Consider the following 69,110-nt stretch of genomic DNA (forward strand, 5'->3'; position numbering starts at 1 on the left):
AACCATGGTAGCTAATTCTGGGTGATCAATGATTTGGACATCCTTAGCACCGATCTCATGGAGTGGGATCCATGGCATATTGCACGAGTGACCGAAATTGGGACTGGATGACTCATCGCATCATATTGTTGGCGTGACTCAGACTTATGGATGACAAGATGCTTCTTATTGTACACGAACAATGTGGAATTGTATTCTCTTGAGCGTGTGCAAAGGCAGTTTGGGTACCGAAAGGTGGTGCCAGTACCACCCCCACGAGATGTCGGTCGGGCGCACGAGTAAGTGTGTTATTGTAGGTAGCATTAGTACCTTAGATGATCAATATTAATAAATTATAATTGTTTATGTCATGTACAGGAGGAGCGCATAGGGGGGCTGGAGGCATGCTGTCGGAGGATTAACTCCAGTCGCAGAGATCCCAAGAGACCCCTTTTTAGAGATTCGGCCAGGGGATGATCCTGAGTATGTTTGTCGGAGAAATAAATGAGAATGAATGCAACGGCCGGTGGTGGTGGTGATGACCTAGTGCAGAAAGGAGTAAATACACCGGAATTTAGACAGGTTCGGGCCGCACGGGGGCGTAACACCCTACTCCTGTATGGATACTATGAATGCCCTGAGGAAGTCCCTTAATGATGTTGCTGATTACAAGAATATTGGTCTATCTAAGAGCCTGGGGCTCCTTGTTCCCCAGCCTATCTCGTGCTGCTCTCTTCTCAGCCGTTGTTTCTCTTGTGTGGTGTTCTTGTCTATGCTTAAGGATCTATTCTAGATGCATTCAGCTTCACTTCGTTGCACTTGGTTTTTCCTCTGCTCTTTCTCTTCTGTGCCGCCGGCTGCTCTAAATACCCGCCGGCAGCAACGTGCCCCGAACGGGAGGGGGGCACGAGTTCCGAGACACCATAAATGGAAAGAGCGTCATCATTTCCTCTGGGCGAAGTGACTGGGGGTGGAAAATGCGTCGCACGCCCGGTCATCCGTCACAATAAATACCCTGGCAATGGGCGCCGTGGGATGGGCCCACCGAGCAGCCGCAGAGCGACCCAGCGTGCCCGCCCTGTCTTGTTCCCCTGCCACAGCAGCGTGGTAGACGGAATGCCTCGGTCCTTCCGACGTTATCCTGAGACGGGCCGGATGGCACGGGACGGGACCTGTGCAATTAATAACCCCACGCCTCTCTGCCAGAACGGGGCAGGAACTGACGCTGAGCGCGGCGGGAGCAGTTGGAGATGACAGGCCACGCACGCTCTTTAAATGCGGCCTCGGGCCCTTGACCGGCTGACACCTCATCGGTGGGCCCCCCGGGGGCCTCTGCCAGGGGGCTTTCTGGGTCGTCTGGGTACCAAGTGCTCGGGGGTACTGTTCACCTCCCCGAGCACTCTCTCCCGAGCACTCTTGTACGTATCCTCGGGGAACCGAGTGCTCGGGGGCTGCCGCACGCAGCCCCGAGCACTCTCTCCCGGAACTTAGCTCTCCTGGTCGTCGGGGGATTAGGGTGCTTGGGGGTGACCGTACACCTTTCCGAGCACTTTCTTCCCGGTACTTAGATTTCGTGGATCATCGGGGGACTGGGGTACTCGGGGGCCACCGACTATGGCCCCGAGCGCCTTCTCTCGGGACTCGCTCTTTCTCACCTCGCGGGAGAGACTCTGCGGGATGGCGCCATGTGGCGGATGGCTGGCCTGGTCTCGGGATTCGGGGACCCTCGGTTCCTGATACACCAACACATGCGGAACTAGGCATCCGTGAATGCTGAGCACCTACAGAGGTGGACAGAGTCAGCCACGGTGGATGTCATCATTCCTACTGGACAATACGGCGACGCGACGTAACACGTGCCACCTTACTCAGCGTACTTGTAGTGCCGACTCCCATACCCTTCCCCAAGGATCGTGCCTGCCTTCTTCATGTTGTGGTAAGTGATGCGGTACTTATAACGATTTTTATTGGTTAAACCTCTGTATTACTGACATGACCCTCATCTTATACATACCGAAGAGGTGTACAAGAAGGCAGAGTAAGCTTGTGGAGAAGCAAGCGGGTCATCAACGCAGAGGGATCGAAACCCTCTCCGGGACTACATGAGTACGAGAGGGTCCCGCTTCCTATCCGCTATACGTGGTCTATATGGTTGTGCCCTACGTTGGAGGGGATATGACCTACCAGCCATGGACTCGTCCCGTACCTCCCACAGCAAGCGCGCTCGTCCAGTGCCTATGATGAACTCATTCAGACACAATCGTGAGAGGCACCTTCGGTTTCGGAGCATCGCGAGAAGTGCACGCAGGCTCCTGCGCCCAAGCAGTGTACACTGTGTTCACAGGCCTCGCAATAGACACAACCTCCTCAGACTATGCTGACTACTTCTCCTGCAGCATCGACTCATCACAAGGACGTCGTTAACTGCACACGACAGACACCTTACTGGAGAGGCATGCATGATTTTGACTGGGCTGCTGCAATACAGGCCATTAGCTTCACTAAGATCCTCAACGCATAATACCCCTAATATCCCGATGCACCTGGGGGTTCACAGTGGTACTAGCAGGGCGAGCCTTTGGCACACCAAACTCCATCGGAGCATGTTCTAGGGGTGTCCACACTGCCGCATGAGGATCCTTCTTCATGGTACATGCAGGGTAGAGTTAGCAGGCCGGGATACACGTTTGGTGGGGGTCCCACAGGACAGGACGATGATGATGACGAGCAACGGAACACAAGACAGGGGCCAATGCAGGCCGTTGAGATGAGAGTCACACACCCACCAGACGCGTACACTCCTGGGGATTGGGTGCGGCATTGTCGTCGAGTCGTCAGTGCAGTTGTTCGATGTATTTGTACTTGTTAATGACACATTTATCATTGATTTTATTGTCGTAGTCATTCCTATTATGTAATATTCATTGTATTGTTAATTTAATTATTTTTAAATTATATAATGTTTGTCAAATAATTCTGGCACATAACTTTATTTGTTAGTTATTTATTAAGATTTGTTATATTTTAATTATGATATTTAATACTTTTTAATTTTTCTTAAATAATTAACGATTCATTCTTTGGTGCAGCCTCATAACGTTGCAGTTAAGGATCAATAAATCTAAGGTGGGATCTTCGAGTATATGCTTTTTATGGACACCTACAACGATCCATATAGCACTTGATTCTTCCTTGTAGGTTGTGCGTGAAGGGAAGGATGATCGCTTCAAGGAGAACAACCTAATCCAAGCCGTGGCCATAATGCATGTAAGACCCTTCTGTTCTGCGTTAACCGTTTGCACATGCAGTGTCAAACATATCTCAGGCTGTGTGAACTGTCCGACCATCCTTCTGTTCTAGGTTTCTCTAGGAGGCAAATAACGATAGTGATGTTGCCCGACTAGTATGCATCCCATATTCAGGTTCGTAATCTCCTATGTGCTCACCCTACTTATCTTCTTTCTATTGATTCGAATGCTCCTCTTTTGCGTTAGGCATTCTCGGAAGACGCACAATTGATCAACAAAGATATCACAAACTTCTTGGTGATGTATATGCTCTTTGGCGGGGGTGTCATGCCTGGTCCGCGTAGAAGATGACGACAGTCTGTGAACCTAAGAGGTACAGGGGCACTCTCTACTACTCATCTAGAAAATGATGAGGATGACGAGGATGATGATTTCATACCCCTAATGCCTCGATGTTCCAGCATCAATACAGGAGAAGGTTCAATGATCATTGCAAGAGAACGTTCACGCACCACATCGAGATGGCGTACAACCGATAAGGAAATATGATGTGCTACTACCATGATAGCTCAAGATAACGATGATGACGACGATTTCATTCTACAATGACCCCTCCCTCTGAGACCTCCATCTCCGGAGGACACTGATAACCCCAAAAATGATGGCGGATTTGCTGGTACTCATCCTTACAACTTCTCATTACCACCTCGGAGATGACAACCATCTTACCCTGATAGTATTAACTCGCACAGTTGGTATTCTTCTGCTAATTTGCATTGCCACTTTCCTCCTCCATCTTGAGATGACCTAGGTATTCAACATCTTTGCACTATGAACTATGCAAATACCATGCATGACTATTTATTTTGTTTACCTTTCTATTTCATTAGTTCAGTTCGATAGGTATATGGTTAGTGTCTTACATGAATGTACTATGTTACGAACTATTTGTGAACTTTATGTCTAATCAATGTGATGATATTATTATATTAACATACTATCCAGACACAATTCTTTCTAACATATGAAAAATATTTGTGAACTCGAGCTTTAGAGACGCCAATGCTTATGCTAGTGTCCTCTTATGATTAATGTTGTAGCACGAGCACCTTCGGGATTGGTATAAACTTGGGATTGTATCACCAGCACCTCAGGACTAACATTAATTGCAGCTCTAGTATCAACCATGTGATTGTATGAACCATTTAACCTCGGGTTGTGCTTGCTTTAGGATGAATGCTTAAAGTAGACTTTGACTTTTGATTAAGATCAAAGGAATAGATGTTACTTCTATATCTACTCAAAATAAACAGATTTCATAGAGAATGCTTTCATAAGATTCTATGCCTCCATGCAGAGGCAACAATAACTCATTACTGAACTTTTGCAGAATGAAATGACCACTCCAAGCAACAGCTTTCATAGGGAATCTCTGTCAAGCATCAATGCCACAGCTTTTCCAGCTTTCACAGGGAATCCTATGCTCCAGCCTCTAGCCAAGCCTATGCACTCAATCTATGCACCACCCCTAGCCATGATAAATAATCACACCCTCATTCATGGATAGACCACTCATTCCTCACCTCTCTTAACTGCAATATCTTCATCAGCTCCACCAAGTCCACCCAAAAAATATTAGGGGATTTTCATCCCCCAGGGGGTCGAACCGCCGATGTACTTCTGTGGTGACCCTTGTAGGTTTCGTAAGTCCCAAGACATTTCCTACACTTATGGCCTACGCTTCTTCATATGTGCCAACTACCAGTACGATAAGCCTCGACATGGAACGTACGAGTATCCACCGGTATACCGACGTATATCACTAATGTGGTATTTTTTGTACGATTTCATGCACTATATTACTAATCTCCCATCTTGTTTCATTTGTTCAGTCTCCTCCACCTATCTGTGACCTAATGAAATGGATAGACATCAAGTAAAATGTGCACCTGAAGCAGTGAGTTGACATGAGCATGCGGTGAAGGAGGGAAGCGTACGAACGTCGAAAATGCGAGCAATAGCAAGAGAAACTATGACTCAAGCGTCGGGAGGAAGAGCGTATGAGGAAGGCAGTGAAGGAGCACACCACGGCTGAGGCACGTGAAGTGGAGAGGGAAAAGAAGCGGGAGAGGGCCTATCACGCTAAAGTGGATGGCCTCGATGCCCTGTGAAAGGGTAACTATTCTAGATGCACTCAATAGAAAGCATCTATTATAACCCGATCTATTTTTGTTCCCTAAGACATGTTTGGTTTAGTAGTGGCACACTATTAAGTTAGTCTTTAGGCGTGCCGTATATGCTAATGTTTGTTGTCGTTATCTCTTTATGGTTAGGGTCCATTCACGCAGTGATAAAAAATAATATATCTCATGTAATATTTATCAGCGTATGTAACATCTATACCTGGTTATATGATAATTGTACTTCACAAATATTATTGTTCGGAAAATTAGAATTTGTATCCTCCTAACATTATTTCACAAAAAAGTTACCTACACAAATACATTAAATGAATAATAAAATATTGATAAAATTATGTTGAAAAAAATTTATACATGATAAGACACGACGTGAGCGATGAAACGGCATGAGTGGCCTGTATTCAACACCTCAGGTGTCGAATATAGGCCAGGCCCATCGTTTTGCGGTGTCTCAGGTACCAGAATCGATTTTTTAGTGTTTGAGGTGCCAAATATAGGTGATATATTTGTAAATACGCCGATATGTTGTCTATTTTGGTAAATACGGTGATGTTTGTCGTCTATTTTTGCATTTATGCCTTGGATCTTAGGAGCCTCTCTGAAGCGGTGTTGTTATGGTTCTCCTCTCTGTTAGTTCTTGTAGTCATTTTTTTCCTATTGTTTGTTGTTGAAGTACTCTAGGTCTAGCTCTTTAGCTAAGTTCTTAGCCCGCTTTATTGTGTGTGTTTTGCTCGTTTTTTTCTTAATTAACCAAGCATGAAATGAGCATTTCATGCTCGTTAGGCTTTCTTTTTATTAATATAATAGACATCTCTCATGCCGATTCAGTTTTGAAAAAAATAGTCATCCAAAACACGTACGTATTAATCCATATACCTACGTATGTGTCCTTAAATCTGACAATGTGAGGAAATTATCACTTAGATTAGGGGCCTGTTTGACATAACTGTGTATTTCTAGCTTAGAATTTTGTGAAGCTGGAGCTATGGGTAGGGTTGTCCCTGGAGGGGGGCAAGCGGGGCGCTCGCCTCGGGCCCCCAAAACTCAAGGCCCCCTTCCATATATAGACTACTTGGGACCGAACAAAGCACAATAGTCTAAATTTCAATCGACTGGATGCCACCATTACTTTGGCTGACCTAAAAAAAGCAGATTTGCTGCTTTGGTTCCTTCATAATATGTTAGTAGCAACCCGAATTAGCAACCATCTCATACGCAGAGAAGTCGATGAGATTGCTTCCACGTGTGCAATCCTGATCCACCTCCTACGCCACCTCCCAGGACAGGCTTACAACCCTCACGCTTCATCTTGCCAAGCACTTCATGCCTTCACCAACGGATGCAGCCGCCACCACCTCCTCCACCTGCGCTGACAATGTCGTGTTATCATTGGCGTCCGTGTATGTGGCGCTGGTGGGCGCGAGCGTGCGCAACACCATGCTGGAGCTGTTGCTCGACTTTCTTGGTGTACCCTTGGCCGCGACCCTCACCTCCTTCGAGCGCCACATGGCAGATCACATCCTCAACGGCCGATGCGGGTCGTCCGACCCCCGAGAGACATGCATGCTCTTTTGAGGCAGCGTCTGGGTGGACACCTCCCATGGCAGGCTCACCAACACATTTTGCGACATCACCACCGAGTCCTATAAGTCCAAGACGAGAACCGTCAGCTTTGCCAAGGAGGTCAGCAGAATGATTCCTCTTGCTCATTTCATCACCAATTTTTTTTTTCTATTTTACTCCATTTTGCAAAAAAAAAACTTTTTTTCTAGAAGTCTTATCTCACTACTTGCTACTCTATTTTGTATTAGAAAACAATGATATAGTATGTTATTTGATTTTTGAACTCTATTTTTTTTTTAGAACAGTCACGCTTGCTTCATTCGACGGCGATCATATTCATCAATGACTTTGGATCTAGAAACATTAAAAAAAATTATTTAAGATTATCTTTAAAAAGTGTTTGAAGTGAGTGTTATTTTTTTATACTTTAAGTATTTATCGGAAACAATATTTTTAATACACCAAATGTTATCTTTATAATTTATATATTAATTAATTTCTTAATGTTTCAATTCAATGACCTCATTTTTAGTTTCGTACCGAACCACTAAAATCTCATGATCGATCCTGGCTGTGGGGTACACTGAGCGTATTTTGAGTGAACCATCTTATTTATATTTTAGATTAAAAATAGCAATTTAAAATACTTTATTATATGCTATAACATTAAATCTAATATGGAGCTCGAAGTTAGAGCCCTACCATACAAGTTCTATATAGCTAGCAGGAGCTAGATCCATGCATGCATGGAGCTTGGCTCCAGTATGATCGACCTTGCGTGCATTAATTATGTTAGACTTGGTTTAGGTTCTACCTAGAAGAAAAAAATTTATATGTGCACGGGCACACGGGGTTTATTATGACCGTTTATTTATATTGGGATTTATATTAGTGAAGAAGTGGGTAAAATAAATATAAGTAGAAAAATCGATAGAAGGGATATACAATTGAGATAAGTCATGTATGAACAAGCTCATGCGATGTTGCATGTCACATATAGCTACCGATAGTATACCAGACTATGAGAAGGGTAGCCGCACAAGAATACGGTAGTGAACTGTTTGCACATCACAGCCTGCAGCTGCCTATGGTTTGTTGCATCTTGCAAGTGTGTAGATACGCCCCTTGGATTCTCGACACCGTGCACACCGCCTTGCTTATTTTAAAGCTTAATTAGTAGTACTAGTGACGCGATTAACTTATTAGTAACTCTGTAATCAGTATCACCTTCCTATATATATAACGATCCCTTCTACTCCTCTTCTCATGCTTTCTTAGCGACGATTTAGCGTCAGCTCGATCTTGCAAACCCAAAACTCTAAGTGGCCACAAATCTGCTGTCAGCGCCTGCGTCGTCGTTGTCGCCGCCGCCGCGATGATCACCGGGCGCGATATCTACGACGTGCTGGCGGCGGTCGTGCCGCTGTACGTGGCGATGTTCCTGGCGTACGGGTCCGTGCGGTGGTGGGGCATCTTCACGCCCGACCAGTGCTCCGGGATCAACCGCTTCGTCGCCGTCTTCGCCGTGCCGCTGCTCTCCTTCCACTTCATCTCCACCAACAACCCCTACGCCATGAACTACCGCTTCCTCGCCGCCGACTCGCTCCAGAAGCTAGTCATCCTCGCCGCGCTCGCCGTCTGGCACAACGTCCTATCCCGCTACCGGGGGGCCGCGGGGGCCGCCTCCCTCGACTGGACCATCACGCTTTTCTCCCTCTCCACGCTGCCCAACACGCTCGTCATGGGCATCCCGCTGCTCCGGGCCATGTACGGCGATTTTTCCGGGTCGCTCATGGTGCAGATCGTCGTGCTGCAGAGCGTCATCTGGTACACGCTCATGCTCTTCCTCTTCGAGTACCGCGGCGCCAAGGCGCTCATCTCCGAGCAGTTCCCGCCGGACGTCGGCGCCAGCATCGCCTCCTTCAGGGTCGACTCCGACGTCGTCTCGCTCAACGGACGCGAGGCGCTGCAGGCGGACGCGGAGGTCGGCCACGACGGGCGCGTCCACGTCGTCATCCGTCGCTCCGCGTCCGCGTCCACCACGGGGCACGGGGCCGCGCGCTCGGGCGTGTCGTTGCACCGGCCGTACGGCGCGTCATCGGCGATGACCCCGCGCGCGTCCAACCTGACGGGGGTGGAGATCTACTCCCTACAGACGTCGCGGGAGCCCACGCCGCGCGGGTCCAGCTTCAACCAGTCAGACTTCTACGCCATGTTCTCCGGGAGCAAGATGGCCAGCCCGTTGGCGCAGCCCGGCGCCGGCGCCCGTGCGCAGGGGCTTGACGAGCAGGTGGCCAACAAGTTCGCCTCCGGGAAGGGCGGCGACGCGACGGCGTACCCCGCGCCGAACCCCGGGATGATGCCACCGCCACGGTATGTCCAGTCCGTTCGCTATATCTAGAAGCCATGAAAGCTTGGACTCGTCAGCTTGTTAAGCAAATGCATTCAGTCTAATCATGTAATGTAATGAGCAATGTTGTGCATTTGATTTACTCCAGCAGAGTATCTGGTTTAAATGGAAAAATATCCTTGAAATCTTAGTACTATTAGTTGTCTTGTGTTGAATCTTTAATTGATTTTTCCATTGGCAATGCTAGGAAGAAGGAGCTCGGGGGTTCGAACTCCAACTCCACCAAGGAGCTGCACATGTTCGTGTGGAGCTCCAGCGCGTCGCCCGTGTCGGAGGCCAACCTCCGCAACGCCGTCAACCATGCTGCCTCCACCGACTTCGCAGCCGCGCCGCCGCCGGCCGCGCAAGTCGACGGCGCCACTCCAAAGGGTAACGAACTAACACCTAACATTTCCTCCACCGAAAGCTGCAACCGGTCGCGACACACTAATGGCCGGCCGGCTAATGTTTGTATGCGTGTGTGTACTTCAGGTGTAAGCGGCACCGTCACTCCGGTCAAGAAGCAAGACGCGGCGGCCAACGCCGATCTGGAGATCGAGGACGGCCTGAAGAGCCCGGCGACGGGCCTGCCCGCCAAGTTCCCCGTGTCGGGCTCGCCTTACGTGGCGCCGCGCAAGAAGGGCGCCGACTTGCCGGGGCTGGCCGAGGCCGCGCACCCGATGCCGCCGGCGAGCGTGATGACGCGCCTCATCCTCATCATGGTGTGGAGGAAGCTCATCAGGAACCCCAACACCTACTCCAGCCTCATCGGCCTCGTCTGGTCCCTCGTCTCGTTCAGGTGCAAATCTTAAACACTTGTGCATGTATCCATCCATCCATCGATGCATGCATCCATCCATCCATCGATGCATCCATCGATGCATGCATCCATCCATCGATGCATGCATCAGTAGTTCTTGTGGCAATTTGGAGTTTGGACACTACGCCTTATCAGAATTCAGAACACAGGAATTTCAAGAAAACAGTTTAATTCCGCGGGATTTAGTAAATATTTTCCCGCGTTTCAAACAAGGCCAATTGACCTTGTCCAAATCTAGATTGCCATGTCGTTCATTACTCGGTTGCTTGTAACATTAGCATTAGCGTTTGCATGTGAGAGCACATGAGAAGTACGTCGGTCTCGGATCTGGCACATGCACGGATGCACGCAGATGCAGGTCTTATGTGCATCCTGGAGCCTTGCAGCAGCGGACGAAATCTACCGAATCAGCTGCGACTACCGTGTTTGTCTCCATCCATCCAGACGGCACAGACATGATCGACAAGGTCATCTATGACGAAATGAACGATGCATCGTGTCTAGAAAGAGTACAATTATATGCACGCGTCGTTGTACTTTTTTATTTTACTACACGAGATGGCACATCTAGAGGAGAGCTGAAAAATCAGGCATTTCTAGGGGAGAGGGGCAGATGCTGCAGGCATCTGTAACATTGATTCTCTTATCATGCATATTCTGATTAACATGGATTGATTTTAACACATTTTGTTTCTGAATTTTCAGGTGGAACATCCAAATGCCCTCAATTATAAAGGGATCCATATCTATACTCTCCGATGCGGGGCTGGGAATGGCTATGTTCAGCTTAGGTACAGCATCGACAGCTTGATATCTGTTCATAAAGAGTGATCTTTTGTTCTTTACTTGAACCGAAAAATTCTGACGGTGCTACATGAAATCTAGGTCTGTTCATGGCTCTGCAACCAAAGATCATCTCTTGTGGCAAGAGGGTGGCGACATTCGCGATGGCGGTTAGGTTCTTGACGGGTCCAGCGGTGATCGCCGCTACCTCCATTGCCATTGGGCTCCGGGGAGTGCTCCTGCACGTTGCCATTGTTCAGGTTGTCATGAACACGACATAGTACTCTAAATTTGCCTTCAAACCTTTGCAAAGTAAGGAAAAAAACTAACTTATCCGTGATTGATGAACAGGCAGCACTTCCACAAGGCATCGTTCCCTTTGTGTTTGCCAAGGAGTACAACTGCCACCCTCAAATACTTAGCACAGCGTAAGCAATGGCATGCTCAATTTTTTTTCACGATATACATCTCATACTGAACTGCTATTTTATTTACTCACCGAAGTAGGCTAACATATTGCACGATTATGATTTTTTTTCAGGGTTATTTTTGGGATGCTCATCGCTCTTCCGATCACAATACTCTACTATGTTCTTCTTGGGATATAAATTTTCTGAAGGCAGGAAAAGGGTAGGGAGAAGTAGGATTCTAGCGATGAACGCAAAGAGAAACAAATTGGCTATCTTGAAGACCTCAAGAGATCATGAGAGCAGCGAGCGGAGGAATAGGGGAAACTAAGTAGGACCCTAGAGAGAAATGCAGAGGAAAAACATCCTTGATTCCAATTTTTTTATTTTTTTGTTGGCTACTGTTTTAGATCCAAAGTAAAGGTTAGGGCTTTAAGTATGAAGTATTCAACCGTTAATTTGCCAAGTTGGTAGCACTAAAGATTCCACTAGTTGTTTCCTTTGTTCAGACTTCAGCGACACATGATCTGCACAATTTTGTTTGATCTTACACACACACTGGGATAAAAGTAACACAAGCGGTTCCCATATTGCTTGGCAAGATCAGACCAATCCACCCTGACGGCTTTGGGGAGCTTGCTTCGAGTCAGTCCCTGTCTGCACAGATCTTTTCAGATACTTGTAACTCTGAAGCTGCATCTGCCATGGATGCTTAGCTATCTAGTTACAGCATTGTTAATTTATTGGTGTGTAAAGGCGTTGTGCAGCTTGCATTGATGAGTCCAAAGCTATACATGGATGCATGCATGCACGCGCTAGCTTCTAGGGATTCAGCAGGGGACCACATGAGGAAGCATCTTGTGATTGTTTATCGCCTTGCAATTTGTTTTGCCTGCCTGCCTAACAGAGTACTTAATTAGTGGTGTTTAACTGTGAGAGGATCAAATGTTAGCTATAGATGGTGGTCTGCTCACACGCATGTGGAAGCTAGCTCTGTGTTGTTGTTTTTTTTTTTTGCTGCTAGTGATTGTCCTTTGTTGCATTGAGCATGCAGCATGGATCTGATGGTCTAGATGAATCTAAGTCTGAATCTTTTTTGAAGAAGAAAAGAGAGAGGGAGAAGAAGAGAAAGAGGAATAAGAAGAGAGAGAGAGCAGTGGATGAGTCTCCCTACTTGACTCCTCTGCATCCACCACTGAATCTGATGTGAAAAGAGCACATCGTGCATTGCGAAGAAAGCAATCGAAACCGATGATGCCAAGTTCAGTACTGCACACTAGTGCAGAGTAGTGAAACTTTGAAAGTTTTGCGGTTCATCGATTGGACCAGAACTCCAAATGTCAGCAAAACTAAGTTAATGAATTGGTAGTGGTCAGTCAATGGAATCTAATCGAAGGAAGCAATGGCAATAATTAACCACTTAGACCAGCTCAGGCTGTCTGACGATAGTATAGCGCTCCACCTGTTAGTCAAGCACTCCACATCAGTCTGGGAATCTCAAGAAAGATATGCACCGCAGAGATCTCATGCTCATCGCGTGAACATGGAAAATTCCTCCATCCTAGGCGTATGCGAATGCAACGGACATTTTCCTAGTTTCTTAAGTTCAACTCGTTCATATTACTTGAATCTGGAGTTATGGTTCTCCTATTGCCCCCGCGTCGACCGCTCTGACTACTCGGGAGGCTCCTCCTCCTCCAGTCCAACTCTCCTCCATAGCGAACTAGATCTGGCCACTGCCGCCAGCGCGGTGGCCAGCGGCGCCTTCGAAGCCGGAGCATCGCGGTTCCTTTCCCCTTCCTCCCTTCTTTTCTCTCCCCTCCCCCCTCACCTCCGTTGTTCCTTGCGCTCACTCCGGGTGGATCCATCTGCTTCGTCGCTGCTTCGGTCGGATTTATGTTGTGTTTCCACGGATCTGCCCTTTCCGATCGGATCCCAAGGGGGGGGGGCTGCACGTCTGCTCACCTCTGCCACCGGTGCGCTTCCTACGGCTCCGGTGGCGGGTGGTGGGCATGCGGCCTCTATGTGGCCTTTGGGCGTTAGCGATGGGCCGGTTGCTGGCTCTGCTCCGACGTGGCAGCTTCTGGCTATCCCGACCGAGTCTCGGCTGGCCATGGCGCCGGTTCTACATTTAGTGCCCGCCCGTTGGCGTTGCAACTTGTCGGCTCTGCTTTGCTTTGTTGTGGCCTAGGGATTCGCTCCATGGTCGTCTATGAATGGTGTTTGCGCTGTTCGACCCGTCGTGCCTTTGTGCTATGTGCTGCTATCTTGTAGGTGTTTGGTCTAGCCGACCCGTCGAGCCTTTGGGTTCTCGAGTTGCTCTGTTTCTATGGGGGTTTATGGGCGAAAGCCTTGGCTGGCGTCTTGCCATTGCCGTCGGTGGTGACGCTAGCGGGCGTCATTACCTCCTTGGAGGCACCATATCGCTGCTTCCCCCTTGAGATCTCTTTGGGTGAAAACCTTGTTCGGTTCTTAAACGAGCGATGGCGGTTCCTTGACCGCTTCCTTCCTGAAGGCGTCATCTCGGAGGATCTCTTTGCTCCTACTATCACCTCTAGTGGATTTCCTTGTATGGCACACCATTCTCCGTCGTTGTTTGCCCCTATGTCCGATCCTCCTATTCGGCAGGGCTCTCCTACACCTCCGGTGCTTCGCGGCAGTGGCCTTTCTCTGATGTCCCAGGACCCCGTCTTCTGAGCTTTGGGTTGGCATGGGAGCCGTCAAACGATCTGGGTAGTCATGCGTGGGAGCTAGGCTCCGCCTGTTGAGTTGTTGGGTTTTCTGGTCGAGGTGCTAGCTAGACTTGGTTGACGTGGGTTTGCATTGTTTGGTGTAGGTGCCGCTTCTATGGTTGCCAAGTTGTACGCTACTTGCCAGACCTTGTCGTCCGGTTGTTAGGGGGTCTAGGGTTTCTTTCTTTCTTCCTCGCCTTACGAGTGAATTGAACTCTGTGAGTTGTAATGTTGCGTTTGTTAAGGTTTTTGGACCCGATTTTCCTTATAAACTAGGTTATTTTCTTCTTAATGCAAAGACGCGCAACTCTCCTGCGTGTTATAGGAAAAAAAAGTTCAACTAGCTCAAAAATCAGACGGTAATCAAGCGTAGTCCCGTTTACGTGGGAAGGGAAGCTTTGGATTTGGGTTCAGTTCTTGCAGAGGCTGGAGGAGGCTGTATGAGGCGTACTCGTAGTGCAGGGCGGGGCGGCGCGCCGATCGCCGCGCTGAGTAGCAACAAGCTGGTAGGGGCGGCGATGTGCGTCGGAACGGCATGGACGGAGGCAGCAACGAAATGGATCACGCGACGGTCAATATCTGCGATCCATTTCAAGTTGGGCGGGACGCGTGACCCAGATAAGGCTGGTTGGGCCAGACGATGTGCAACCCAAGATTGAGCTTTCCCAGCTCCCCGCGCAAGATTTTTTATTTTTCTTGAAAATATAAATATTAGATGTAGTAACATCAAACACAAATATAAGATATGGAGATATTGATACAATATGAGAGCGCCGCCGAACGAATTTATCGGGAATGATATTGTATTTAGATTTCAGAAAGAGAAGATTATTCACTAATCTTCCTCATAATTTATTTATTTTTATCATTTGTAAAATATGTCATATATTCATAACCAGTAACAAGACGAGGAGGAGGCTAGATGATGAGAATGGATAGCAAAAGTATGTAAATTATTTGAATTTTAAGGATTTTATTAGATGAGAACAGAGTAAGGAAAGATGTGACGTGTGAACCACCCTGTATTTTATATAGTAAATATTTTTTAAATATTTTTTTAAATATATATGAAATTATTTTAGATCTATATTTTTCAAAACAAATAATATATTTGTAATTTTTTAAGGAGCACTGTGCAGCTCTGGTTTTCCTTTTCCTACTTACACTGGAGATCTCGAGCGCTTTCCTTGCCCTTCGCAGCAACGTATGCGGTATGCTCAGTTCGTCGATGTGTGTCGATCGTGTTGCTGAGAACAATAGTTGAAGCAATCCACGACGATCACACACGTCGGAGGGTACGTCCTTTTCGCTTGAGCTACCACCGGATCTCGACGCTGGGCCGTGATAACCTTTCAGTAGGTCGTATGTAACAGCGATGAAGTCACTATGCAGTTATGCAAGGGCAAAACTACGATAAGGTAGCTGAGCGCACATGCACTAAAGAAAAATAAAATCTCAATTATTAGCAATTCAATTTCACCTCTGGTTCCGCTCTGCAGTTACGTCAGGAACCGCTTCGTCCCTGCTGCAGGCGTCAAAGTTGTCGGAAGATGTTGCGTGCAAGTGAACTCTCCCCAGCTCGTACCCTACACTAGCGGCGTTCTAGTTACCGAAGGATGTGCGTATCGTCGACAACCAGATCGTGGTCGAATCTCGCCGTGATTTTCCTTTGGCCGGCCGGCCGGCGACGCCCGTCGTGATTTCAATTTGTCCTTGATCCCAATGCCGGACGAGATGACCCGGACTCCAACGGCTACCACGGCCGCGCACGCACCAAACCAAACGCGTCGCGTCGGTGGACGGCGCCGCCGCGCCCACGTGGGCCCGTCCCATCCGCCCGTTCCCGGCGGGGCCCACCCGCCGTCAACGGTCGGATTTCTCGTCACATCGGCTGCCCCACCGCTCCATTTCAGACAGCGGCGCCTTGCTCCACCGCTCCATTTCAGACAGCGGCGCCTCCCCCCTTCCGGCTCTGTCACGAGTCGAAAGCACCTCGCGCCTCCACGCCGAGGGTTTCCTCCTCCCCACCCGCGTCGAAGCATCCACTACCCGAACGGCGGCTGCGGCGGGCCGCCACCCCACCTCGCCGCCTGCGACTCCCCTACCGCCCACTGGCCGTCTCAACACCCCTTTCAGCAACTCCCCTGCCGCCGCCGACCCGTGGTAAGCGCCCGCACTTCAGTTGCCGATCGATCGCTGCCTGCCTAGTGCGTACCTGCTGCCTGCGGTGTAGGGGTCTCTTCCACGAACCACCGGCGGTGGGACTAGGGGCGAGGAGAGCTGCGGGGGGCGAGTGGACTCGTCTGGCGGCTGCCTTGGGTCGGCAGCGGGTGGGTAGATGTTCGTTTCTTCTGTTAGAGGGAGACGGGGTCTCATTAGTCTCAGATCCATTGGCACTGATGTTGCGCGAGTGTAGGAGAGCATCGATTGTTTGATCTCGCATTTCCCCAACTCCAGTTTCCGGGCAGAGAAATATTTCTGAATTCTGAGAGGGTAGCCCCTGGATGTTGTGAGTCCTGATGCCGGGGGGCGCTCGTGTTCTTGCGTACTCGCATACCTAGATGTCCAGGCGGGAGTTTGTGCTGATTGTTACACTTTTAGTACCAACTACTATGTTTATCTTTTTATGGTCATGTTATCATCAACAAATTTACTTGTAGGAATTGTTTTTTTTTTCTAGATTAACATAATTGTGGTAGCATGGGGCTTACCGACAAATTGCCAATTATGTGTTCTGCCCTAAATGCTTTATTGTGGTTGTATTTATTTGTTTCCTCATCTTGAAGATGTTCATAAGTGCCACTAGTTGCTGCTTGCGTGCGTTACTGAATGTATGTGCACACATGACCTTGATGTATAAGGGGGACAGAGCGAGGGGGTAAAGGTTGATAGTTTTGCAGGAATTTTACTTTTTGATGTTTAGATGTTAAGGTGGTAAACACTATGTGGATGTTAAATTGGTCTTGTTATTGATTAAGTAAATTTTAATTACACAGGACATGTAATGTATCATACTTACCTCAATTAATTAGAGTTGCGACTTGCAGGTATTACTCGATTTGCAGAGTGCGGAGGTTTTGTGGCCATAAAAGGTTACATTCGGGACAACAAGGTTTCTAAGTGAAGTTGGTAATAAAGCACCTCCAAAGCTATCTGCTGTTATTGCCTATGGTGAGCATTGAAAACTCTTATTTTTTAGGACTTCTTTTCGGTATTAAACAGAACATCTCAGTGAATCAGTTGAACTGTATTGCATGATTCTAATGGCATGTTTATGACACTGAAGGCAACCAACGAGAATCTGCCACCAAATGTTATCAGGCAATTGGCTAAAGAACTGAAAAATCTTGATGAGTCACCTCCAGAAGGGATTAGTGTTATTGTCAATGATGATGATTTCACCACTATTTTTGCTGATATTGAGGGCCCTGGTAACATTCTTTCTATATATTTTGGTTTACACCAGCCAATATTTTGTGCCTTACTCTATTAGATTTGCATGCTTATGCTGCTATGCTGATCATGGTTACCTGCTTTGGGTATAATGGCGTCTTTTGTCATTCCATAACTTTCTTGTTTCTAACACGTCGTTTCTATAGAGCTGAGTGTTGATGAAGCTTGTTCCTTCTGGCAGTGCATATTATTTACATGCAGTGTTAATAATCCCCTTTTCCTATATCACTACTTTCTGTCTCTGAAAATTTGAATCTGGACATGGTGCAGCTGGAACTCCATACGAAAACGGAGTATTCCGGATGAAGCTATTATTGTCTCACGCCTTCCCTCAATCTCCTCCAAAAGGTAGCTATCTCCTGGGACTTCCAAAATTCTTCGTAGTTCGTCTTTGACTCTTTAAGCTTTTCCTTTGATTTGCAGGATTCTTCTTGACAAAAATTTTCCATCCAAACATAGCAACTAGTGGTGAGATATGTGTAAACACACTGAAGAAGGATTGGAATCCTGGTCTTGGATTAAGACATGTTCTTCTGGTAAGCTTGAAGATAACGCCAGCTCTTATTTTGTAGTATTGCACAATTTCTTTCTAAGCAATTGCTAAGCTTTGATCTAGTACAACATGGCGGAGACTTAGTACGAGTTGTTTGTTGACATGTCTGACAGGTAGTGAGATGCCTTCTGATCGAACCATTTCCTGAATCTGCGCTTAATGAACAAGCTGGGAAGATGTTACTTGAAAACTATGAGGAATATGCACGGCATGCAAGGTCAGCCCTTCAAACAACTTATATTATCAACTTGGGAGTAAGGCTCATAGATGTTTACTTAATGGTCAAAATTACCGTATTAGAAACTTAGGATTCTTTATGCAGCTCACCATTTCGGACAAATCAGATCACATCGCTTACTAAAGCGTTTTATAGAGCTGTAACTAGTTACTGATTATTTCATCGTGCTCCATATGCAGGTTATACACTGGCATCCATGCCCTTAAACCTAAGAATAAGTCCAAGACTGGAGCAATTTCGGAGTCAACCACAGCTCTGAATGTGGACAAGTCTAGTATTGCTTCCAGTGAGAACACACTATCAGCGCCAACAGCAGTATCTACCTCCACTGCAACCAGAGCTTTTGGCACGAACTTGCAGGATCAGAATGCTACTGTTTCTGATCCTGCCCTAGGAGCGCCAGCACCTCGAAAGGATGATGCGCCGCTTGCTTCCAAAGTTCCAGTGGATAAGAAGAAGATGGATGCTAGGAAGAAGAGTTTGAAGAGATTATAGGCAACAAACATCCTTGGGAGGACGGGGACTTGGGGAGGTGGTCAGTGGGCAGTTGTAATTTAGAATTCAAATTTCTTCGCATGTGCCGGATTCAGCAGATGCATAGTGAAACTTGGGGGGGGGGGGGGGGATATGTCGAGAGGCATCTGATGAACTGCCTTTCGGGAGAAGGGGTGCCTGTGTGCGGGGTCCTTCGGGGCAAAAGTTGTATGGCAATGTCCATCGTTGGAAAGAACACTTGCCTCTTTTTCTTTTCTTTCTCCCATTTCTCTGATGCAATGTGAACCGTGCATTTCCGCAAATCCTTTGTTTCTCTCATTTCTGTGACACAACCAACCATCTTGCTTACATATTGTTTTGGGAGGGGTTTGGTTAAAATTTAAAACTTTGACTAACAATAATTTTAAAAATATTTAGTTTGGAAATCATAAAATTATATATGTAGATTTAACTTGAAAAATATTTTTATAATATTAGAAATTTAATGAACTTATAAATATGTTTTAATAGAAAATAAGGATAAAAACTGAGCAGCATGATAGCAGCTCAGGGCGGGCTCAAAATCCATCACCTGGATGTACTGTCTGAACCTGGCAGCATGGCCGGGACTCCAACCAAAGAGGCCCGGCGTCCGTGTCCTACCTGCCCGGCCTGCAACGTGTCCTACCTGCCCTGCCTGCAACGTGGCACTAGTTGTGACGCATGCTCATGGTTGGTTCATTACTGGCGCTTGCAACGTGTCACTGGCTGCAAAACTCCCGTGACGAGCCTAACGAAAATTTATGAACTGGTGTCCTGCTGTGGATTTCGGTAGCAGCATAAGATCTGACCTATAGAAAGTAACTTATAGTAGGTAGCTGTTTGGTGCAGGCGGTCGTTGGTGGCAGAACGTTGCCTGCAAACTAAAAAAACTCGCTACCCGTTAAGCTTCACCATTTGCGCGGCAACCCAACGATATGTTCGTGTAGGTCGTAAAAAACCAGGGATGTAGTCCCTTATTATTCATCGTATAAACAGTAAATTACTATTTACGCTAGCTATTATAAATAACGTATTTGGATTGGAGGGGATGCCTGTGCACATACACACTCCATAATATGGCTCCGCCAATTAAAGCCACGACACCATCTTTTCTTTCCGACTACCCTCATAGGGATTTCTATTATGTGGGAAGGCCAACGACTACCACACAGCATTAGCGTGTGATAGTAAGTAGGTCTTGTTTAGCCATGCTTTAGCTAAAATTTCATCTGCATCTCAAATATGAAGTTTGTATATTAAAATAAAATAATTTAAATATATATATTTATACTTTAAAATAAAAATAAAGTAATTCACTAAATATATCCATAGCTCTAGTTTTATGATTTTTTTATCTAGACATACCCGATTCTAAAAATTATTGAAGGAGTTAGAGAGCTCCCAAACAAACCCTAACAAACGCGTCCGCAGGTGGACCCACAAAGCGCTCCTGGGCCCACTCACCAGGCCGTCCTACGGATGGATCGGGTCCACTCAACGTCAACGGTCGGACCGTCGGATAGATTCCCAATTGGGCCCTGCCGCCCCGACGCAGGGGTAGCCAGCCCTCGCCGATCGTTCGTTGCGTGCGTACCGACGAGCTGCCGGCCGCGTCGATCTCTCGCCCGGAATCCCTGTTGCGGAGGCGGGCCGGCGCGGAGGGAGAGCGAGTGGTCCCCTGCCGTCCTACGAAGGCTGCCTTGCGTCGGGGGTAAGTGAGTAACCGATTTCTTCTGACAGAGGGAGATGTGATCTTAATCGATCTCAGATTCATCCGCGTTAATGCTGCGCTAGCGTAGGCAAGGGGAGTTGTGGTTTGTCGATTGATTGATCTTGATTTACCCCGACTTGATTTCTAAATGGAGACACGCATTTCTGAATTCTGAGATGGGAATTGGGTTTGCATCTAGTTCTTTGACGTGGAATAGAGGCGATTATGTGTTATTGCAAAGTTCATTGGGGCTCTGCGACTCCATAGAGCGCGGTACAAGGCACCCCCGCACCTGGATATAGTCACCTGGAGTTGTGTGTCCATTCATCTGGCTGGGCGGGCAGGTGTATTTGTGTGCGCGCGCATGAGCGAAGGAGGGAGGAAATTGAGTTGAGAATTTTAGGTCAATAGATAAAGCATGCAGAAATGTCTCATTGCTAAATTGCCATAACTTAGTATATTGAACATATCATATCTACCTGGACTAAGTGCCATTGCTAAATGTCCATAACTTAGTACGTTGAATATATCATATCACCTGGATAAGCATGCAGAAATGTCTCATTGCTAAATGTCTCATTCAATGTACCAGGAAATTGAGTTGAGAATTTTAGGTCAATAGATATTCATGCGGTAGATGTGACAGCGATGACAATGAATGAACCTACTTACTGCCAAATTGCCATTTCAGCATTCTGGTTTAAATGCTTTATCTAAGTATTTACTAGTTCTTTCATGTTTCAGAGGTTGCTATATAGCCGTACTTGGCACTTGCAAGCCTTACTGAAAACAGCGCTATTTCTTAGAAGCATTAAATTACTATTGTAGCACTTAGTGCACCTTGCGTGGTTCAGCATGTGAACACCCTTGTTTGAGGGGACAGTGGGAGGTTATAGAAACTGGTATATTTAGTAGGAATTATTTGCTTTGATGTTTATGTAGCCAGCAAAGGATTAAGCTGCGGAAATGACTCGTTTATAGATTAAAAAGTTGCAATAACTTAGTACATTGAATATATCATATCTACCTGGACTAAGTGCTCTGTAAGAATACTTACTTTTTCTTTTACTGTTTCCTTATGTTACTCGTGCTCATACCCAGTTTACGCATATAGGCATCACTCATATATCAGTATTCATTAGCGATTAGCATTGTTAATTTACCACTTTGACTTGACACATATAGTGGTTGTTGACATGTATGTTAGAGATATTTTTCGTTAGGTGTGGCTATATCCCTGCAACAGTAATTTAATATTGGAAGTGTTGTACTAATTCAACTTAGCTAGATGTGTCGTAGGAAGGGAGAAGATAAATTTAGTGCCTGTAACCGTTTTCTAAAGCCTGATGCATCCTCGATTGTTTCTACATATGTATTACTTAGAATTTTATGAATGTTTTACTGTATTTCTTGATGTATATGTATTTAATATGGATCTGATTAAATCTAATACTAATACTGTTTGCAGTTGCACAGTACTGAGTCTCCATGGCCATCGGAGCGGAGGTGCTATTCTGGAACATCAAATTTTCTAAGTGAAGTCGCTAGCAAAGCACCAAACTGTCTGCTGCTATTGTTTCCATGGTGAGTATTTGAAGTTTTAACATTTTATGATTTTTTTGGGTTAGCGTCAGTGCAAAGTAATTGTGCTGTATTTCATGATTCTAATGGCATGTTCATCAATGAAGGCAACCAACGAGAACCTCTCACCAAATGTCATCAGGCAATTGGCTAAAGAACTGAAGAATCTTGATGAGTCACCTCTAGAAGGGATTAAAGTTATTGTTAATGATGATGACTTCACCACTATTTTCGCTGATATCGATGGGCCTGGTAAGATGTTACCTAGATACCTCGGTTTGCACCTACCACTATTTTGGTCCTTTCATGATTAAATTTTCAAGCAGGTATGCTGATCATGCTCTTGTACCTGCGTTGTATATATTGTAGTCTGTCATTCCATGACTTTCTAGCATAGTTTTAGACTTTTAGTTTAGAGCTAAGCATTATGAAGCTTGTTCCTTCTGGCAGTGCATATTACTGAACTTGAGGTGCCATGAAGCTTCTAATTCCTTTTTTGCATTGCACTTATTTCTGATATCAGTGTTCTGAAAATCTGAATCTCAACATGGTGCAGCTGGGACTCCATATGAGAATGGAGTATTCCGGATGAAACTATTATTATCTCACGACTTCCCTCAATCTCCTCCAAAAGGTAGTAAAGCCTTAAATTTAGAATCTTCCATATTTGTCTGTGCAATACTCCCAATCTTTTGAAACTTTTAGAATCCTCCAGAAGTCTCAATCTTTCGAAACTTTGAGTATCTTCCATATTTAATTTATTTCTTGCTGTAAAGCCTTAAATTAAAAGTCTTTGGCTTTCTCTTTACTCGCAGGTTTCTTCTTGACAAAAATTTTCCATCCAAATATTGCAACTAGTGGTGAGATTTGTGTGAATACATTGAAGAAGGATTGGAATCCTAGTCTTGGATTAAGACATGTTCTCCTGGTAAGCTTAAAGTTCAGTGCAAAATGAGTTCCGACTGCCGTCACAACATGCTGGAGACTTACTATAAGTTGCTTGTTCACATGTATGGCAGGTAGTGAGATGCCTTCTGATTGAACCATTTCCTGAATCTGCCCTTAACGAACAAGCTGGAAAGATGCTACTTGAGAACTATGAGCAGTACGCACGGCATGCAAGGTCAGACTTCAATTTCATTTCATCAGCCTGGAGTAGAGCTTGTACTGTTTTTTCCTTACTGGTGGAAACTGCATTGTTAGGATTGTGTGCGCAATCAGTGTTAACAAATACATGTGAATCTTGTGGCTATCATTTCCGAGAAATCAGATCATATTATTTACTGAAGCATCTCATAGAGCTGGAACCAGTTACTGGTTATTAAAAAATCCTTAATTCATATCCAGGCTATACACTGGCATCCATGCGCTTAAACCCAAGAATAAGTCCAAGAGTGGAGCTATTTCTGAGTCAACCACAGATCTAAATGTTGATCAGTCTAATACTGTTCTCATTGAGAACATACCTTTGGCATCAGCAGCATTATCTACCACCACTGCGACCAAAGCATTAGGCACAAACTCGCAGGATCAGAATGCTGCTCCGTCTGATTCTGTTTTAGGAGCATCCGCTGTACTAAAAAAGGATGGGCCACATGTTGCCAAAGTTCCAGTTGATAAGAAGAAGATGGATGCTAGGAAGAAGAGCTTGAAGAGATTATAATCAAATAATCTTCTGGGAAGACGGGGGTGGTTAGTGGTACATAATATTACGATTTCTTCATAAGTGCTAGATTCAGCAGATGCGTCGTGGAACTGAAAAAGGATAACGCGAGAGGCAGCATCTCATGGGCTGGTGTTCAATAGAAGGATGCTTGTGTTCGGCCCAAAAGGGAAGAATGTGGAGTGGGTCTGTCCTCTGTACTCTGTTAGAACAAACTATCTGTGCAATGACGATTATTTGGAAGAATACTTGCCTTTACTGTTGATTCCCACTAGCTCTTTGTTGGTTTTGTTCCTGTGTTAATCAGATGCCTCATGGAGTAGCGAGTTCTGTGAGTCTGAAGCTATTTGTGACGAAGAGTTCAGTGCTAAAGTGAAAAGGTTGATAGATACTCATCCTGAACCAATGAAGAGTGGACACAATGAAACTACAAAATCCAAAGTAGGGGCACAGGAACGATTGTCCCAAAAATTTTCGCTGTCATAATGATCATTAAGCTACTAGAAAATCTTTTCCTTTGGGTAGTCGGGCTAGGACCTAAATTGGGAATCCATCATGGGACTTTCTTTCTGATGGATTCTCAGGCCACTTCCTTTTGTCCCCCTTTGAAGATGTAATCTTTTGTGCCACTTCGATTCTTCAGGTATCGAAAAGGCTGTTTACCAACACTAACCTCCCATCATGTCCAATTGTCCATCCCACTAGGACACCTATCACTCTCTCCTGTTCGCCAAATCATGTCAAATTCCTTTTCAAGATACCCTCTCTGTTTCTTCTTGCTTCCTCAGCTATGTCAATCTTTGTTTCTTTTTCTTTTTCTTTTTTTGTGATTAGCCAAAAGTCGGTGCCGTGGTAGACCAAGCGGCGAAAAAAGAAAGGCAAAGCCAAGAGTGCATCGGGATTGCCAACTGTGACCCGGTGCGTGCAAGCAGGAGAAGGGCCAACACAGTACATGAGAACTCCGTAGCAAAAGCCGACAGGATGGTGGCCCGCCGTAATTTGGAGATACATAGGGAAGTCACAATCCAAGACAATTCCATTCTCTATTTTTCTGATAATCATATATCATCTAATATTCAGAGCCTAGGAATTCCTATGGGTCACAGTGTTAGTGATATTCAGGTTGCTGTTAATCAGTTAAAAGAACGTAGAATTGGACGTGTTTCTTCTCACCTAATGTTAATAAAACTAGTGCTAAGAAAGCAAGGATGGCAGTAAAATTGAGGAGTATGAAACTGAGGAGGAAGGACTGGAACACCTCGCTCTTAGCCACATTTATGATGATTTAGTGGAGGAGGTTATGAATGAGGATGGTGATCACCTTAGTTGTGACTTACAAGCCATTCCCAGAAGAAAGAAGTCCAGTTCTTTCAAAAAGGAACTATCTCAAAGGGATGGTGGTAAAAAAAAAAGTATATTGTTCTCGAGAAAAGACATATTTTGAAATAACAGATGTCTTACTTTATTGTACTCCCCGAGATTAGGAGACGTCAGATGATGACTTTATTCATATACGTGCGGGCAGGAATTTTTTGTGAGTTGGACACAACTACGGATGGTAATGGGCCCATACATCCCTGATGTAGAGGATAGGATAATTTTCATCATCTTAATGAAATAAAAACTCCCTTTATCTAAAAGTGGCAACCTTCTTCACAATTTCTCTATCACAATGCAACAACTAATCTTCAAAAGACCATGATTAAGAGCAGTCAAGATTCGAGAAAGGCTTCCAGATGAAGAGCCCAAGTGGGTAACTTTGAGCTGTCTTGATGTGCCGTGCCCATGATGATGATGATCCACTCAAAGTTCCTCGTGACCCAAAGAGGATTCAGGAACTTTCACAGGCATCTGCACTAGGCAATCTCTATGCTTTGAGCCTTTTCTCCCTGCGCTTTTTTGCTTTTGTTCTCTTCTGCTCGCTTTGGCAGGAGAGTGAAGAGTCCAAACCAATGGGCCCCGACATCATCAGAGAAGAGAGCAGAGGAGAGGAGAAAGCGTGGACGACAGTGCAGGTTCGGCGGCGAGAACTCCGATGGCCGGCGACGTCCTGCCTCGCCCGAGACGATCTCGTTCTCGCCACCACCGCGGACGCAACCGGATATGCATGGGTGCTTGGTCGTCGTCGTCAAGCAAGTGCGGAGAACTCAACTGCACAAAATGGTGGCGATTTCTGTGCCATCGACTTCATGCTTAGTTCATCCAGAAGGTCACTAGTAGAATTCCACTGCATAAAGTTGGTCTTGTAGCAAAGAAGAAAGAATCTCTAATGTCACGGACAGAGAGCGAGTGTAGCGTTGAGGTTTGGTAGAACTTATTTTTTATGCTAATTTCATCAATAACTCCTTTTCGAACATATAAATTTTACAAGTTTTTTTTTAAAAAATAATGTAATGTTTGTAGGATTTTTTTCTTGAGATGGTATTGGTGTTGAGCATAAATAAGCCCAGGTACTCCACGTTGCAAATAGGGCTTGATTATCAACTTCCAAATGGACCTCTCCACCTATGACCTGCTCATTCCCTTCACCATGTACTACTGCTTCCACTAGCACTAATCAAATAACCAAATCGAAAAAAATAGGGGTAAAAAGCCAAATCTGTAATCTCATAGGACGAATGTCCGCATCAACCGTGCATGTGATAACTACTGTTGTTTCAGCGGTCCTCCAGACGCCTAAATGCACTATAATTATGTACATTAGGCTGGTCCATCTGATTAGTCAACTCTAGCTTAGGAGGTTATTGCATGAGAAGGATAACGCTTGCTTGTGGAATTCTATTGCCCCAAAGTGTCGCTTAATCATTCACATATATGTGATCATATCCTTGTAGACCAAGATGGCGACATGCTGGTTTCTCAGCGTCCATCATGCATGCATGCGCTTCGTCATTTTTAATACTTGGAATTACAGAATATTGACTCTCTACGTATCTTCCGTGATACATACCTGCCTCCATGATGAAACTAGATTGGAGTGTTTCCACGGTTGACTTCCTATCAATAATAACTCACCGTCGTTTTTTTTACTTATCACTATTAATTTACTATATCAATTTTAACCTTATGTTTTTTTAAAAGTATATAGATACTTAAAACTTTTATATCATTAGATTCGTCATGAAATATATTTTATTAATATTGACGTAAACTTTTCGTATCTGTAAAGGCAAGTATTCTTTATTGGTTTAAGTATATAGATACAAAAGATTTAAGTATATGTAAACTTTTTGTAGAAAAAAACACAAGGTCAAAATTACTACAGTAAATTAATAGTGACAAGTAAACAAAAACAGAGATAGTAGTATATATCAATTTATTGGTTTGTAGAGTCATCAGACGCTACTCAGCAATTTCTTTTGCAAGACCCTGACGTGGTGCCATGCATCGACAGAGAAAATTTGCACCCCCTAGAAAAACACACAAGTATAAGTGAATTGTTCACGTTTCAACATCAGCTTAGATTTTTAGGTAAATTTGTTTAGTACATGCAACTTAATGGTATCAAAGCCAGATTTCTCGAGTTTGAATCCTGACATACGTAATTAAATAAAAAATTATATTTAACTCCTATTTCTACATCTGAGGTATGAGGGGGCCTTTTCGTGAGGAGAGTATTAAAGTAGAAGTAAATTATCCACCTTTTAACACTAGCTTAGACTTTTGGTGAGTTATGCGTTAGTTGATGTATGCAGCTCAATAAAAAGAATGGATGTTAAGTCCCCAAAGCTATGTTAATTATCCCCTAATTAACAAGTCAATGGCAGTAGGTAAGAGTAGAGGCAACTATTTGAGTACATATTTGGAATGGAAGAATGGCCTGATATATCATAAGTCAACGATGGGGCCAATTAAAAAGCAGGTCAAGTAGACGCAGTCAAGAGCAACATCTCCCATTCCGAGGTGATTTCGCTCTTAGAAAGGCAAAGGCTTATCGTTGTCATGTAGACGCAGTCAAGAATATCACTCGGTTTTGGAAGAAAGGATCGTCACCGTTTCTCCAAAGAGGTTATTTATTTATTTATTAGATATAATTGAGGATGCATATGACCCATACATCACACTCATACCCCTATGTGCACGCGCCTAAACACATGCTAAACTAACAGTATGCGAGTACACACATTCTACTTAACACAAACAACCGTTTCTCCATAGAGGTTATTTATTTATTAGGTATAATCGAGGACGCATACGACCCACACCCACACTCATACCCTATGTGCACGCGCCTAAACACACGCTAAACTCGCAGTATGCGAGTATTCACATCCTACTCAATGCACACACATGTGTGTATCCTAGCCCGGGACCTATCTCGAGAGCAGCTAGGGGTTAAAACCCTCTAGTGAGAAATTGCACCAAAGCTAAGCTTCAAACGCGGATGGACTCGGTCGCTCATCTGGTGACTTTGCCAAATGAGCCACGGCTTATTCTCTAGAGAGGTTATTGGTCTGAGAAGTATGGTTTAGTTACCTACGTTGCCAGTAAATATGACTCACGTGTCCAGGGGAGGATTCATCGTGAGGGAGAGTGGAGGGGCCTCGGTGCACTTAGGAACTTCCTTTAATTTTTAAGTATGGAAGGGAAATAAGAGGAGGAGAAGATGAAAAGAGAAAAAAGAGAGAGTGCCTCTGCCGGTTGGAAGGAAGGATCTCATAATTTCTTCAAAGAGATTATGGGCATGAGACATGAGCGAATCCGTTAAGGGGGCTTGAGCCCTTCCTACCAGGTGGAACATTATTGAAAGGAAAAAAAGAAGAAGAAAGGATATCACCATTTCTTCAGAGATTATTAGCATGAAATATGAGTGATCTGCTGAGAGGACTCAAAACGCTTCTTACTGGATATAACCTATTGAAAGAAAGAGGAGAAGAAGTTGAAAAGAGGGAGAGAATGTAGGTTTGAAGAAAGAAGATGAGAGCCCAGCCCAGCACTTCGCCCCTGCATCCGCCGCTGGCCTGAGATCAGCAGGCGCAGTTACCTGCCGCTGCCGGTAAATACGACTCACGTGTCAGCATACGAGCGAGACGTGGGACTGTGCATCGTGATCCGAAACCAAATCACACGTAGAAAACAGCCGGCAAGGACAGCTAGACCCACGAGGCGCTGCCGCCACTCCACAGCATCCTCTGCACCCCCGCCCGCACAGGCGCACATGCTCCCCGGCGGACTGCGGCGCCGTGGACCAGCCAACCAGCCAGCCGCGAGCCGTCCACGGCATCTCAAGCCCCCTCCCCCCCTCGCCCAGCCGCGCCGCGCGTAATAAAACCCCAATCATCCATCCATCCATCCGTCCCACGCCAGCTCCTTGGCCCTTATCGTTGATTCGTCGTCGTTCTCGTGCCGTCTCGGCCAGCGCGGCGACGTTTTTCGTCCCCACGCCCACCTTTTTTACGCCCCCGTTGCTAGCTGCGTTTGCCACTCGTCCCAGTCCCACACTCCACCGTCCCGTCTCCTCTGCCTCTGCCCGCGCCTCGTCGCTTCCGTCCACTCCTCCTCCACCTCTCCCTGACTCTCTCACGCACCATTGCTCCTCGAGCGGTGGATCTGGGCGAGCGGCGGCCGGCGTCGTCTCGCGTCCCCGGCGGCTCCGATCTGCCTGGCCGATCGGATGGGACTCGGGAGCGAGGCGATGGGGCGAGCTCCGGAGCGCGGCCGGGGCGGGGTGCTCCTGCAGGTGCTGGCGCTGGTCGCATTGGCGGCGCCGCGGCTCGTGTGCGCGGTCACCGACGCAGCTGACGGTACGTTCGTGCTCCTCCCCTGCTTTGTTCGGTTGGTTTCAGCACGGGCAGCGAGTTGCTTCCGTGGAGTGCGTCGCCGCTCCTCGTGCTGACTGCTCGATCGTGCTCTGCTCTGAGGTTTGCATGCTTGGGTGGGTGCTTCCGCTTCTGTTGGTAGAGGTGGGAAGCAGGGGATCGGATAGACTCTGTGCGGTGCGGTGAGGTGAGGCGAGGTGAGGCGCTGCTGCGCTGTTGGGGAGCCACGGCTTGTGTTGCTTTCACTTTCTTTTTTTTTTCTTCCCTTCGCCAGCCTGTAGCTATGGATACATGCGGTGAAATTATGTCGGTGGCGGCGCTGAGGTACGAGGGCCTCTGGTCTGTGGTTTACAAGTTTGTTTCGACTTCAATCAGTGAGCGATTTCTAAGTAAAGCTCATGCGAATTGTCAAGTTTTCGTCTTCACATCACCGACACCGTATGCGATTGCTGCCAGGCGGCTGTGACATGAAGCAATTTGGATTCTGGACAACTTGGTGTTTTCAGTTGATTTGTAGCACTCGGGCCGTCGCTTTCGGCAGGGATAATGAAAGGAACTTCTGAGGCGTTATCGTGTGTCTTATCGCCCTTGCTAGGCTGGTAGCAATGGCAGAAAAAGATGGATTGTTCACATGCTGGATCCGTGGAAGTTGATAACATTAATAGGAGAAAAGGATGGTTTGTTAGCTCTGTTAGTTGTATTAACAGCAGGGGAGCTTTAATCTTACTTGTGTTTATTGTCGCACTAATTGTACTAGGGGGCCCTACTCATGGGATTCTAGGACGAGGATGGTTTAAATGACACTTGCGCTGATTATTACTGAATTCGCATGGGTTTATTAGTCAATTCAGTATTAACGGGATCATATTCCTAAACTTATTGAATTCGAGAGGCTTGTTTAAACTCGCAACCATCTTCTTATATGGTATATTGTTTTCAATTCATGTGTCATGAGTCATGACAGTTTGGGAATTTGCTAATGGTCCACTTAATGCTAATTGCATCTTCATATTTCTTTTATCATGTGTAGTCTCTGCCATAAATGGATTATACGTTGCACTGGGATCACCAACTCTTCCTGGATGGACTGGAAATGGTGGAGATCCCTGTGGTGAGCTTTGGCAGGGTGTTGTGTGTACCGGCTCTAGTATAACTGGAATGTACGGCAGGTTCTTCATTGCTTTTCCTTTCATCTAGTAGATTCGTTTATTTTTCACCCTTACCAACTCACCGTTTCTAGAACCATGAATTCTGCAAACTTGGGAGGACAGCTGGGCAGTTTAGGGAACTTCACTTCGATCACCACTATGTAAGGGCGTTAACACTGAATTTATTCTTCCTTGTTTGAAGTATAACCTTCTGCCATGATTACACCACGTTTCACTCAGACCCAGTATATTTTTCTACCGGTTGAATTTATGCTCTCTTAGTATCCATGTTGAGTGTCTGACCGATTACTTCATTTTTGTCTGTAGAATGCTTAGTAACAATAATATTGGTGGAACCATACCAGAATACCTACCTGTTACATTGCAGAATTTGTACGTGTTATCGATCTTTTTTTGCAATCCCTCAGTCTTTGAGATTATTCATTTGACAGAATGATCTCTGTTCCCTGTTGCTACAGTTTCCTCTCTGCTAATCAACTCACTGGAAGCATCCCGAGTTCATTGTCAGAACTCAAAAATTTAGCAGCCATGTAAAATTCTTCCCTTTTGCTCAGCAAGACCATATTCATGCTAGTTTGGTCTGTAAACCACATATTGTAAGATCCTTATTTTCCCAGGTCACTCAATGGCAACCATCTAAATGGAGAACTACCAGACGCTTTTGATTCACTCAGTGGACTTGTAAATTTGTAAGAAGATTGCATAATTTCCTTCATTTGCTTGGTGTGCATGTGTTGATCAAGATGGTGTCTTGATTGACTGATGATATCATCTGAGCTTGCTTATCAGGGATATTTCTTCGAACAACTTGACTGGCGTGTTACCACCTTCATTCAAAAGCTTGGCATCTTTGACTACATTGTAAGTTTGCATCTTTTGTGTCCTTTGTTCTCTTATTTTCATGTTCCTATTCCAAACAAACTTATTTCCTTTTTTGTCACCTGCTATGTGACAGGCACATGCAAGACAATCAACTGTCTGGGACCCTTAACGTCTTGCAGGATCTCCCCCTGAAAGACTTGTAATCCCTCAATCTCTTCACACTTGTCCCATTGTTGTTCTGTTACATTAGCACACATAATTGAAGATGCCAAATTCATAATTATCTGCCCATTTAATAAACTTGGCTTCTCTGTGGAACTTTCCCTAAGGTATATGTTATTTGCAATACGATATGACATTAATTTCCGATACTAATTTCATAAAGAGCGTGCCTTTTTTTTTTTTGAACTAACAGAGTGTAACATTTCACATGTTTGACTTGAGAGAATAGTCTAGTATTTATTGTGATTGGCTGATTGCCAACACTCAAACTTGTGCTTTTCAAAAGTTTTGCCATATTGTATAAGAAGTTAATGAACTACTATCTGGAGCCAACGATCAGTGCGGTTTTCTTCTTTTGAGGAATAATGTATGCTTCACTTACTATGATTCTGCAAATGAGCACTCCATCAGCACTATGGACCCTTCAGCCTTCCAACGTTACTTTCACACAATGCAGCTGCCATGCTCTTGTCCTTGACTTGAATTACTAGAACCGCATATAGCTTTTGTTTTGGAAATATTAGTTCAGATTATTAACTGTTTGCACTTCTTTGTTTTAATTTCTTGACTTTGAACAGGAATATAGAGAATAATCTATTTTCTGGACCCATGCCTGCAAATTTACTCAACATACCGAACTTCAAGTGAGAAACCTTCTCCCTTTCACCTTTCCCTTAACCAGTCTCGTTAAAACCTTCATTGCATTGTCTACACTGGCGTATTTCATCTATTAAATAACTAGATAATTAACCAGATCACTTCTGTAGTTCTGTATGACTTGTTAAGTAACTAACAGTATACCATTGCAGAAAGGATGGGAATCCATTCAATACCAGCATAGCCCCATCTGCATCACCGCCTTCACCATCAACTGGACCAGCACCAACTCCAACACCAGCAGGACCAAAACCAGCTCCAACTCCAGCATCAACACCTACTGGATCAAATTCAACACCAACACCAACACCTCCATCATCCCCTTCAAGAGCTCCTCCACCCTCTAAAACAAATTCAAGCTCTTCTGATGGATCAACTGCCCGAGACAGCACTTTGTCATCTACGAAACACAATTCATCGACCCTTAAGATTGTTGGATTTGTTCTTCTTGGAGTAGTGCTGTTCATAATTATAGTCCTTCTGATAATATTTTGTCTATCCAAGTACGAAGAGAGACAGTCAAGATATGATCATAATAGAAGTCAGCTGGGAAGGGTGCATCATAGGGTTGAACCCCAAATCAAGCCATCACCAGTGCAACAAAGGGATGCTGTTAAAAAGGATGCTGTTAAAAAGGGTGAATTTCTGTTTACATCCCAGCATTATATAGCTTTCTGGTTATTTTTGGGTCTTCATGGACGGTTTATTTGACAGGTCCAGGTGAGGCTCTTGATAGGAGGGGTCGCGAGCTAAGTTCAGCAGCAGCAGCAGCAGGTATAAAGTCCTTGGAATAAAGTACAATATATGTTTGACATACTAGTCACCAAGTTCAAGTGTTTGAAAGTTTTTGTGTAATCGTTTGCAGCTCTCCCTAAGAAGTCTCCTGAAAACCAAAAGGAACACATAATTAATTTCGATCGAACAGATTCAGATCTTTTTTCAGTTGCTCCACCACCCCCTCCACCTCCACCGCCGCTACTCCCAACTGAAAAAGTTGTTGTGAATCCCATTGTTCCTCCGGAAAAGAGATATAGTCCTCCACAAAGGACAAGTTCCCCAACTTCTGCCACACCATTCTCTGTTGCATCTCTTCAGCAATATACAAGCAGTTTCAGGGAGGAGAATTTGATAAGAGAGAGTAGATTAGGAAAGGTATACCTGGCAGAGCTTCCTGACGGCAAGGTACGAACTACTAGTCTTAATGAGAGTGCGACTCATTATGCTCAGCGTGCAGTTCAAATATTGATATAGTATTCTCCTATTTTGTGTAGTTATTGGAAGTTATGAAAATTGACAATGCTAATGGAAGAATATCAGTAGATGACTTCCTAGGACAGGTCGAAAGTATCTCAGACATCAAGCATCCTAACATCCTTGAGTTAGTTGGATATTGTGCTGAATATGGACAGAGGTTACTCGTATACAACCACTTTAGCAGAAAAACACTAGATGACGCACTTCATGATGGAGAGGACACTGACAGTGCACTATCATGGAGTGCTCGCCTTCAGGTTGCTCTTAGTTCAGGAAAAGCAATAGAGTAAGTGGAATTATAGTTCTATAGTTTATAAATATATATCTAGCTCTTTTCTTTGAAACGTGTGAACCTTTCCCCTCAATATACTTTCAAATTACTTTTCTCCTCCAGGTATCTCCATGAAAGCTTCCAACCTCCAATTGTGCATCAGAATTTTGAACCAGCTAATGTGCTTCTTGATAGTAAATTCTCTGTGTGTGTTGCTGAATGTGGACTGGCGGAACTGATGCTGTCAAGTTCTGTCACTCAGGTAAGCTATATATGATGTAGATGTTTGATGTTCTTAGAACATCAAAGAAGGGGATAATGTGGCTGAGGTTTTCTTTTCTCATCATGTCCAATATATTCCCATGTTGTAATCAACTTAGTTAATGCAGTTGCATGTTGCATTATGTGGCATTTCTGTCTTCCCGTAGTTCATCAAGAGGCAGATCTTAATCCTTTAGTTATACTAGTAATTATAGTGAACTAATATGCTTTATTGAAAGGTTTGGAAATGAGTAACTGAATTTTGATACAAGGTCTGAAAAACGAGGATGCTGGTACTGGTAATAATATATCCACTTTTCTAGTAACTCATGGTAGTTTAATGAAGTAACCATCATGTTCCTGGCTAACATGCATGGGTCTATGGCAGCCTTTGACTTAACTCGTTAGAAACTGCTAGATGACCCATTGATTGGAACTTGGAAGCAAATTAATTACTCTGATACTCGTAGCTGATGCCTAATGCTTTCCTGGTTTTATCACAAATGAATGGACTTTCTTTAATGTTCCTAAGGTGCGACAAATGCATCTTCTTATGCTGATGGACAGATACTGCAAGTGTACTCACAACTGTTGTTTATTCGTTCCAGCTGTCAGGTCGGATGCGTGCATTACTGAATTATGAAGCACCTGAATTCCAGGAATCCGGGATCATTACGGAACGGGGTGATATTTACAGCTTTGGTGTAGTGATGTTAGAACTTCTTACCGGGCGTAAACCATATGATAGGTAAGAGGTTATTAAAAGAAGGCAAAATTAGGTGGATACCATCGTAGAAGTGCTCATATTGGAAAATAATATCGGCTGTGAGAATGGCATGTGGACCCTGGGCCTATATGTTATCCTCATAGCCGATGGTAGTTTTCAATATGAGCACTTTTGCTATGGTATTCACCTAATTTTGGCTGTGAGGATGACATATGAGCCCAGAGTCCACATGTCATCCTCACATCGATGTTATTTTTCAACTTTTGTGATTTTTGCGATCGTACCCAACAAATTGCCCCTTCAAAGAAGGCCTCATGCTTGACCAGTATCTTTCCCCAATTGTTTCAGATCATTTTTTTGTAGTACAACAGAAGGAAAAAATGGCTTTCTGGTTCACATGCCTGCTTTATGTGAAAATATGCAGGTCACGCCCACGTGCTGAGCAATATCTTGTTAGATGGGCCAGTTCTCAGCTTCATGACATTGAATCATTGTCCAAGATGGTGGACCCATCTATACTAGGACAGTGTTCTGAGAAAGCATTGTCACGATTTGCTGACATAATTAGCCGCTGTATCCAGGTAATCGATTTTAATTTCTTCGTTTATACCAATATGCAATTTCTATGCAGCACATATCTGACCATTTCATAATTTGCACAAAGTGTTTTGGATGAAGGGATCATGTGCCTGATCTGAATCTTTTGTAATGCAGCGGGAGCCAGAATTCAGGCCGCCAATGTCTGAAATTGTCCAAGATCTAGCTAGAATTGTAAATGCTACTGGTGAGGAGTTAGAGTAACAAACAAATCATGGAGGACACAAACCTCGTGCACCAAGTTGCGTGCTGTAAATTTTGGGGATGATAATTCTTTTGCCATATTCTGAGGAGAATCTTGTTTAGATCTATTTTCCTCGGAGAGCATCGCGTGTCAAATTGGAGCCTCATTTACACATGAAAGGAGGGTGGAGGTGCAACCATTGTGCACCTGGTTGTTAATGATCAAATCAATGTATTTTTGCAGACATGATATTATAGCCTCTGAATTCTTGTAACTAATATTCAGGAATTCATTAAAATTGTTACTTTAAAGCTAGTTATTTTCATTCTTCGCATGTTATCATGTTGGATCTGTTCTCAGGAGACTGGAAAAAAGAACTAGTCAATCTTTTAGTTCTTGTAGATCTTATTTATTTACTGCTGTAAATCCAGTGCTGTTCTCCTTCCAGTGTGACTGTTAGAGAGAGTGTCTATGGCTTGTGGAAACGCCGAAAGAAAAATTTGGCGGTGAGTTTTGTTCACCATGTATGATATATGATCATGTTGTAAAGCCAATGGATCGATACCTTCAATATGGCTTGTGGAAACCCTCTTGAGTTCCCTTTTTTTTTTTTATCATGGATTTGGAAAAAGAAGAAGAAAAAAACGAGAAGAAGAAGAGGAGAAAGAGGAAGGAGAAGATGAGAAAGGTGGATGAGCCATCCTACCTGGTTTCTCTATATCTGTCACTGAAAGGGTAAGAAGAGGAGAGGGGGAGAGAGATGGATGAGCTGCGTTTCTCTGCATCCGTCATCTGAAACGAACCATAAAGGTATAGAAGAAGGTAGAAGTAAATTCTATAAGATTTTATTCTAAAAAAATCATTTTTATTCTGATGATACGTATCTACGTCCTCCCTCTACTTTTCAGCTCAGCTATTGAATAATATGATAGATGATATAAATAAAATCTTACGAGAATCTTTCTAAACAGTATTATATAAATTTTGCTTTGGAAGAAGGCTGCGTTCAGTCTTCATTGTTTGTACGGACCAGCCAATTTTGCTTCACACCCTTGCTGTAAAGGTCAGTTTCTTGGTGTTGCACGGCATGATGTGGTTGTAGCTAGAGGCTAGACTTACCTGGTCTCTGATTGAGAACTGTGGTCTATGTTTGTCCGTTTACTGTTAGATCGGGACCCCTTTGCGTCGGTGGTCTATTTTAGCCTTGTTTTGCACCTTGTTTACCAACTTAACTGGTATAAAAAAAAGTGCAACCGTTAGTTTCAAGACTTGATTCTAATTGGTTTTTGATTTCTGTACATCAGTAAAATCGTTTGCAAGTCGAAACATTGTTTTATAATTCTGTGACAGGGTCATACGCCTACACTTGATTGTATTTTTCTGCAAAACTGTTTGGCCCTATGGATCTGATCTGCTCAATCAAAAAGCGGACCAGCATGGCAGGAGTAGTAAAACTTAACAATCATGAGAGAGCTGCAAATTGCGTCAGGACAGTGACAAGTCCGCATTTGCGCAGCCACAAGAAGCAGCAGTGACTAGTTTTTTTTATTGGAAAGTAAAATTTATTAAAGATCACAGCTAAACATAATTTACCAGATATAACAAATAAAATTCAATGAAATACCGATAAACATGATAAATTTTCTACCAGAATCCACTAGTAAACCAGATTAATCACCGTTTTTCAGCCGATTTTTTTCCCGTGGTCTGAGAATTGCGACGTTGGTCTTGGAGCCTGAGTTGTTAATCGTGCCATGTGGTTGGCACAAGTTGCGTCTTGTTTTGTGAGGTCGAACAGATGCTCAAGCATGGGGTCGCCGCCCACAATGGGCTCCTTGTCCGGTCATCTGTAAAACACATGGATTAAGAATTCACCCTGTTTTTTTTTTGTTTCATGCATAACTTAAGGTTGTTTATGCCCCCATTTTTCTATGGTTCTCCTTGTTTGATAAAAAGGCATTACATGACATCAGTAGATTAAGAGACGCGCCATGTCATGGACCATACGTCTAATGGTATCACCATATGGATTCAGGTCATGTGGCTGCTGTTAATCTGAATCCGCGAACGTGGTTTGAGTAGCGTTTACGCTTCACCAACCCACAATAATAACTGCAAGATGGCCAACTAAATTTCGGCTTATGTACCTTGAAGCTGCGGATAGAACTGAGGCATCTGGTGAACTCTCGTGAAATGATACCGTCAGTTGTTGCTCGCATTCATTGCCTTGCGGATCCTGATCATGGGCTTGTAGGCAACATATATTTGGGTGTGTTTGGTTTTCCATACGTCTTTCATTTTGATTTAACGGATACCTAAAATCTAGTTTAGGTGTCTATATTTACGGTTGTAATATGATCTAATGAATATAAATATATGATATCATTGAGATCCGGGAGGGAAACTCGAGCTTCAATCTATAACCTGGTTTGGTGGATACAATATTTGCATCCGTTTATGCAGATGAATTAACTTGTTAGTGTTATAAAATTATTTTTATGTGAGTACTCAATTACAATCTCAACTCTTAACTCTTACCTCCGCTAATACAGTCTCACATTCAGTCAACAAATAAAGACTCAGTTCAGTGAGGTCTAAACAGATATATCAAATTAAACATTCTTCTTTTCAACAAATATGACTCCGTTCAGTTATTTTCACTTAGACTGCTTATTCAATACAACTGTACAAAATATGTTCGAGAAATCAAACACATCCTTGCTACTGAAATTCACGTTCAGTTCAGGGAAATCCAGATCGAACCACACGAAACTCCGTATGAACTTGTGTTGGTTCTGATTCTTTCGCTGATCTACGCGCACGTCCGCGTCGCGTGTGCACATTCTCTGGATGCTTCCGATGACTCCTTGCCGCAGCCAGATGCGTAGGGCCAGGCCGGAGTCCTCAGGAATAGGAACCGGCGCGCACGGGACAGCGTGGTCCATGTGGACGGGACGAGCCCAGGACTCACAAGCCAGCCAGCGAACTAGGGAAGGGAACCGGCTGGAAACCTACGCGTCCGTTCGTCGGCAGTGTCACGTCGCGCGGGCGCCCGGACTCGTGGCCGGCGACGCGCCGCTCTACCTGTGCCCTCGTTTTGCCGTCGCGGTCACTCCTCTTCTGGCCGCCCCCACCTCGCTCACCTGTGCCCTCGTTTTGCCCACGCGCGCTGCCTGCAGCCCCGGCCGCACGTTCCAGGGGTGTTTCCGTCGCCCAAATCTGGTCCGCCGGCGAGGTGCCGCCACGTTGATTAGCTCCTGCTGCCTGCGGGGCTAGATCTCCTCTCTGGTTCCTGTAATTGGCACGTCGGCTCAGCCGCTGAAATATCTCCCGGCATGGATATGCAAGACTCTGGTCTGCCAAATGATGCTAGCAACTTTACGCACACGTATGGACTCTGGTAATAATAATTTTAACAACTACATGATTCCTTAATTTAAATGGAGGAGTTTCACATTAGTTGTTTTCATATGTCTGAAATTTAGGAGCCACGATAAGGTAATATGGTTTGCGGCAATGGTATTAGGGCTTCAACGGGCGGCAGACCTAGAGAAAGGTCGACGACGGCAGGCCGATCTAGCAAAGGAGGTAGGCAAGGGGTGGAGCGGTGAGATGGGCAACGAAGGACAGCCGATGAGTAATGCTGGGGCGAGCGAGGACGGCCCAACAAAGCTAGTTAGTACGGCAGTAGATCCGACAACAAGAATACCACTGGAGATAGGTGTAGATGAGCGGGAGGAGGGAGCCAGAGTCAATAGACAGGTAGCGTTGGGAGGGGAATCTAATAGCTCACAGACGACGGTTAAAATACCGCAAAAGCCATAAACTTCTAGTTAATATATGTTGTACGAGATACACCAGATCTAACATCTCGTCAGCAAATACGGAGTAACATTTTGTTAACAGCAAGAGGGTTAAAGCAACCAACGAAAGGCCAGGCCAGGTTCCCATGGCCAGAATTCCAATCCAACACGGAAGAGAGGCGCCGAAAGGCATCGCAACTCGAAGCTACCTACCTTCCAAGGCAGGCGTGACGTGAGAATAATAAGCTGACGTAAAACCATTAGAATTCGAGCGCGACGAGGTTTTTGTGGACGAGGATCACTCTACGTACGGACCCTCCAAGGCCCCTTTCGAGCTCCCAACGAACGGTCGGTCCATGGAGTGGAGCTGAGCTGAGCTGACCCCTCCGGGCTCCAACCATAACCACTTGTTAATAAACGAGAGAAATTCCAACTCCGTTGCGTGATCTGCGATGCGATGCGAGCCCGCGGACGGCGTGGGACGCGCGACCATCACACATGAACATGATGCTGCTGATGGAGACGAGACGCTAGCTAGCTGCGCCGTGCGCGCGCGACTCCATCCATGTCCATGCACCGAGCGACCCCGCTTGCGTCCACGTCCTTGCGGGGGGACCCGGCGTCGCGCTCTGCTCGCGAAACTGCACGTGTAAGGGCGAGCGACGTCAGAGCTGCTGCGCGCCGCCCGTCCGGCCGGCCTCTTTAAATACGCGCCACGCCGAGCTCCCGTTCATCGCTTCGCCACCGTACCTCACCTGAAAGGTTAGCTGAAGCGTTGCAGCTGCCCGCGCAGGACGAGAGGCGAGGGCGAGGCAGTGTTGAGCGCACAGTGGCTGCAGAGGAAGGCTGCGGGAATGGGAGGCGAGGGAGGGGGGCGGGGCGCCGAGCGCTGCGAGCTCTGCGGCGCGCCCGCGGCCGTGCACTGCGCGGCGGACGCAGCGTTCCTGTGCGCCGCGTGCGACGCCAAGGTGCACGGCGCCAACTTCCTCGCGTCACGGCACCGCCGCAGGAGCCTCGCGGGGTGCGAGGCGTCGGAGGAGGGGTACGAGTCCGCGGCGAGCTCCTGCGTGTCCACGTCCGACTCGGCGTCGGCGGTGGCGCAACGGAGGCGGGGAGGGCGAGGACAAGGGAGGCCGAGGAGGGGCGCGCGCGCCGAGGCGGTGCTCGAGGGGTGGGCCAAGCAGATGGGCCTCGCGTCGGGGGCTGCGCGCCGGCGCGCCGCGGCGGCCGGGCGCGCGCTCCGGGCCTGCGGCCCCGACGTCGCGGCCGCGCGGGTGCCGCTGCGCGTTGCGATGGCGGCCGCGCTGTGGTGGGAGGCGGCGACCGCCGGTGCCGTCCAGGACGGAGCTCTCCGGCGGCTGGAGGCGTGCGCGCACGTGCCGGCGAGGCTCGTGGTTGCGGTGGCGACCTCCATGGCGCGCGCGCCCAAGGAGGCGGGCCGCCATGGGCGACGTGGAGGGCTGGGATGAATGCTCGTGGGCCGGGCCCAAGTCCAACCCAGCCCGTTCTTGATCTACCTTTTTCTGCTTGGGCTCACCACATATCCACCACGTGACTAACGAGGAACTCGCCAAAAAAAAAAAACTAATGAGAAATTATACACTTGTGGTTCTGTTTTTTCCCCCCTCAGTGTTAAGTAAAGCTGAATCTTGTGGCTAGGACTAGGGGAACATAAAGTGTTTTTCTTGATTGTAGGGGATTTGAAAAGACTTCTGAGCTAAGTGTGGCTCAAGAAGTGTTGTTTAGTTAGGGAAAATGTATGTTTTTTTAAAAACAAAAAATGTATGCATTTTATCTTTACACTTGACATTTGGATCAAGGAAATCTCATACGAACTCTACAGAAATTATATAATTATGTACATGTAGTTTTTGTATTCCAAACAAGGTATGGTTTATTGTGTAATGGTTCAAATCGGTTTGACATCGAATGATTCACATGTACAACACTTGGCACCTGGTACTGTGATTCCTGTTTTGTGCAGCCCAGCCCTTCTCAATTTTCCAACCTTTTGTTTGGTGAAAATTCTCAACCGTCCATATAATTCTTTTTCTCTTTTCCTAGTGCTAAGGCGACTGAAAACAAGAAAAGTTATAGTCGACGATGATTTGCACCACGCTACCAAGGTTAGGGTTCGAGAGGGAGTTAGGGTCAGGGTTCGAGAAGGTACCATCGATGCCAGGCTTTAGGGGATGCAGGAGAGATAGGCTAGCTGGTGGTGGCGGCAGGTGGCGAATGGGACGACGAGGAAGCGGGGGAAGCAAAGAAATAGCCCGGAAACACTGGGTTAGGGAGACGACGGATGCCTCAGTGGATCCGATGGCACGAGGAGGGTGTGGTGTTGGAGCGAGTCAAGACCAGGAGGATCCGTCGAGGGAGGAGGGAGGTGGAGAAGGAGAACAGGGCAAGAGAGCGAGGTGGCCAAGGGAGGAGGATGGGGGCGGGGGAGCGAGGTGAGATGGAGGTAGAAGATGAATAATGCATAAGGTGAGGAGGAACATTGTGCATTAGATGCCCATCCAACAACCATGGTGCATCGAGTGTAATGTCATCAGTGTTCATTCGTTTGATTAATAGCACCTCCTATTCCTTTTTGTTTTGCTAGAGAACCATCTAATCGCATGATTATCATCATATCATATCGTGGATGCGAAGCTCATGTCGAAGTCACATACATCCATAACATTATGTGTTGCAAACCCATGTTGACCAACATGATTAACCATCTCATCATTTAGCACAACAACTGGTATGTGTGTCCCATCAATAGCACCTATGCAATTGTTGAAGTGAGGAGAAAATCTAGAGTCTTGAAGTCTGTTATGCACATTTGTGAATTGATGATCAATTGGTTTAATGATGTCTGCGGCTAATAAATTCAAACATGTCAACACTTTTATGAACTTTAAGTTGATTGTTTCAGTAGACCTCTGAAAAACGATTCTAAAATTGACTCATTGAATGGGGGGCTCGCTGGAGAACTCATCGGCAAAGGCTTTTCTTCATCAGGCTTCGATGAGAAATACGCGCTGGTGATCTACTCGACGAGGTGAATGTGGTGGTAGGGTTCTTGTGGACCAGAGCTCACTGGAGCGGCGACGAGAACATGCTGGTGGAAGTGGTGGTGGAAATCGAAAATATGAGAGAGGGAAACCTTGGAATCAAACGAGTGTGCCGGTGAGGGGCTATGGAGTGATGTGAAGGTTTCAATGGGCTCGCCCACACCAGGGAGAGGGGCACTGACAGTGGCCGACGGTGGAGGATGTGTCTCAATATTGTGCTGGTGTGGGCTTAGGGGGGGGGGAGGAGGCTTGGAAGGTGCTCAGGAGGTATGCTAGTGCTCACCAGGGAGTTAGCTATGTTAGTAGAGGATAGGGAGGTGCTGGCGGTAAGGAAGAAAAAGAATCAACGACGACGGTTTTCTCTGATCCGCCTCCAATGCACTCTGAGCTGCGAGAGGAGGTGCAGGGGTGAGTGAGGAGCACAAGGAGGCAAGTAGGACAGAGGGACATGGTAGAATCCTATCGGCGGTGGCTAGAGTTTTGGGGAAAACAGAGGAGAAGCGGTGGTTTTGGTGGTGATGGTGCGGCGACCAAGTGGTGAGAATGGTGGAAGAGGAGAAGAGAAGGAAGACAAGATCCATTTATAGGGGAGAGGGAGTGAGCTAGGGTTTTGGAGGGTGTTGGCTCGAGCACGGCGGCGACATCATGATTGGGGCTCCGCTTGAATCATCGAGCCCTGCGATAATCAGGTGACAGGGTTGGCGTTGGCAGGAGCGCATGTGCGTGCCTGAGGGAGCGGATGTCAAGGTAGGGTCACCGATGGGCATGTGTGCGAGGGTCAATGGTAGCGAAGATGGAAGATGGAGGTGTTGTGGCAGGTCCCACATTTCGATTAGAAGAGAAGGGAAAGCGAAGGTTGGGCTAGGTGGGCCCGAGTGAAACAACACGGGCTAGTGGGTGGCGGGAAGCAAGCTAGGCTGTGGCGGATTGGGCCGAGTCAACTGAGGAGGTCGACGGCTTAGGTGGATCGAGCCATAACCAGATGAGTGAGAGAGCGAGAGAGATTGCTGGGTTGGGCTAGATTAGAAAAGGAAATCGACCCAAGGAGGAATAGGTATCGAAAAATAGATTTAGAATTTGGTTTGGGATTTAGATTGGGGATTTGATTTGAATTAGAATTAGCATTAGATTTCAAATTCAATTAAACACACAAAGAGCCAATAACACCAATCGTTTAATTTAAATGCATGATTTGCATTTGAATTTAATTGAGTTCATGATACTTAGCTCAACATATATATATATATATATATATATATATATATATATATATATATACGTGCATATATACCCTCAATTATATGTAGTGCTATTCTACACCTAGGTTCTACACCCAACCAGGCCCAGTTCACCCATGCCATAGCAGCCCACCGGCCCAGGTTGTTCGCGTGCAACCAGAGTGCACCACATGTCCCCACAGTTGCGCATCGCGCCCTCACCTACGCGCGTCACGTGGCACGCCTGCCCACCCAGCGTGCCTGCTCCTACGCCACATGCCCGCCTATTAGGTGTCGGTAGTTTTCCAGTACTACTGACACTACTGAACAAAGTACTAAACACTGCAGAACACTACTGGGCACTACTAACACTACTGAGTACTACAAGGCTATTCTACACCGTAGATGTTGAATAGTTATTCCAGTATATCCAATAGTTTAGTGTTCAGTAGTTCCAAGTCACAGTACTGATACTACCGGCAATTACTGACAACTACTAACACTGCTGACGCAAACTACTGAACAATTTTACTATGACTTGGAACTACTGAATATTGAACTACTAAACAATTTTTCAGTAGTTGTCAGAGGTTTTTCACGGCCTGAAACACGTAATCACGTATTTAAGCATAATCATGCATCATATCTAATTTTTGAGCAATTTGATTTGAGTACTAGAACACCTTGTTTTGAGTCAATCAGGCAAGAGAAAGGAAATTCGGGAGAGAAATAATTGAATTTGCACCTTCTTTCTCTAGCATGTGGGGCCCACCTAGCTGGTCAGCCCCACCACCTCAACTCACTCTCTCCACAGCAACAACCCCTCCCCCATCCGTGCTCTCTCTCCCTCACTCACCCACCCACTCCCTCTCTCTCTCATTCTCACACTCTCTTCCTCTCCCACATGCTCTCTCCCTCCCCAACCGAACCAAGAGAAGGAGAAGCAAGGGAAGACCATGGAGGAGGTCCTCGGCAAGCTCTCACACCATAGCCCGCCGAAGGTCGTCCTCCCCGTCGAGCTCAAGCACCTCGACCACCTCTTCTTCCTCCTCAACCCGGCCACCACCCTCCCCGACATCATCTCGAGCTTCGGCCCTTCACCAACTCCTACGACCGAGATACAAGCTTGCCAGGGCATGGTGAGCACCTCAACCCCCTCCCATTTCATTCCCATGGTCGGATCTACCGGCATCGAGCTCAAAAGAGCCCAACCATGGTCACCGCCACCATTGGAGGCAATACCTGAGCTCTGGTCATTTTCGACTTATGTGTGTTGTCCTACATAGTAGAGGATGTCAAGATGATGCTCTATGTCCAAAATCTCCACCACAAAAGCCGCTGGAATCGTTGCTGGAGAGATTCCGACGAAAATCAGCATTTCTGATCTCACCCGGAGGTTCCGGGTCACAACCCGGAGGTTCCGTGTGATCTAGCCAAAAATAACTGAGGACCCTCACCTAGAGGTTCACCCGTAAGTTCCGAGTTCAACGCGGAACTTCCGGATTTATCACATGTTTTTCTTTTTTTTTCTTTGCTAAAACTTATAAAATTCATAATAAATTCTCTGTAGCTCTAAAAATTAGGCAGATGTTTTTAGTTTTTGGGTTGAAAAGTTAGCTTTTGGCTGATGGCTTTTTGCTATTAGTTTTTCAATAAATTTTTAGCTTCTTAATACGCCAAAAGTCAGAAAAGCTCCTTTTAACCAGCTTGTCAGCTTTTAGTTCATTTGATCAGAAGTCAGATTTTTAAAAGACAGCTTCTCAGTAGCCTATTTATTTGGATTTCTAACTTCTGAGAAGTAGAAGATAGAAAAAACTCAACCAAACATGACCTTAGAATTAGAAGAGAGGCTTTATGTGCCAATGGCGCCTTCATACAACAAAAGTTCCTTCCAACACCCAACATACCGTTATAGGAGTTTTGGTTGCTTCTTATAAAGAAAAGAAAAGAAGCGCAAAAGGATGTTGGTGCTGGACACCAACCCCTCCGGCGGCACACCGCACTTCCCACCGGCGCCCACGCCCCCAACCCCAACGGAGAGGACGGACCGAGCCCAGCTCTTACGTGCGCGGCACATGGCACAGCCAACATATACCTCCTCCCCGCGCCGTGCGGGCGACTCGCCGAGGTAGCGAGCGGTCAAACATATTTTTTGAATAGCAGTCTCTATTTTGAATTGATGCTCCTTGATAACCCGCGAGCCGAATTTTTTGTTTCTCCAATATTTTTGATTTGTTCTCTTTTCATCTTTGTTTAGCCGTATGTATCCGTACTATACAGAAATAAAAAATAAACTCTTATATATTTATATAATCTTATATATCGATAAGAATTCATAAAACTTTTTTTTATAAAAAAAGTCCGTACATACACACAATTTTTTATCAAACCAACGCAGACATCTCCCTACAGAACGAAATTCTGTGAGACACTTTATAGAAAGATCCGAAAAGACCTTCTGTCAAGGGCGTCAAACCCTCGGGTAGCTGGCCCTCGACTACGTAACTCGTAGTCTCGGTCCGTCGTCTTCTCCGGCAAGGTTAACCCAAACCGCAGGCTTAGTTGAAGAAGAGAGAGAGAGACTAGATTGATATTGTATTTTTGCTTCCTTCCTCCAAAACCAACGTGCGGTTACAATATATATGAGGCCAAAGGCCTGAACCATCCGAACTCTAAGACTCCTAGGATTAAGGGACTTAAATAGAAAGCTAATAATAGAAGGCTACTTCTAATTTCCTTCCTAGCCACATACGGTGGCAGAGTCCTGGTCGGTCGCATGCACGCCCAGAGCAGACTCCGTGCGTTGCGCGTCGCGGCGGACGTCTCTGGCCCTGCGGCGCCTAGAATACTGACGCCCGACCATGACATCTCTCCCCCCGTCGAGAAGCAGCTCGTCCTCGAGCTGAAACTCTGGGTATTTGGCACGAAATGGCTCGACGTCTTCCCACGTAGCCGACGCTGCAGACTCACCTTGCCACTGAATCAGGACCTGCTGGACTCCTCTCGCCAGTCGTAAACGCACAGCGCGCTCAGGCACAGGGGCAATGGCGCCATGCTGGAGAACCGGCAGTGGCGGTGGAGCGTCCGGCGTTGGCCCTTGGAACTTCTTCAGCTGACTCACATGGAATACATCGTGGATGCGGGCGCGAGGCGGTAAGGCGAGACGGACAGCGACGTCGTTGATGAGCTCGGTGACGCGGTACGGCCCGAAGAAACGTGGCTTGAGCTTGCCGGAGACAGCCTGTGGTAGTGACGAAGCTGCACGTTGACGAAGCCGCAGAAGTGCCCAATCGCCCACACTGTATGCGACGAGACGATGCACCTTATCATAGTGGAGCTTCTGCGTAGCCTGTGCTTGTTCAAGCCGGTGGCGGACATCAGCAAGAAATTCCTCGCGTTCCTCCATGCTTTTAGCGACCGCGGCCACCCTTGTCTCGCCGTCCTCATAGGACCTGATGGATGGTGGATCCCGGCCATACACTATGCGGAACGGCGTGTCCCGCAGCGAAGTCTGATAGGCCGTGTTGAAGATGAACTCGGCCCAGGGTAGCCAGCGGAGCCACTGTCGCGGTCTATCGCCCGTTATGCACCTCAAGTACATGATGATGACGCGATTAGCCGCCTCCGATTGACCGTCCGACTGTGGGTGGAAAGCCGAAGACATGTGGAGCTTGGTGCCCATGAGGCGCATCAACTCCCTCCAGAAGGTCGACGTGAAGACAGGGTCCCGATCCGAGACCATGGACTGAGGCACACCGTGCAGCCGTACAACCTCGGAGAAGAATGCCTGGGCGACGGATTCGGCGGAGTACGGATGCGCCAGAGGAATGAAGTGCGCGTACTTGCTGAACCTGTCCACCACTGTGAGAATCACCGACTTTCCCCGAACCTTGGGCAGGGCCTCGACGAAGTCGAGAGCGATATCAGTCCAAACCCCTTGCGGCACTGGGAGGGAAAGCAGAAGGCCAGCCGGATGGAGATGCTCCGACTTGTACCGCTGGCAAATGACGCACGCCCGAACGAAGTCCTGCACAAGTTTCTTCATGTTGGGAAAATGAAAGTCGCGCCGCAGCCGATGCAGCGTGCGTTGGACCCCTTCGTGGCCCTCCTCATGAATTGCCGCCATGAGCTCCTGGATCAAAGGAGAAGCCGCGGGAACGTAGAGACGGCCGCCAAACTGAATGAGGCCATCGACCACCGACCAGGGGTCCCTGCGTTCGCCCTTACTGATGTCATCACGGAGGGCCACCATGGCTGGGTCAGAGAGTTGATCTTGCCGAAGTCGATCAATGAAGTCGAAACGTGGCGCAGACAGGGCCAGGAGCGCCCCCTCCTCTGTGTCCCTTCTGGACAACGCATCGGCCACAGCATTCGTCGCGCCTGGCTTGTATTCCACGGCGAAATCGAAGCCCAGCAACTTGCCCACCCAATGATGTTGTGGGATGGTAGCCAAACGCTGGTCGAGTAGATACTTCAAGCTATAGTGGTCCGTCTTGACGATGAAGCGCCGACCCCACAAATAGGGCCTCCAATGGCGGACTGCGTGCACCAAGCCAATGAGTTCTCTTTCATATGCAGCCAGGGCGCGATGGCGGGGGGCAATGGGCCTGCTGAAGAACGCTATCGGGTGCCCCTCCTGAATGAGAACCGCCCCAAGGCCGTGGGACGATGCATCACACTCCACAACGAAGGTCTTTGTGAAATCCGGCATGGCCAATATGGGCGCCGAGGTGACCGCCGTCTTGAGTGCGTCGAAAGCTGCTGTCGCCACAGCTCCCCAAGAGAAACCATCCTTCTTGAGAAGGGCAGTTAGCAGTGCTGCCACCGAACCGTAGTTATGGACGAACTTGCGGTAGTAGCCGGCCAACCCGAGGAAGCCACGCACCGCTCGTGCCGAACGAGGCACCGGCCAGTCATGGATGGCCTGCACCTTGGCCGGATCCATGGCTACGCCAGCCTCTGAGATGATGTGGCCGAGGTAGGAGACCGTCGTGACGCCGAACGCGCACTTGGAGCGCTTGACGAATAGGGTGTGGCGGCGCAGCTCGCTGAGGACGACACGCAGGTGACGAAGGTGATCCGCCCAGGACTCGCTGTAGAGCAGTATGTCGTCAAAGAAAACGAGTACAAAGCGACGAAGAAAAGGACGGAGTACATCGTTCATGAGCGCCTGGAACGTCGCCGGAGCGTTGCAGAGCCCAAATGGCATAACCAAAAACTCGTAGAGGCCGTCGTGTGTGCGGAACGCCGTTTTGTGAACATCTTCCGGCCTCATGCGCACCTGATGATATCCAGATCGCAGGTCCAGCTTGGAGAAAAATTTTGCGCCATGGAGTTCATCCAGCAACTCGTCGACGACCGGAATGGGAAAAGCATCCTTCACCGTGAGTGCATTCAGCGCCCTGTAGTCGACACAGAACCTCCATGACCCGTCCTGTTTCTTGACGAGGAGGACGGGGGACGAGAACGCCGAGTCGCTGCGACGTACAATCCCTTGCGCGATCATAGCGGCACACTGCCGCTCCAACTCGTCCTTGTGGGCCGCCGGGTACCTATATGGTCGCACCGCCACTGGGGCCGCATCGGGCTTGAGGACGATGTGGTGGTCTCGAGAACGCGCCGGCGGCAGGCCTTGGGGCTCAGCGAAGACGTCGGCGAAGGAAGCCAGGAGCCCGTCCAAGAGGGAGGCGTCGGTCGAAGTGGCATGGAGGTGCGGCCCGGTCGGGGGAGGAACGCCATGCCAGCAGATGGAGCGCCCCTCCCTTTGGAACGCCATCGTTCCGGCCGCCAGGTCCCAGACGATCGGACCTAAAGTCGCCATCCAGTTGGTGCCAAGGACGACGTCGTAGCCTGCAAGTGGCATCACGAAGAGGTCGACGCAGGACTCCATGCCATCGAGGAAAAGTGGAGCGCGTCGAATCACACCGGGACAGGCGACACGCTCGCCATTGGCGACTGTCGCCGTGAGCCTGGGGCGCGGCTCAATCGGCAGCCCTGTACGCCTCGCAGCAGCCTCCCCGATGAAGCTATGAGTGGAACCCGTGTCGATGAGCGCGACGAAGGACGCGGCCGCCAAGAGCACGCGGAGCTGGATGGTGGTGCCGACGGGAACCCCAGCCACTGCGTGCAGAGAGAATACCGGAGCCTCGGTGTCCGGGGCGTCTTCAGCCTCGGCATCCGCAGAGGAGGCCATGTCGAAGCCGTTGACGAAGAAAATTCGTTTACAGAACCGGTTGTGACCCCTGGTGTACTTTTCATTGCAGTTGAAACAGAGCCCCAGCCGGCGGCGTTCCTCCTGCTCTTGCACGGACAGGCGTTTCACCTGCAGCCGACCGTCCGCCACCACAACTGCCTTGTCGGGGTTAGCCAGCGGCGGAGCCGGAAGGGCCAGACGCGGTGGCGGGGCCGGTAGGAGACCACGAGTTGCGGTCTTGGCAGGCACCGATGCAGGCTGCGTGTATGGCTCCTGGAGCTCCAGCTGGCGGGCCAGACTTATAGCCGCCCCCAGAGTTTGCGGGTTGAGGACCTGCACTTGAAGGCTGAGCGGCGGAAGGAGCCCCTCCGTGAACAGCTGCACGCGCTGGCGATCGTCCAGGGATCCTGCTCGGGGAAGAAGTGCCTGGAAGCGGTCCGCGTACTCCGTGACAGTCCCCGTGCGGCGGCAATCAGCAAGCTCGAAAAGGGGAGCCGCACGTAGAGGAGGGCCATAGCGCAGATTGAGCAGCTCGGTGAAGCGGCGCCAGGACGGAGTACCTTCATCCGTTTGAACCTGCATGTACCGCAACTGCGCTCCATCCTCCAAATTATATGAGGCCATCCAGACCTTCTCTTCCTCCAAGATTCGCTGCTGGTGGAAATAGGATTCACAGCGATTGATGAATATGAGGGGATCACTCTTGCCATCATACCGAGGAAAATCCAGCTTCTGAAACTTGGGCGGCCGGTCATTGTGATGTTCACCCGTGCCGGGCGCGAAGGCCGAAGAGGACGATTTGTTGGCGGTGAGCGCGGCGATGACTTTGGCGTTGGCATCGATCGAAGCTTGCATCGTCTTCATGGCGTTGGTGAGGGCTTCGACGGAGGCCTTGAGATCGCCGTTGTCACCCATGTCGGCTGGACAAGATGCTACGGACGACAACGCGGAACTGGGCGACGCAGCAACGTGTGGTGGCGATGCAGCAGCGCGCGGTGGTGGCAAGACAGAGCGGTGCGACGAGGATCGTCTGGAAGCTGATACCAAGTTGTCAAGGGCGTCAAACCCTCGGGTAGCTGGCCCTCGACTACGTAACTCGTAGTCTCGGTCCGTCGTCTTCTCCGGCAAGGTTAACCCAAACCGCAGGCTTAGTTGAAGAAGAGAGAGAGAGACTAGATTGATATTGTATTTTTGCTTCCTTCCTCCAAAACCAACGTGCGGTTACAATATATATGAGGCCAAAGGCCTGAACCATCCGAACTCTAAGACTCCTAGGATTAAGGGACTTAAATAGAAAGCTAATAATAGAAGGCTACTTCTAATTTCCTTCCTAGCCACATACGGTGGCAGAGTCCTGGTCGGTCGCATGCACGCCCAGAGCAGACTCCGTGCGTTGCGCGTCGCGGCGGACGTCTCTGGTCCTGCGGCGCCTAGAATACTGACGCCCGACCATGACACCTTCTCTGTTACTGTTTTTTTTCAATCCAATTAACTAATACGGTATAGATAAGAGGAGGACACGTATGATACATAATAGAGAATTTTTCTATAAAATCAGTTCTCATAAAAATTTCCTTCCCCTCCCTCCCTGCGGCCTCTTCCTCCGTCCTGTTGGTCATTGTGGCCGCGGAGGCGGGCGGGGCATGGGGCCCGGTACGTGGCGCGAGGCCTACGGCGCGCTCAAGGATCCCACCAAGGTCGGCCTCGCCAACTTGAACAGCGAGTACAAGGTGAGGACGCGATCCTCTGGATTCTCTCCCCTGATCGACGAATCACCCACCCTTCATCACGTACGAAAACTTGCTGTACTTCGCTACGTGCGTTAGTCTTCTTTGCAGGATTCGGATATTGCGATTGCGAAGGCAACGAACCACGTCGAGTGCCCGCCCAAGGAGCGGCGCCTCAGGAGTGAGTGGCTGTGTCTCCTGTTCCTGAGGCCAGGGGTCCTATTTTTGCTCAGAGGTGACTTCCTGACCTATTCATACAGAGGAAACATTTTGGCAGGGTTCTGAAGTATGATGTTGAAGCAGATCAGCCTGCACAAAATACCTTGTACAATATGCGTTAGCCCTTGTAAGTCCAAAACTTGTTGTGACAAAGGTTTTTAGGCACAAAATAGTGTGAATTTCCTTAGTCTTATTCATACAGAGGTTTTATGGGCCTTAAGTTTTGAAGGATAGTTTCAAATTTTACTGTTCAATAAATGATGGTATCATCAGTCTTGTTGATATGGTACGCTAACAGTTCTTACTAAGATGCTTTTACATGTTTGCATATGTCCATCATCTGAAGATAATTTGATTTCCTTATTTCCCTTATGTGATGTAGTATTTTGAGATGCCAAAATATGATGCAATCAAGGCCCTTGATATTTACAAACTCTTACTCGCAATGGAAGAGTGCATCAGAGAAGCACCCCGTGCCACCATTGCGAGTAAGAGTTTGGTGAGTGCGTTCAGTATCAATGAAATGGCAAATGGTCAGAACCCAATGAATAATATACTAATGTTCTGTTAATTATTGCGATTTGCTAAAAAAGGAAAATGAGGAGCAAAACCAAACTAGTGATAATGAAGAAGAAGCTCAACAGGAAACCGAGAAACCAGTGGAAGAGGAGAAATAAGAGCCTGAAGAGCTACAACCTGCTGCCGAGCCTGCAGAAGAAGCAGTGGAACCTCAGCCACCGGTGACTACGGGGGATCTATTAGTATCTCTATGTTCCTTGAACAATCTTAAGTCTAGCTCAGTACCTGTTTCTTTGAATCCTTATGTTCTAGTTATTATACTACTTGCAGAATTTGGATGAAGAAGTAAACCCCACGATTGCAGACCTTGAAGAAAGCAATGCACTGGCTCTTGCTATTGTGGCACCAGGTTCAGAACTTCACATATTCATGCCCTGCTCATTAGCAAATTTTATTAAATAGAACAGCGCTAGCAGTAGTTTTGAATTGGTGCCATTTTGTGCAGAGAATGCTTTTAGTCTAGAGAGATCATATGTGCTACTGCATACTGTGTTATGATTAGATTTGTCTCTTAAATGTAGGGAATGAAAACAAGGCTTCAACATCTCGAGACTTGTTTGCGGTCGACAAGTCTGGATGGGAATTGGCACTGGTCACTGCACCAAGTAACCACACAAATCAATCAGTTGAGAATCAATTGGTACGTAAGCTTTACTATCTTTAGATGGAATCTGATTATGGGCTTTCATACAGCTTATTGACAGTAAAATATGGTCATAATTTGTAACCGAATATAATAAAACCAATCAGAGTTGAATAACTTACTTACATTCCCACAACAGGCTGGGGGTTTTGACAAGCTATTGCTAGACAGTCTTCATGAAGATGAGGCAAGGCGGCAGCAAATAGCCAGTGTGATTACACCGGCGGTCTTGCAGCGAACCCATTTGACCCCAACGATCCATTTGCCATGTCCAACAGCTTTGCGCCGCCATCAAATATACAGTTCGCTATGATGGAACAGCAGCAGCAATATTACCAGGCGCAGCAGCAATATTACCAGGCACAGCAGCAACAGTACTTTCAGGTGCAGCAGCAAATGCAAATGGTGATGACACTGCCTCGCACACACCAGCAGCAGTCTCAGTATTCTGCCCCTTCTCAAGCCAGATTATCCAATCCATTTGGTGATCCATTCAGTGGCTTCATTGCGATGGCCAATCCTCTGAAGCAAAGCAATTCAAATTTAGTCTGAATTGCACAATTACTTTCTAAATGTCCCTCTGATTTCCATCATACACCACATTTGCAATTTTGATGAGCAACTTGTATAGTCCAAAAATTGTGAATACAGTGTCTTGATGGTACACTGTACTAGTCAGATTTGGAAACCAATATGATCACTGCAATGTCAATATAACACACAATTTTGATTTGTATGCCAATATCAGCAGTCAGTAAATACAGGACTACAGTAGCATGTCTACCATCATTCATTCCAGAAGTGAGACAGCATTAGAAGGATGATGAAATCATACTATCCTCTTTACATATCAATGAGTCTTACATATGAAAAGATCACATGAATTCAGTATGCTTTTATTTCCACATAGTAGCTCATGAATTCATGGGTTCAATTTTTGCACAGTAGCAGTAAGCAATAGGAAAACATGAAAACGGACGCCTTTTCTTGATCCCCCAACTTCATCCAGTCCAGTGCAACAGCTAGTCCCGTCCATTCATTCCTCTTGAGTAGGATCGGCATCCAGCCTTGAGCTCTCCACGTCGTCCGGAAATTGCCCTACGTTCATCAAGTGCAACGGAACTGCATTAACTTGGATCGCAGAAGAACGGAGCAAAACGAAGGAATGTCACAAAATATTCCTGAATTCTAGAAGTTGCTACGCGATGTCTCGTTGAGGTGTTTCAGTTCGGAATTAGGCAGCATGTTGGAAGAGGGAAATGGAGATCTCCAGTAGTCAAACTCTTACCATCGATGAAGTAGGTCGAGCATGGGTACCCGCGGGAGGCGGCGGCGACGGCGCGGGCCTCGTCGGCGGAGAGCCCTCGCCGCGGCGCTGCGAACCCCACCCCGCCTTGGCGGCTCACCAGCGCGAGAATCCGGCGGGCCGCGCCGGCGGGCCGGGGCGGTGCGAAGTAGGAGGTCCCGGGCCGGAACGGCGCCCAGTCAGGCTCGGCCATCCGCGCCATGGCACCGTCGATGGCCTCCTCCAGCCGCCGGGACACCGCGGCGCCGTCCGCCGCAGTCAAAGGCCCCGAGGCGTCCATCTCCAGATCCTCCGCCGCGCGCCGACGGGTGTGGCTGTGCCGGCGGCCGAGGACCCCGCCGGGCCGGGGCTGGGCACCAAGGGGGCGCGCCAGGCTCGCCGCCTGGGAGGAGAGCGCGCGGGCCATGGACGCCGTCACGGCCGGAGCTCGCAGCCTGGGAGAGGGGGGAGACGGAGTAGCGCGTGCGAGTGCGACGGCGCGAGCTGGTTCTCCTGTGCCGTGGTGGAGTCGCGAAGGTTTGGGAATTGAGAGGGAAGTGGGGGAGCCGTCGGTAAATATAGCATTCGGTCGAGGGCTTCTCCGAAAATGTGACGGTGGTCGGTTTCGTTTCGGCCTGGATTTTGGGTGCGTGTTTCGCTTCGGTTTTGGACGGAAACCGCAGTCCGCAGGCTGTCTCCGCCGACGGTTTCTGTTGGAAATTTGATTATATACCTAAGAGTTCAACGATAATACGTTAAAAAGTTGATTATTGTTTATTATGTATTTAATAGACTAGTTTATAATAAAATTTTATATTATATGAAAAATGTGAAGAATAAAATTTGTTATAAGCTAGTTCATGTGGACATATAATTAAAAGATAATCAACTTTAGATATATTATCAAATATTGATAATTTTGGTACATATAATTAATTCTTCGTTTCTCTTAGATCATGTTTATTTTTTATTCTGATAGATACATATTTGTGCGTTACCAGAAACCTAAAAATCTTCAGAGTTAAATGCTATCTTCTCATGCTTCAACGCTGGCAGCATAGATCGCTCCGTTGGCTGCCTTCCTCAAGTGATGCGTGCAGGGCATCGCAACATTCCTCCACTGCAGCCCCATCTGGCTAGCTCGCCGTATCTATCTACTCGCTGGGGTGAGCGGTGCGGCTGCAGATCGTAGCTTCCCAAGAATAATTGCAAGGAGGCCCGCCACACACTAGCTCTGCTCGACGAGGACAGCGCAATCGACGAGCACCTTCTAACATTGGATATCAGTGGATACATGTAACGGAAAGACATAATCCATCTAAATAACATGTTTTAAACAACTTCTTTTGATTCTGACAAAGGAATAGATAGATGGAAGAACTCCCTGAGCACGAACACAAAGAGGAGCATAAATAATTGATAGTAGGAAAAATTCTATTTTTCATCCCTCAATTATTGTTATAGTTTAATTTTTGTCCTTCGACTTCAATACTAGAAATCTTTCATCCCCAAACTTTTAAAACTGTTTAGAATTCGTCCCTCGTTCCACTTTTAAGTAGTTTTACACAAGTGACATGTATGACTAGGATCCCACGTGGCCCGAACATGCTAAGTCAGTAGCCCCTTCATCTATGTCTCTCTCTAGTGTACCAGCACAGCACAACCCGCTAGCTGGATGGTCATTAACCTTGCTCTACACTGTCGGTGACGCAGACTTCCTGATATGAACCATCACCTCGCTCGCCTATTTCTGCTCCTCATTCCATTCCCTGACCTGACTTGCCATTTCGGTCGGCCGCGTGCTGTTACTTAGCATCCTAGGTAGCCCTGGCCTGTCCGCCATTGCACGAGCACAATCTTGTGCGCAGACACCGCCGTGCAGCTCACGGCCCTCTCCCCATCATAGGGCGAAGTGGAGCAGCAGCGGTGCTGGTCGGTCAATGCGATCGTGGAGACCCCGTCATCGATGTGCGTTGAGGGGTCCGAGGTCGATGCACGCTCGCAGTCTAACTACACCAACTTTGACGACCTGGACAGGCCACGGGCCACTGCCGGGAGGCATCCTCCGACGTGTCCTTCGAGTGTAGCGGGGAGCCCAAGAGCTCATATGGCTCGCCGTACCTACGCTAGTCAGTTTGCACGCTCCCCGCGCAAATGCTGCAGCCACCGCTGCTAAAGAGGCTTGGCACAACGTAGCGCACCAGTGGTGGCACACGTGACGGGAAGACCGGCGATGGCGGTAGGTCTTTCTCCGTCATCGCTTCAAGTTTATGGCTTCTTGACGCTAAATTGCTAGTTGATAGTGCGGTGAATTTGCAGAGCTGCAGCTGATAAAGGAGAGGTTCTCAAAGTTTCTACTAGGGGAGGACATGTCGAGTGATGGCAACCAGGCCGAGGTCTGACATCTACGTCAACCTCCCTGCCCTCAAGAAACTCGACGGCATGTTGCTTGTAAGATCCAAGATTCTTTTTACCGCGCTACTAGATGGATTTGAGCCGTAAAAATTGCTGCTTGCTCAAATCAAGTGGTGGCTGCCCATGCCGTGCATCACCAAGCCCGGGTTGACAGAGCTGGCGTGGTGAGACCTATAGCAAAAGCGTGACTATGCGAGCCAGATCCACAAGGTGGCCATGGCCATCAATAATGGCATTCTTGCAGAGATACAAATCCCTGACCAATATAAGAAGCATTACTCAAGGTAACATCAAATATCTACGAGATTTCTTGAGATTACATGGGATTCATCAGCATCCCTGAATCTAAAAATGGATTCTGAATCTTGAATGCTGAATGTTCAGTGCGGGCGGGCAAGTGTGGGGGACCTGATCTACCGGCACATGTTGTCATTCCCAGGCAAGTTCTCATTGGAGTACCTCTTGGACTGCCTGGAGATCTCATCGAAGCACGAGGCCTTGGAGGCGGCAGACCGTGTGGAGATGGCAATGCATGTGTGGCGGCAAAAGGCAAGCCAGAGTCACTAGATGTCACCCTGGAGCGCGGTCAAGGACCTGATGGAGTCTGATAAGAACGTGATGCCGGCGAGCCGCGCCGAGGACGTGCTGCTCTACCTCAAGCAAATCTGGGGTTTTGGACGGAGAGGCCATGGCAGGTTTGGAGGTGGAAGGGCCTCATGGCGACGACAACCATGGAAATAGGAGGAAAAGGAGAGGGGGAGAAGAAGAGGCTGATAGGTGAGCCCTAATATAGAAGAGGCTAAGTCTGCATGGTCAGTCCATGCGGGATGCAAGTCAGCAGCGCTACATGGGCAAAACCACTCTGAAACAGGTCGAGGGACGAGTTCCGGATGGTTTTAAATGTTGGGGAATGAAAGATTTCTAGTATTGGAGTTAAGAATGACGAAAATTAAACCGTAGTGATAATTGAGGGACGAAAAATGGACTTTTTTCTTAATAGTACTATCTTCTACAAAAGAATAGATGGTTCTGACATAGCTAGCAACATAATGATGGAAGCAACTTCTTTGATTCCTCGAGCACCAGTACCCAATTGATTCAGTATGATTTACCATCTCCCTATTAATTTTAGGCTCTGAAGTTTGTTTGAAACCAACAATTCTAGGTACCTTGTTAGTGATTTTTTCATTAGAGTTTTCCCATCTATTTGGCAGGCCTGTCATTCCCTCCCTACCCGTAGTCGATAGGTTGGATATCCTACGGCCAGATTTTGCTCAGGAACAAGCTAGATATCTATTGAATTGCGCTAAAATATTTTATCATTCTCCAAACTTCCTCACACTATCTGGCATTACTGTCTTTCAGTTGACATTTGAACTTTGATCGAATAAAGCCTTGTGTAAATGTAACAACGGTGGAATATATAATTGAACCAGCTATAAACAAATGAAGGTACTATTAGCAGCACGTGGTACACGACTGTACATGACCTAGTCTCTGGGATTAAAGGCTTGTTAATAGCTGAGTTAGTTAGAGTTTGTTACGATCGAAGGTCTCCCTTGTATGAGTATATGTACAGCACCACACCTGACAAATAGAATGTGTGTTGCATCTATCTGATTCTCAACTACTTACAGGTACAACCATTGTATTTTTTGTGAAACAAAAATGGAAGTTCAATACTACAACCGATGCTAGAATCATCAAACTGCAAGATTCTGGAAAAAATGAATGGAAAGAAAGGAAAAGAGCGTCTATCTTCACCTGCATGGTCGCAGGTCACGAATTGCTGCTTGGAGAGCAGTCCAAGCTTTTTCCCAATGCTAGGTAGTGCGCCTGATGCGCTGAACGACCAGCACTACCCGCATGTCTCCTTTGCTATCGATACGATGGTGCACATTTATATATTAGTGCGCCTGCAAAGACCAAAAGCAAGGAGCAAATTAACCAAATCAGCAAGCACCGTTAATTAATGGTCGATTTGCTAGACCTATCTAGCACATGGATCAGAACTGCATCATAAACTCTAATCTTTTCACCTGCGACCAACATATAGAAATCAAAGACAATTTAAGCAAGCAGTAATCACCAGAGGTGGCTTTGGTTCCAATGCTTCCCTGGATCATTTCAACGGCAACATCTGCTAGCACCTTCACACAAAGTCGTGGTGTGTGGACTATGTCAGCTAGGAAGAGGAAGTCTCGGATCCAGCGCAAGTCATCCCCGACCTCGGTGGCGATCTAGCCATCCCACATAGCGATGTCGGCCTCTGTCCTTAGCACCAGCTGATGGTTGTCTTGGCACTCACCATGGAAGCGGGCAGAGGTTGGCGAGTAAGCTTGGAAGAGGATTGTCAGGCACGGGTCAAGTGACAGCCTAAAGTCGTTAATTAGGTCATTAAGCATTAATGAAGATCATTAGCATCATGTTTATTGTTTAAGTAAGTTTTGACAAGAAATTCAAATTAAGCATAAACCATTAAAATCAATATTAATTGGTGCATTGTGAAGCATCTCACAAAGTTGCTACGAAACATAGGGTTGGAAACAATTTTAGAAATTAGTCCATGCAATGTGAAGAATACAAATAAATTTTCTTAAATTTTTTAGAATTACTTTGAATGCAGAAAAATTACCACAAGTTAGAAAAGCTTACATCTTTGGAGAATTTTAATTGGAAATTGGCTCATGCTATTAGGGTCAAACAAGTTAAAATGGATTGCACGTGAATTATAGTTTCACATAGAAAGTGTCCCATGAATTTTGGACCCCAAGAAAATCTCCAAATGGTTGAGAGAGGTGGAGAGATATTTTTCACCGGACAACTATGTTCATCACCCATACCCTCTCTGCCCACCGCTTTCTTTGACCATGGAGGCCGACCGCCGATGCCACATCATCAGAGAAGCCGGCCACGGCTCTAAGCCTTCGAGTGGAAGCATCGTTGCCCTTATCTCCTCCCACTTGCTCTCTCTCTGCTCACCCTCTCTCTTTTCTCTCCGCCGGCCACAAGAACAGAGCAGCGCGCAGCTCAGCATCTCGCCGCCGCCGCTAAATCCGCCGCAATCCGAGCTGTTCCACCCCAAGCTGAGCCGCGAGAAGAGTGTGGGGAGATCCGTTAGTCCTCCCCGAGCCTTTCCCATGCGAGCCACGTCCTTTCCCCAGCTGAATTCAGGCGCGAGGGCATTTTTCTTCGGCGCTGGCCCGCCCGTCCTGCCACCCCGCTGACGAGTCACCACCTCCGAGCTTTCTCCTCCCCAACCAGCACTGTGGTGAGATTCTCTGTCCCCCATAGAAGCTTGTGCGCACACCCGCTCGTGTTTAGCACGTCGCCGGCGCGGTCTCCCGCATAAGCCGCCACCACCGCCGCTCGGTGCTCGTCGTCGACCCTGTTCTAGCCGGGCATCCCCCTAGACGAGCTCCCCACACCACAGTGTTGTTGTGGGTGCCCTCGACTAGACCGCTGGGGTCGCTGCTCGCCACCGGCAAGGGTCGCCGCTCACCGCCAGCAGGAGTACTCACACTCATGTTAAACATAGTTAATTTTCTAATTAGGTTTAAGCTTTGTGTTAAGCTTAAATAATCCAGGAAATGACGAGATGCTTAACGTTTTGATGCTTTAAAACTCATATCCTGATGCATTGCATCTTCGCAATTGTCACATACTGTGAAGCATCTTTCTCTACACAGCATTCATGCTCATCATTCCATGTGTTCTTTTAGTGAACGAAGAACCGGAAAGTGACGCGAGAGTGATCGAGGGCGACACCGAGGCACACCACTTCCGTAAATTCTGTGTAGGTAGCATCAGACAGACCTTAGAACAGCAAGGCAAGCATCTAAGCATATTGCACCCTTTTTTCAAATTGAATAGAGTCTAAATTGATAAATTATGTTTGAAATGCATGTGTTCCAATCTTGAGTATAAAACACGTGCCGGGACTACCGGGATGGTATTCTGGTTAATCATTGAGGTTGTGATTATGAATAATGATGCTTATGATGATTAATTAGAATACTGTTTGGACGGTTCCTCACAGGTCGCCCTCCTACACGTCGTCGCGAGTCATGGCAGGGGGAGGAGGGATGTGTCAGGAACTTAGTTTCAGTAAGTTAACTGTGAAAAGTCCGATGAAAAAAATATTTAGGGCTGAAATGAGTCAACATAAAAGTCAACAACACAGGGAACGCTTCAACGACTTCAGTCTTGAGTAAATCAGATGGTTGGAGATGTATCTCCTTTTAATGGGAGAAAATTATCTTTATTTTTAATTATTACCTTTTGATATTCACTATGTATTGCAGACGCTGTAATTTTTGCTCATGGGAGTATATAACCCAGAGGCAGGTTTGGAAAAGAAGAATGAAGAAGCAAAATTAGTTACTATCTCTTAGAGTAAAGTAGCATAGTAGTAGAACCCTAGCCTTGCTTTTTCTTCTTCAGTTTACCCCAGAACACAGTTCAGTTCCCCAATTTCTTTCCCAAATCAACCACTAAATTCGTTCCATTTCTCGTCAGGATTCTTTGAGACCTGACAAGGGTATCATAGCTCTAGCTCTTTCCTCAGAAAACGCAAGCAAATCTGAAGAAATCGGTTGAGGTTGGTAGCAAATTTCAAGTTGCTGCTGTGAAAACACTAAGCGTCCACCGATATGGATCTATTTGGAGGTGGATTTCTCGAGCATATGAGTGGGTTGGTGAGTTCATCACTGGTAAAATACCAATCTCTTCTCTAATTTGTGATGAATTTCTGTGGATTTCGGCCTCCTGTAAGCCCACCCGTTCATCAAGGATATGGTGTTTGTAGCTATGGAGGAGCAACAACACCGTTTTTAGGAGGATGCGAGGTTGGCAACCCAAGAGCGAATTCATCGCACATATATGGCCGCTTCACCACCAATTCGTCTGCGACAACCACATATGGTGGTACTAGGTTGTGAAAGAGCTATGGCCACAAGGTGTTCGACGAATTGCTCCAGCCCAGTTTTGGATTTGGGCATGGCACTGCAATACAAGGTAACTGGAGCTACTCCCCAGATGCATATCAGGGCCCATGTAATTTTGGCATGCCTACTATTTCGGCTGAGTTGCAACAGGGATTTAGAGGCAAATCAGTGCCCAACTTAGGATGTATGCATGTTCGAGCCAGGGTAGACACAGATAATGGATTCCCATCCAATGCACCTGATTGGAACTCATTTCTAACATCAAGCGAGGATTCATACTGGAGTGTTATGAACTACGGACAAAAACAAGCCAAGGACAGTAGCAATCGAGCGTTAGAGGCAAGGTCTCAACTAAACTCAAGGCATGGAGAAGACAAAATAGCTCAAGGAAAATCAGAAGAGATTCACTTGTGCTCTACACCTAATGCACAACCAAGTAAGAAGAAAAATGGCACCCTAGAGAAACTTCTCAAACAACTTGCTATTCAATTAGATGTTTTTGATTGAGAGTAATAATAAATGGAATCAAGAGATGCAGCAGAAGCATGAGTAAGCTGCGGTTGACAAGAAATTGAAACATTTCTTCTAGGAAGCTTTTGATCTATTTTATGATATTACAATAAAGGGAGTGAGAGATAATAGCACTACTGATGATCTTGTTCTTTGTGATGCACTCCACATAATTGATGAAGTCACCTAGGAGGTTATGGAAAAACATACCAAGATGGAACAACAAGAATCCTATGGAGGGATAACGAACTGTCTTGATTATATGATTGAGTGCATGAATATGGACAAGCAATCGGTGGGTGATTAGGCTGAAGCATTCATTAACATATCACTTTCACATCATGGTGCAACAATCCCTTAGGAGTTCTTATTGCTGCAACCAAAAGTGATACAATATTGTACATCAAAAGAGGGGCTACTAATATTGTTTCAGGGAACTATTGATCAAGGTCAAGAGGGTAATGGTTTATTAGTGGGTGTCTTGCCAAACCTGCTACAATCCTAGGGTTTGTCACTCCCATTACAGCCAGGTCTAAGTAATGCTAGGCCAAGTTTTCCATGGGATCCTGGAAATTATGATATGGAAATTGTTATCTTGATTCTCGCCAAAATGGCACTATAGAGACGAGGAGGATTCAGTCTAGGGGAGTATGAACAATAAGCAATCGAGTATCAACCGATATCCAACAAAACCCAATTATCAAATTTACATGAGCTCATTGTGGATGTGTTACGGCTACTATTACCATGGCCTTTCTATTGTTGGCCAGTGGACATGCATACCTTTATATTTCAAGTACAGTTGCTCCATAGTTGGTCATGGGATCCTGGTTTTTGGATTCCTACTAGTGATTTTAGTGGCGCAAGTGAGCCTATTTATCTCAGATGCTTTGCAGAATGGATCTTTTATGTTAGGCGGAGATATGTGTTTGCTAACAATTTGAGAGATTTCCAAGACTCCAAAGGTGCATCTAATATAGCAATATATGAAGGCGAATCTATCAGTGGTGGAAGTGACATCCATGATATCAGCCAAAGAGTGATATTTTAGATGCTTCAATTTCTAACAATATTGCAATAGAAGCATGGTGGTGGACTCTTGGCTATTAGCTATGAGGTATTCCAACTGAAGCCATTATTGGAGTGCTATACAAGTGAACCGCGCTTGACGCATTCATGGTCACCTCCTCAAAGAAGAATGGTAGTGCTACAATTGTGCGCTAGATTGGTCGAATGCAAAGCAAGAAAACTAGCTCTTGTTACATCAGAGATGTCAATTCTAGTATTATTTGTGGGATTCTTCAGTAGAGAAGTGATTGATACAACTTCAGGAGTTACAAGATATGAGGTAGCTAATTATAATGTGACTCAAGGAACTTTGACTAGTTGGACTACTATAGTTTGGAATTTAAGAATATCAATGAGCCCATACACCGAATCATTTGTGGTGAGTTCTCAGTTCAACCATCAAAGAGGCTACCTTACTGTCTCTATTATGGATGAATGCATTTTATATTCGAAGTACCAGAGTCATTACAATCCCAAGATACAAGAGATTATAGACTACATGAGAAGTCCCACGAGTTACAGAAGTATTGACATCTTGGTTAGCATGGAAGACATGTTGCTAAACATCTTTATGGTGGCTCAAGTGGAAATTGAAACAAAGACATTTGCCCCTGTTGCTAATGATATTTCTTATGGAGGATCTGTGAGCTGCAGTTAATATATGCACAAAGACTTGTCATCCCAGCTTTTGTATCTGGCTATACAATCACTTGTCATTCCAATTTTTGCAGTACCGATAATTGCTTGTACAAAGGAAAGGAATTGTATCACTAATGCAACCCTTGGCAATTATGTGAAAACCCCAGTAATTATGCTGGATTTCATTACACAACTTTCACACTATTCTGAGCTTGATTCTAACGACATAAAGGAATATCTCATTCTTGGGCTCTTAATTGGTGATGTGATCAACACTAAAGATAAAGGGTCTTATTATATTGCGCTTGCTTGCAGTGAGAGACAAGAGTCTTCTGTAAGGATTGAATTTTTAACCTGTTGGATGATCAAGTGGGAAGTTCAAATTAGAGCATCCTTCACCAGCTTTATTGCAGCGACAACCTAGGAAAGCATTGCTTTTTATTTTTCAAAGGATGACATTTGAAAAAGAGTCAAACAAGAAATGGGACCCTAGTACTTTGCAGTTTAATATCAGAAACATGATGCAAGATATTTTAATGGCATTCCTAGACTCATATACACTGAAATCAGGATTATTTTGCCACAAATTACATAAGGGTTATCTGGAGATGGACCATGACATGGAATCCAGGGAGTGTACCAAAATGAGCTTTGATCTTTATTATGGTTTCACCGGCCTCTGGTCACAAATGAAGCGGCTGGAAAATAGTATATACTCTTAAGCAAATATGATACAGGTGTTCAAGGGAGCATAGAGGACAAACTAGGTCATGTGAAGGACTTTATGCACCAATGGAAACTGAATCTTTAGGTTGAAGGAATGGTTCTTTGCTCCTGTCCTACTTACTTCTCTGACAATAGCTGAATGTATAAAGTAATCAAGCAACAAGTTGTTACACTCAGATGATATATTACATGCATTCACACTTCTAATGTTCATGTTAACCTCGAGGATGAGGTTCCTTTTAAGGGGGAGATTTGTCAGGACCTTACTTTCAGCAAGTTAAATGTGAAAAGTCTGATGAAAAAAATATTCAGGACTGAAGTGAGTCAACGTAGAAGTTGGCAATACAAGGAACGCTTCAACGACTTCAGCCGTGAGTAATCAGATGGCCGGAAATGTATCTCCTTTTAATGAGAGAAAATTGTCTTTTTATTTTTAATTGTTACCTTTTGATATTCACCATGTATCTCGAACGCTGTAATTCTGCTTGTGGGAATATATAACCTAGAGGCAAGTTTGGAAAAGAAGTAAGAATGAAGAAGCAAAATTAGTTTCTATCTCTTAGAGTAAACTAGCATAGTAGTAGAACCCTATTCTTACTTGTTCTTCTTTAATTTACCCCATAACACAGTTCAGTTCCCCAATTTCTTCCCCAAATCAACCATTGAATTTGTTCCATTTCTCATCAGGATTCTTCGGGACCTGACAGGATGGAGGCGGTGTGGTGAGTGGAGGCACCAAGTGATACAGGGAGACGACTGAATCGTGCCCTCCTAGATCGGAGTAGCAGCAGCGAATCAGATCATCCTGTGTGAAGCAGAAGGCCTGACGACGAGGATAGAGGACATATGACAGGGCATCCTCGACCTGAAGGATGATGCATTGATGGGCGAGTGGGTGAGAGATGCGGCGGGGTGGGCACGCGGGGAATGGGGAGCATGAAATGAGCACCTACGAGATCCGATGGAGGTGAGGAGCCGATGATCTCGGCGATTTGTGTGAAGGGATTATAGAGAAGTTGGAGGGCCTAATTTGTGGAGGCGACATGCGGTGGGTTGTTGGTGAGGAAGAAGGAGAGGGCAGTTGCGACGGCATGACTTGGGGGAGTGGAACTATCAGGGAAGGGAGAGGGAGCGAGACAGCGGTGAGTAGGGCCCACCTGTCGGCGCACGAGAGAGGAGCAGAATGGGAGCGACGAGGGATGACAGGAGGCAGAATGCAGACATGACGTATGATGGAAGCACAATGCACAGGACGAAAGGAGGCATAAGGTGGGCCCTATGGGACGCAAAGAAGAGATTATAGATTCGAGCCTAAAAGCAAAAGTAAAAAATAAATGATCACAATATAAAAATTGATTCTCCTAATTTACAAATTAAATTGTACTATAAAATTCCCCAATCTATAATTTAGTGAGAAGTAACTTCCACAGAGTCTACGGAATGAACTGGATTCTCACGGTATCAAGCAAAAACAATCTAAACCTTTAAGATCTTATTCATAATAATCAGAGTTAATATCTATTTATTTTAGCTGTAGATTATAAAAAATAACTTATAGATGATAGATTATAAAATATTAATTGTGAAAGTTAGATGGTATAGATTTTACGATCCAACATATTTATTTTAGTTTGCAAACAAACATATCCTAATCCGCAAATTAGCCACAGCACTGCCTTTACCCACACGCAACTGCCTCTTGGCGGCGGCGCGAAACATCCGTCGGAGCAGGAGCTAGGGTTTCGGCGAGATGTCGGCGTACGACGAAGTGGAGATCGAGGACATGGAGTGGAACGCGGAGCTGGGAGCGTACACGTACCCGTGCCCCTGCGGCGACCTCTTCCAGATCACGCTCGCCGACCTCCGCCTCGGGGAGGAGATCGCGCGCTGCCCCTCGTGCTCCCTCTTCCTCACCGTCGTCTACAACGCCGAGGACTTCGCCGATGCCAAGGAGCCGCCGCACAAGCCGTCCCCGCGCCCTGTCGCCGTCGCCTGAGGCGACCCGTGCACCGGCGAGATGGTAAGGCTTTAATTTCCTTGCAGGATGGGAGATTTTGATTGGTAATTGCAGTGAAATTTCAGCTCTTGAGGCCTTCCGCTGTATGTTTCATTTGACAAAGTGGGAGCTACGAGTTTTGGTACAGACATGCTATTAGGAATCCATACGAGGAATAATTTAGTTTAGGGTGTTGAGGAGCTTTGTTGATTGGTTACTTGGGATGCAGTAAGATCAGGGGTTTAATTTCAGCAAGGAAATGAATCTTCGGAGGTCTGCAATTTTGATTTTATTGCAAGCGTACTGCTGTGGTTGGACAATCGCCCTTCTATGTGGAATTGTGAGCTATTATGATTGCTGGGGAAGGAATGGGGGGTATTGATGCTATGAGTTGTATCTTTGGTTTGTGCCTCAACCAACCTTGCCAAAAAGTTGGCTAGCAAAATTTTGGTCAAGATTTTGGTTGCCCATGAGTTGACCAAGGATTCGCAAGAAATACATAGAATGTGGCCAAATGGCTATGGGCATTCCAAAATTTGGCAACCACCCAAATCAGCGCTGAATGTTGGGCATTACCAAAAATTGGCTTGGTTGGTTGGTGCACAAACCAAATGTAGCTAGCCCTCAACATGCTATGTGGAGTATCACTTCTTCTTTTTTCTTTTTTCTTTTTTTTTTGCGGAAGGGGCTAGAAGCCCTTGGGTTATACTATATTACGTTGAACAGTACACATACTCTGGGAACTTACAAAGAAGACCTTAGTAAAAAGAAAATTTACAATCAAGGACCTCCAGGCCTTCTTCTCCAACCTCCATCCATCCTTTGGCTTGCCTGACCGCTACCGGTGGAGAACGCCGGCGACTGGAACGAAAGCATCCGTCGAGGCTTCCGAAGTGATCCAAAGCTTTGGAGACACCGCAAGAACTAGCTCCCCGAACCAACCGTAGGGACGCATTAAGATCTTTGAAAGAACATCAGCAAATCCCATCTTCAACCTCGTCGGCTTTTGATCTTCGAACGCCCTCACCGTAGAAGATAAATGAACTGGCACCGCCGGTCAGAGACCCAGCGACCCAGGAACACATCCACCCAAACCAGGGGGCAACAAAATCCACCAGCCCCAATATCCAAAGGCTGTGGAAAACATACCTCACAATCGAGATGCCGGAGATCTCATCGTGGATGACTCCATCACCGGCGAAAAGCTGGAGGAAGGACAAATCCCCGTGGGAGCGCCGCACCGACGCCACCACACTTCTGTGTTCATACTTCACTGCATATGTTGAAAAGTGTTGAGATATTACTTCTTTGCTTATGTTGAACGGAGTTGAGATATTACTTGTTGCTAACTAGGACTTTGGATTTTAAAAAAACGAGGGTGGGCAACAGAGAGGATTTAACCCCCACCTGAACAATGTCAGAACCGGGGTTTGAACCGGCTAGCTCCTCCCACAGAGACTAACCAACTGTGCTAAGGCAGCCCTCTGGCTTTGGATTTCGGGGGACAATAAAGTGGATGGTGGTGAGCTTGAGGAATTTTCGTCAGCTGAGTGGCTGATGTGAGCTTAGGTATTTAGTTTTGCTTGGTTGTTTACTTACTGAAGAAGTCTGCTGATTGTTGTGGTGTAGCTACTGGGTTTTCCTGGTGGCTGTACGTTGACACAAATTGCTCTTTTTACTGGTCTTGTTCAGGCAGATACGTTAGAATCTGAATGATTGATGTAAGTCCGCAACATTCAGTTTGTCCATGATGATGGGGCTCATAGAATTTTAGCTACTTTGCGGCTGTTTGTTTATACCTTGTTTTACCTGGAAAGATGAGTAGTTGTAGATTTGGTTAATATGTTTGGGTAGCGCAAACTTATTCTCTTACTAGTTCGATATCTCGTTTGTATTTTAGATGGTTCAGCTTTGTGAGCTGTGCATAGTTGCTTTTTGCCCATTCTAGCACCTTTATATGGTCATTTCTCAAACAGTGGTCCAAGAATCTTAAAGGCTTCTGAGTTTCCATAATCACCAAGATTTAGGGTCCATATAACTTGGTTCATACTGTGTACCTAGTAGCTTTTCAAGCAGTTTGGTTAACGAAGATTCGGGATTCACGTTGTGTTCTCCTCATTGCGTATTCTGCAACCTTTTCTGTCACATTTGTAGTCTTGCAGTGCCATCATGTCGTACAAGTGGTAGTGTGGCACTAAGGTTTCAAATTTGGATCCTGTGACATTTTCTTCTATTGATTGCAGGGTGCTTGAAATCAATCTCAGAGCAGGGAGAGGAATGAGAGTGCATGTTTGACACACACACGGGAGCATTTGTACTACT

The 69,110-nt window shown here is 46.5% G+C and overlaps 6 protein-coding genes and 3 pseudogenes across 11 annotated transcripts in view; 8 read left to right on the plus strand and 1 right to left on the minus strand.

Moving 5' to 3' along the window:
- The first annotated feature begins 8,273 nt into the window (after positions 1-8,273).
- LOC133925982 (auxin efflux carrier component 2) lies at positions 8,274-12,217 on the plus strand. Its single transcript, XM_062371717.1, has 7 exons — positions 8,274-9,364; positions 9,589-9,770; positions 9,873-10,179; positions 10,906-10,991; positions 11,086-11,243; positions 11,335-11,411; positions 11,525-12,217. The coding sequence occupies exons 1-7, from the start codon at positions 8,367-8,369 to the stop codon at positions 11,589-11,591; spliced, it is 1,875 nt and encodes a 624-aa protein (XP_062227701.1). The 5' UTR covers positions 8,274-8,366; the 3' UTR covers positions 11,592-12,217.
- Positions 12,218-15,674: 3,457 nt separating this feature from the next.
- LOC133927163 (ubiquitin-conjugating enzyme E2 22-like) lies at positions 15,675-19,121 on the plus strand. 3 transcript variants are annotated; one of them, XM_062373476.1, is made up of 7 exons: positions 15,675-16,285; positions 17,155-17,293; positions 17,409-17,553; positions 17,846-17,923; positions 17,999-18,111; positions 18,242-18,345; positions 18,546-19,121. In XM_062373476.1, exons 2-7 carry the CDS (start codon positions 17,291-17,293, stop codon positions 18,859-18,861), a joined length of 759 nt encoding a protein of 252 aa, XP_062229460.1. In that variant the 5' UTR covers positions 15,675-16,285; positions 17,155-17,290; the 3' UTR covers positions 18,862-19,121. The 3 variants fall into 3 exon arrangements, with proteins under 3 accessions (XP_062229460.1, XP_062229459.1, XP_062229458.1); XM_062373475.1 differs by having other exon boundaries at positions 17,170-17,293; XM_062373474.1 differs by lacking the exons at positions 15,675-16,285; positions 17,155-17,293 and having other exon boundaries at positions 17,376-17,553.
- A 1,257-nt stretch (positions 19,122-20,378) lies between these two features.
- Positions 20,379-24,102, plus strand: LOC133927164 (ubiquitin-conjugating enzyme E2 22-like). Of its 2 annotated transcripts, none has more exons than XM_062373479.1 (7): positions 20,379-20,597; positions 22,062-22,177; positions 22,282-22,426; positions 22,731-22,808; positions 22,990-23,102; positions 23,194-23,297; positions 23,522-24,102. In XM_062373479.1, the coding sequence occupies exons 2-7, from the start codon at positions 22,175-22,177 to the stop codon at positions 23,835-23,837; spliced, it is 759 nt and encodes a 252-aa protein (XP_062229463.1). In that variant the 5' UTR covers positions 20,379-20,597; positions 22,062-22,174; the 3' UTR covers positions 23,838-24,102. The 2 variants fall into 2 exon arrangements, with proteins under 2 accessions (XP_062229463.1, XP_062229461.1); XM_062373477.1 differs by having other exon boundaries at positions 20,379-20,593.
- A 4,793-nt stretch (positions 24,103-28,895) lies between these two features.
- Positions 28,896-36,075, plus strand: LOC133927166 (protein STRUBBELIG-RECEPTOR FAMILY 3-like). Of its 3 annotated transcripts, none has more exons than XM_062373480.1 (17): positions 28,897-29,581; positions 30,627-30,756; positions 30,837-30,905; positions 31,072-31,137; positions 31,224-31,295; positions 31,383-31,454; positions 31,555-31,626; positions 31,721-31,786; positions 32,388-32,453; positions 32,619-33,103; positions 33,181-33,240; positions 33,332-33,648; positions 33,738-34,006; positions 34,115-34,253; positions 34,861-35,000; positions 35,404-35,560; positions 35,694-36,075. In XM_062373480.1, the coding sequence occupies exons 1-17, from the start codon at positions 29,452-29,454 to the stop codon at positions 35,778-35,780; spliced, it is 2,397 nt and encodes a 798-aa protein (XP_062229464.1). In that variant the 5' UTR covers positions 28,897-29,451; the 3' UTR covers positions 35,781-36,075. The 3 variants fall into 3 exon arrangements, with proteins under 3 accessions (XP_062229466.1, XP_062229464.1, XP_062229465.1); XM_062373481.1 differs by having other exon boundaries at positions 32,619-33,087; positions 33,180-33,240; XM_062373482.1 differs by lacking the exon at positions 31,072-31,137 and having other exon boundaries at positions 28,896-29,581.
- Positions 36,076-40,026: 3,951 nt separating this feature from the next.
- LOC133927167 (B-box zinc finger protein 32-like) lies at positions 40,027-42,094 on the plus strand (annotated as a pseudogene).
- Positions 42,095-51,582: 9,488 nt separating this feature from the next.
- Positions 51,583-53,933, plus strand: LOC133927769 (putative clathrin assembly protein At5g57200; annotated as a pseudogene).
- Positions 53,934-54,022: 89 nt separating this feature from the next.
- LOC133927168 (uncharacterized) lies at positions 54,023-55,044 on the minus strand. The gene is made up of 2 exons (XM_062373484.1): positions 54,492-55,044; positions 54,023-54,301 (listed from the first exon to the last, which is right to left on the minus strand). Exons 1-2 carry the CDS (start codon positions 54,913-54,915, stop codon positions 54,240-54,242), a joined length of 486 nt encoding a protein of 161 aa, XP_062229468.1. The 5' UTR covers positions 54,916-55,044; the 3' UTR covers positions 54,023-54,239.
- A 1,823-nt stretch (positions 55,045-56,867) lies between these two features.
- On the plus strand, positions 56,868-57,644 carry LOC133927770 (rop guanine nucleotide exchange factor 3-like; annotated as a pseudogene).
- An 8,801-nt stretch (positions 57,645-66,445) lies between these two features.
- LOC133927170 (diphthamide biosynthesis protein 3-like) overlaps positions 66,446-69,110 on the plus strand; it is a 2,790-nt gene continuing 125 nt past the window's right edge. The window contains exons 1-2 of the mRNA XM_062373487.1: positions 66,446-66,812; positions 69,032-69,110. The exon at positions 69,032-69,110 is cut by the window's right edge and continues 125 nt beyond it. Of these exons, the coding sequence (XP_062229471.1) occupies positions 66,543-66,788 (246 nt within the window). The 5' untranslated portion in view covers positions 66,446-66,542 and the 3' untranslated portion in view covers positions 66,789-66,812; positions 69,032-69,110. The remainder of the gene's footprint in view (positions 66,813-69,031) is intronic.

The sequence above is a fragment of the Phragmites australis genome, chromosome 8, assembly GCF_958298935.1.
Source record: "Phragmites australis chromosome 8, lpPhrAust1.1, whole genome shotgun sequence".
Classification (NCBI taxonomy): domain Eukaryota; kingdom Viridiplantae; phylum Streptophyta; class Magnoliopsida; order Poales; family Poaceae; genus Phragmites; species Phragmites australis.

Coding starts and splice junctions, on each gene's coding strand:
- LOC133927168 (XM_062373484.1), bottom strand. CDS start 54,915: ATGGCCCGCGCGCTCTCCTCCCAGGCGGCGAGCCTGGCGCGCCCCCTT. Junction 54,302..54,491: donor CTCGACCTACTTCATCGATG/GTAAGAGTTTGA, acceptor TGATGAACGTAG/GGCAATTTCCGGACGACGTG.
- LOC133927163 (XM_062373474.1), top strand. CDS start 17,391: ATGTTTATGACACTGAAGGCAACCAACGAGAATCTGCCACCAAATGTT. Junction 17,924..17,998: donor CCCTCAATCTCCTCCAAAAG/GTAGCTATCTCC, acceptor TTTGATTTGCAG/GATTCTTCTTGACAAAAATT. Junction 18,346..18,545: donor GAATATGCACGGCATGCAAG/GTCAGCCCTTCA, acceptor CTCCATATGCAG/GTTATACACTGGCATCCATG.
- LOC133927164 (XM_062373479.1), top strand. Junction 22,427..22,730: donor CGCTGATATCGATGGGCCTG/GTAAGATGTTAC, acceptor AACATGGTGCAG/CTGGGACTCCATATGAGAAT. Junction 22,809..22,989: donor CCCTCAATCTCCTCCAAAAG/GTAGTAAAGCCT, acceptor CTTTACTCGCAG/GTTTCTTCTTGACAAAAATT.
- LOC133927166 (XM_062373480.1), top strand. CDS start 29,452: ATGGGACTCGGGAGCGAGGCGATGGGGCGAGCTCCGGAGCGCGGCCGG. Junction 34,254..34,860: donor TGTCAAGTTCTGTCACTCAG/GTAAGCTATATA, acceptor TATTCGTTCCAG/CTGTCAGGTCGGATGCGTGC. Junction 35,561..35,693: donor TAATTAGCCGCTGTATCCAG/GTAATCGATTTT, acceptor TTTGTAATGCAG/CGGGAGCCAGAATTCAGGCC.
- LOC133925982 (XM_062371717.1), top strand. CDS start 8,367: ATGATCACCGGGCGCGATATCTACGACGTGCTGGCGGCGGTCGTGCCG. Junction 9,365..9,588: donor GGGATGATGCCACCGCCACG/GTATGTCCAGTC, acceptor TGGCAATGCTAG/GAAGAAGGAGCTCGGGGGTT. Junction 9,771..9,872: donor CGACGGCGCCACTCCAAAGG/GTAACGAACTAA, acceptor TGTGTACTTCAG/GTGTAAGCGGCACCGTCACT.